Here is a 72,089-nt window from a genome sequence, read left to right as displayed (position 1 = left end):
AAATCAAATAAAATTGCATAAGAGTCTTTATTTTAAGATGGGGCACTTCACAGTTGCTGGACTATAAATGCAGGAAATATTCTTGAAACGATAGGCACCATAAAAGACTTCTGGAATAGGGCCACAATAGCAAAGGGAGTAAATCAACAATAAACAAATTAGATGACAACAAAGTGAAACTCTTCTCTACCTCAAAAGAAGCAATTAACAGAAGACACAACTTGCAAAATGGGACAAAAATCTTTACCAGCTACTCTTCCAAGAGAGGATTAATATTTACAATATGTAAACAACTCAAAAAACTGAATATCAAAGAAATAGCCTAGTCATCAAATAAGGGAATTTAACAAAAAACGCTTAAAGGAAGAAATATTGATACCAGAGGTTCAAAAGGGCTGAGTATAGACAGTGTTGCATAAGAGAAGTTTAGAAGATGTTTATGAGAAAGTACAGGTACTCAGAAATGCAGAACGCAGAGGAACACAGCTAAAGTAAGGCAACCTGCAGTGATCACCCACCAAATCAAGCCGAGGATCAGGGGATTGCAGAAAGGGAAGCTGCTCCACTCTAGCACAGAGGACTCCTTACACACCAGACCCACTGGTGAACACATCACCCCTTGAAAGAATCTTATGCACTTGAAAGAGGAAGCATGTCTTCTGGGAATGGCTCCATCAAACCCACTCTCCTCACAGGGAGAGGGACTCAAGCAAGGGAGATATTCATGTACTAGGACTACAGAGTAACTGACAGCCAGAGAATCATTCAAAGAGGTGACTAAGAAAGCACCATCAGGCCTGTGTAAATGTATAAAGCAAAGGCACAGTACTGCTTAGGGACCCAGGCCCAAGCACTGAGACAGCCATGGTTCAGGGAGTTGCAGGTGCAAGCAGTATTCTCTGCTGATGTGACCCTGGTCAAAAAAGTGCCATGAGCAGCACAAAAGGCTGATTTCCATTATGACACCTGTGCTTCCGTGTCTAAGAAATATCCTTGCCACTTACCATTATTCAGTGCCTGCACTTGAGACCTTCTACACTCAAGCAAAATCTGCTAAATCCCTAGAGTCCAAGACACCACAAAGTTCATAGGCAGGGTACTGCTGCATTGAGGAATGTGGAGAAAAATGTCCGGTGAAGGGCCTGGAAAAAGTGGCACATCCAGAGTGTGTGGCACACTATGCTCTTCTAGAGCCTCACGGAATGAGAAGATAGAAGTGGAGGTCAGGATTATCACCGAGTGAAAGGAGTGGTGATTCAGAATGCTGTAAAGCAGTCAGTGAAAACTGGATACTAGACTAAATACAATGCACCTTCCACTCCTCTAACTTAGCTGTAGTATCTCATCACATGACAAAAGCACAAGCATCCACCTATCCATGCATGAGGGAGCATAACTAAAATCAGACAGAGCACTGACTAAAGAGTGAAGGAGGCAGGTTTTGTAGTCCATTCAGCTCTTAATTCAATCCACTCACTGCAGGAAAGAAAGAAAATCATAGGTGAAGAGCCCACTTAGTTCATTGCAGAAAAAGGCAGACCTGTGATGATAGGAAAAGCAAAAAAAAAAAAAAAAACCAACCAAGCAGTATCCTGTCCCAGCTAATTCAGTGTCTAGGACCTACTCTGCACAACAACCATCGTTTGGTGCTTGAAAGCGGATTCTTCCACACTACAACCAAAATCCTGCTGAGTTCTATGAGGCCTGTGTACTTGCAGAGTTTATGGACTGAATAGCACCTTTGGTGTCCAGAGGTGCTAGAGGAGAAGAAGAAAGAAGCTGCATAACCAGGGTTCATTGTGCAGTATGGTACCTTAGAGTTATAAAAAGGAACAGATTGTTTTATTTTTTGTTTTGTTTTGTTCTTTTTTGTTATTGTTTTCTTTTTCTACTGCTTATCATCTTACTTTTCTCTTCTTTTAAAATTTTGTATTTTTATTTCCACCTCCCAACCTATTCCATTATTAATATTGCTATTAAGCTTTGATAGTCTTTAGATATTTAATTGATTCTATTCTATCATTACCTACTTATTTTCTATTTTTAATGATAATGTAGTTGCTTCATTTAGTATATATTTATGGTATGTCAATAATTGGTATACAGTTCTGTATACATTATTATTATTATTATCCTATATTTATTTACATTTATGAATGGCACATTATTTGTTCTTATATTACACACATATCCAGATTCTCTTTGAGTCTATTGTTACTTATTTCTTTCCTGTTTTTGGTGATATGATTGTTGCTATTATTGGAGTTTCAGTATATTCCAATATCTGCTTTGCCTTGAGCCACCAATGCTACTGTGGGTTATTTCTAAGAAAATGGTATTAAGCAAATTACACCACACCCTTTCCTTCCCAAATGAACAGAGGTGGTCAAATGTTGAGGTAAGCAAGTCTAGCCATGCCAAGAGTGCATCACTGGAAAGATGAGGCTGACCGAAGAGATCTACATACTAACAAAACTCTCTTTCTACTCTTATCAACCCTCAACTCTTAATGTGCACACACACACATGCATGTGTACACACACACACAGTCACACAGAGTATTAAATAGAGGTAAACAATGCAACAAAATGTCTCCAAAAACCCCAGTGTGCCCCAAAACTCATCCACAGGAAATCTGTGAGGAGAAAACTTTAAAATCAAACAGATAAATTATACCCAAACATAAAAGAAACAAAAATAGATTGATAATGTGCTTGGTGAGCTCATGGACTAAATAAACAAATTGATCCTAAGAAGACATGACATAAATCTTGCTGAATAACACAATATGTTACAATACATGAATGACTCATCTAGCAAAAATGATGATCCACGGAAATGTACCAAACATACATCCAGGAGATTTTTTTTGAAAATCTAGTGAAAGGATTGGCAGCAGAAGTCACAAATGTCAGAACAGGCTAGGGCTCATGCATGTGAATGTACACATGGTAAATTCTTAAAAAAGAAGAGACCACAGAAAATGGAAGTTTATAACCATGAGTGTCAACACATGTTAGATAATGCAAAGAATACTAACCTATAATTAATTGAAATTAGTGAGAAATCAGAAGTCTGCATTAAGATTGTAATAGCAGTTTACAGAAATCATACAAGGAAAGTTTCCTTGTATGGAATTTAAATACAGGTAAAGGGCCTGGGGTTTAGCTCAGAAATGTAAGTGCTTGCTTGGCAAATGTAAGGTTGTGAATTTGACCCCCAGTATGAAAAGATAAATAGATAAATAAATCAATAAAATAAAATACATGTAAATATGGTATATCAAGCCCCTAAATAGCTACAATTGGACAGGAACTTCTCCACAACATTTATGTTGAAATTCCACAAGTCTAACACAAGGGCCAAATCTTACAAGCTGTTAGATAAAGCAACAAGTCAAATGTAAAAGTAAATGCATTACAATCAAACTCCTAATCAACATAAAATATAAAGTACAGGACAGCATGGAGCAAATAGTTACAAGCCCTAAAGGCAAACAATTTCCAATCCAGATTAATATGCCCACAAATTTACCTTTCACAGTTAATGGACAAATAGGGTATTTCCTTGACAATGACCACCTTAATAAATTCATGACCACCAACTGAACATGTCAAAAATGCCCAGGCTATGCAGATAGCTTATATCTGGCTGTCCCCCAAAGCCCAAATGCCCTCATAATTGGGGCTTTTCAAGGTGACTGCATCAGGATGTGTGAATAAGAGTTAAGGGTGCATGATTACTCCACTGATTGGCTTAGCACAGTTCTAGGTGTGGATAATAGGAAGGCCATCACTACCATGGTTGCTAACAATTAGTATGCTTGTAGTCTGAGTACAATAAAGGAAAAAGCAAAAGGAAAACTGACTGCTTTTTGCCTATCCAACCATGGGCCAGTTCTCCTCTACAATGATGCAATGACAAGACTATCTCAAACTCTTTATGTAATGATTCTCAACTGAATGATGTCACCTCCCAAATGAAGGACACTGATTGCCAGATCGGATTAAGCAAAAGCAAAAATTAATCATGATGTACAAGAAACATATTTAATCCAAAATTTAAAAAAATTATAGACTAAAAATTTTACAAATGGAAAGCAATATTCCATGCAACAGAGGCTGAAGAAGAGAGGAACAATTATCCAATTTTTAGTCTAATTGGACTTCAAGATAAAGTCGAGCACAAAAGAACAAAAAGGCACCGTATATTAGTTAATGTTGTGATTTAACAGGAAAATACATTATTTATAAATATTTATACACCAAATATTGATGTGCTCACCTCTTAAAACAAATATCCCTGGATATAAAATTAGATAAACATCAACACAGTTTGGGGGAAAGTTCAATACTCTACTCTCATAAATAAGCAGATGAACTAGATAAGAAAAGAACAAACTATAATCTTCCTGTGAGAAAAAGAAAAAAAACAAACAAATATTGAAGTTTAAAAACACCTATAAACAAATAGATATAATAGAATATCTACAGAGCCTTACAGCCAAAAATGAAAGACAGCTTCTTTCCATCAACATATGAAACTGTCTCAGAAAATAGACCTTATATTATAAAAAAAATGCTTAAAATAATATAAAATAACAAAATTTTCTTTGCACATTATCAGATCACAGTACAATAAAAATAGAAATCAATGGCAAAAGAATCCAAAAATAATAAGCAAAGGCATAGAAATTAAATAGTGCTTTCTTGAATCTCTGAGCTACACAACAAATCAAGGAAGATATGACAGTTTATAGTATCAAATGATCTCATTACAACATACCAGAGCCTAAGGGACACAATAAATTAATTTTAAGATGGAAGATTATAACCATGAGTGTTTACATAAAAATAGCATTATACTTTGTATTTAATACAAAGTGGGAGATTCTGAGATGCCTAGATCTAGGACATGTGGCACTGCAATTAAGTCTGTGTATCACTAAGTTAGTCCACAGATAGGAATGTAGTTTTACATGTAACAATGGATTTATTGAATACAGAAGCTTTCCTGAGTGTATGTGGGTCCACTAAAAAGCTTGTATCCTTGATGGAATAAAAGGGAAAGATAAGCTGCTCCTTGATGTCTTGCTGCATGAACTGTTTTTCCTCTTTGATGTTCCGCAGCCATGCCACTCTGCTGTAGATCAGCTGACCACAGAGTGAAACCTCTACAAACTGTGCACTGAAGTAAGTCTTTCCTTCTTTAATTTTGGGTATCATGCATTTTGTCTCAGCAATAAGAAAAATAACAAGACTGCGGCCCTTCCAGGGGAGAACCAGCAACAGCTCCTGAGATTCACAACATGTTGGAACTTAGAACACTGGGAAGCCAAGCAAGCACCTCCCCTCCCTGGTAATCAGTGGCAGTGTGGCAGACTGCGGCCCTTCCAGGGGGAAAACCAGCAGCAGCTCCTGAGGTCCACACCATGTTGGAACTTAGGACTCTGTGAAACCAAACAACCAGCCTGCCCCCCTGCTAAGCAATAGTGAACCTACTGACACTCAGCCTAGAGTCAAATATCTCATTTCCCCTACACCCTTTCTCCCCCCCCCCACCTCCCATTAGCAAATGGGAACCAGAAATCTTAGTGTCTCCTGGGAGGTTCACCATAGCCAATAATGGGGACTTCCTTCTATCATCTCTGTGAAGGCAAATATTTTTATTACTGTTTTGCTCTTTTCTGATTAATGGTACTGCTCTATTCAGTATTCTGTTTTGATAAGTTCTATACTGTTCTATATTTTATCTCAATTTGATATACATGATTGAAAGAACAATTATTTTAAAGATGATATAATATACCGTGATACCTATTACTGTTATCCCCATAACCTGCTGTGAAGTTCTGTACCAATTTCACTGTACAATCTTAGTTGGCTTTATTCTGTCTTTTTCTGTTGTATATTTTCAAAATAAAAAGAAAAATAACAAAGACACATAGCAAGCACAAATAAATAACATAATGATAGACCTCAAGATCCTTGAAAACCTTGAGCAATCCAATTGCAAAGCTTGTTTAAGAATGAATTTTAAATGTTCAGTGAGACATTACTGAATTTGAAACAAATATACAAAGAATCATGAACTATAGAGCTGCTTCTTTGAAAGGATAAACAAAATAAAACCACTTTCATGAAAAATGGAGGAGAGGCCCAAAGCAATGCAATTAGGAATGAAACAAGTGAAATCACAAGTAAAGCTGCTAAAACCCAGATTGTAGGAAATATTTGAAAACTTATACTTCAATAAGGAGGATTCAGAAGAAATGGATAGATTTCTAAATTTATGTGAATATCCAAAATTGAATCACAAAAAAATAAAAATCCTGAATAATACAATAATACTCAATGAAACTGAGGCAGGAATTAATAATCTAATAACTAAAAAAAGACCAAGATCCCACTGGATTACCAATGAATTCTACAACTACAGGGGACACTCAAACTCTTTTTTTCCTTAATTCTAAAATAGCAAAACAGAAAACATGGATAGAGAGGATACAGTATTTCAAAAATAGTAGGAAATTAACTTTAATTAATGTATTGCTTATTAATATCTTAAAGTAATTGTTCAAATTACAAGAGTAAGGATGAAAAATATGAGCAAGTAATCCAACAATGAGAGCACAAACTGTTCTTTAATTAAGTAACAGAGATTATTAAGTAGTATAACTGAAACCTAAAAAGTATTGCCTAGCTCATTTTTGGAAGCCAGATAGTGTTCTTTCCTTCTTTTCCTTTTTTCTGTGCTCTCAGGTTGTTACATCGTAAATCTGACTGTCTGCCAGCAAACTGTCTAAGTAGCTTTGTCTGTTCTGAAGCCGCAGAAGCACAAATGAACTTTGTAACTAGTGTAAAAATATAACATTCCAATGAAATAGTACAAGCATATCAGTTAAAAATATTCACACAAAAAGGAGCCAAAGTAAGTTTTGGTTTCCCTAGGCCAATAATTATTCCACTTTTGGCTGGTCACCAGGACTGAGCTTTCTCGAAACTCTCACTAATGGAGGTCTTATATGACCCCTATGACTTCTATACTTCCAACTCCCCCGCAAAATAATGGAAGTTTCTTATGTGTCCGAAATTGCTCCTCTGTGCATGTAACTTGCATCTAGAACATGTCTCAGTCATGACCCCCAAAATGACCTAATGAGGCAGAGGCAGTACCTATCATCAATATGTTTCCATCTTGGTTCACCTCTCAGGTGGCCTGGCCAACAGGTGCCTGTTTCATTTCCCTTGTGTTAGTTTCATTCTTTAGTTTCCAGAGGCAGTAAAAGCAAAGTTTCAATAAGTTTGGCTTTCTTGAACATCTATTTAAACAGATTCTCATGAAAACAACAGGAAAAATTAAGGAGTTCAAACAAAGCAACTGAAGGTGCTGTAACAGCAAGTTGCTAGCAATGGTTTGTGTTTTAATTATTTGATAATTTTTTCATGCATATAATTTATAATCTGAACAACTGCTTTGAATATTGCAATATGCAATATATTAATCATTGTTAATTTCCCATTGTGTTGCTTTAAAATTCTGTGTCATCTTTTCTATTCTGTTTTCATTTTAAAATTTTAAAAAAGAAAAGTAGAACACAAGTTTCTGAGCAACACCTTAAGAAACCACTAAGAATTGAAATCTTTTCCATTGAAAATCCCTGAAAATATAAGATACCTGAGTGACACATTATTAGAGAAATATATAGATGACAAATAAGCTTGTGATTGTTATATTCCTATTACTTTAAGTAGGGAGCCTCAAATTAAATGATAACAAGAAACCACAAAGTGCTTTTGCCAATGAACACTGTCCTCACATGCCATTAACAGTCCTGTAACCTGCTGAGCAGCACAAACTCGCATTCCTTGCTGGTGGGAGCTGGCTGAAGTTGGCAAAACTACCTAGAAGACATGGTGACAACTTTGGCAAAGCCAGACCTCACTATGAAGCACAACCTAGGGAAAAACATGCTGTAGGTGTTTATCCAACAGATTTAGATAAGAGAACAGAGTGAAGGGTAAAAGAGGTAGATAGATGTGTACTTAGGGACTGTTCCATATGAACAACATACTCTGGTGTGCTTTTGTACATTAGGGCAAATATAGTTAACAGGACAACCCTGTGGATTTCTCAAAACTAACAGAAGATAGTTTGAATGATTTTATCATAAAATGATAAGTATTTTCCTAATTTAAACTCACCACAAGGTTCACATTTATTGAAACATCATGATACCCAAGAGCTGAAGGGTTCATTAACAATATAGGAATCCAAGCAGCCAAATTGCTAAATTTGGAATTTTATTAACTGAGCTCAGTGATCACATGTAGACCCCAGTTTCAGAGAAAAAAGGTGTGATGTCAAACTGAAAAGTTATAAACTTTTTAAAGCAGAAACCACAAAATGACATCCTGTTGGAAACAATTTAGCTAGAATCTTACATTAATTTTTGATTGACACCTGTATACTTCTTCTTTGTTGAGCAGATTAATTTTTCTCTTGTGAGTGGAGCTCATTCTGCTTTTCTCATGGGACTTGGACACTGAGTGATTTTTCACTGTTCTGGGTAAAACACAGGGCACCTGATGGTGTTAGTTATACCAAGCTACAACAAAGATAGAATCAAACTCCATGCTAGTAAGTACCAGTGAAAATAAAAAGCTTGATATACTTGATGCTATAGCATATGAAGTTACACTCAAATAATTCAAGAAAAGAGGCACTATGGCGACGACTATTATGTTAGATTAACTGGTGGTGAAACACAATGATGCTTAATTATTAGGTTCTGACCTGCATTGTTCTGTTACAATATCGTCTTTCATCTCAATCTCTACCCCTTTTTTCAATTAATCTATTTTATCTCATTTTTTAAATTAAGGGAATACTAAATTTAAAAATACCGGGACATATTATAGTAACTTTTTTGTTTTCCTATTAACCTGATTTAAACCCCAGTATTGCTCTCCCCATCTTGTTTTGTCTGTTTATTCCATATTCTATTTTGTTTGATAGTATTAAGTTTGAGGCTATAGGCCACCACTTTGAAGACAATAAGATATACTATGATGCCCATTATAGTTTGAGTATTATCTTTTTTTGAAATACTGTAAGGTCTCCAGTGTAGGTTTGACTGGTCTTGTTCTGTACTGTTTTGATCAATTCTATTATACCTGATGATATAGGCAACTCAATTTAAAAATATCAAGAGGCACAATGGTAACCACTTTTGATCACCTGTTATTCTATTTTTGCATCATGCACTATGCCCACCCTTCTGTTCTAACTGACTCTGTTTTGCTTAATCATGTTTGTTTTTATTCTCTTCAAAAGTAATAAGAACTGTGGGAGTAATAAAACCCCAAAAGTGTAATTGTTGTTGTAAAAAAGAGAGGAAAGGAAGGTGACCTAAGGGATATAACTGCAGGTATGTTTGAGTGTGTAGGATGGAAAACTATATTACTGAGCTTTTGTTGGATCATTGAACAGAACTCTCTCCAATCTCACTGTATGAATGTCCACTTTATATGCTTTAATTTTATAATTTGGACAACTGTTTCTAGGAAGACAATATGTAACCTATTAACTAGTGATTTCTTACTGTATATTTTTTTCTTGAAATTCTGTATTACTTGTACCCTATTACTGCTTTGTTTTTTATGCCCTTTCTTTTTTCTCTTTATATAAAAAAAGTGAAGTAAAAATAGAAAAAATGAAACATACAGTGAATTAGAAAAACATCGACATGAAATTATTTTTGCTTCATTCATAACTGCTTTATACTGAAAAATAGATGTTATTCAACGTATGAGTGAATAAAGAAATGTGGCACAAGCACAGGCTAGAATATTCCCTACAATGATTTTGTTTGTTTGTTTTTAAAATAGGTCCATTCTGCACTCTGAAATAGTCATTCATTGTTTTGCACTCAGGATTCTGGTTTGCCTAAATTGGACAAAGTGCATTTGCTCTTCTATCGACCTTCCTTCTCTTAATATTTTGCTTCTACTTGAAGACTTGAAATCACTCTTAATGTCTGAATACAATTACACACAGATTATTACAGAAGCCTCTGCTCACTGAGAGTCTTTTTTTATTCAAATCATTTCACTACTGATCTCTTACACTCCAGAGTTAATGTGGAGATCTCTGTCACAAATCCTGACAGTGGCAGATTGTCCCTATTTTGGAGCACATCACTCAGAGCCACATGACAAAATCGATGGTTTTGAGGACTGCACGTCGGGCTGTCATCAAGGCAGTGGGCCTCTTCTCTTGGAGACGCATGTATGAGGAGAAGATGTCATTTCCAGTTCATGTACTGCTCAATTTGAATAGAGTCTCTTTGACTGAATGCCTCTCCCTGTGCTGTCTGCAGTACACTCACTGTGCAGCTTGGAGATCAAGGCTGCCCTCCTTCCTGCGTGCCTCACCTCTCAAGCATCAACAACACCTGCAAACCTCAGTCCAGATACACCAGCCAGGTCCTCTACCTTGCTGTCCCTGGCTATCACCTGCCCTAATATTTAGCACAATCTTCTCAGTTATGAACTCTCTGTGATCAGAATCATGCTAAAATTTTGGCCTGCACTAGGTCATTACTTTGTATCAGAGCCAGCACAGTATTCACTTTTGTAGATAGAAACCCTGGAGAAGATATCAATATGAATTATGACTAACATGGATGAAACAGTTCCATGCCTATGGTGTCAAGGTAGAGATCACCAGTAGCACCAGTAGAAACATCACTTTCATAAAGGGTTTCTCCAGAAATTACTATAAAAGCCACAGAATGCTGGACTGACAGAAGACAAAGTGAAACCCTCAATATTTTCTTTATATGCTCATTACTTACAGCTTGACACTGTGTAAAGCCATAGAACAGAGAATACATTATCCAGGGATGAATCCCACATCAGCAGTGCCACATTCAGCAGCTCGAACACACCTGTGCCAGATGTGAGGATCCCCTGTTGTCTCAGCTCAGTCCCTTATACAGCCCCTAAATCGCACATGCAAATCACCTTAGGTGCTGGCAGAAGAAATCTCTGTCACCTACAGATTGGGAGTGGAGGTCTCCATCCTGCAGTCAACATAGAGATGTTATGGACCCTTTTCTGTCTAATGGCAATAGCTCTGGCTGTGAGTTCTTGAGTGTCTAGTTCTTTGTAGGGGTCAGGATATGAGAATGGAAAGACTCACCATGCCTCCCCTTGTCCTTAAGTGTGCTGTCTTATCTGACATTTTGAGAATCAGGACCCAGGCTGGTGAAGCCCCTAGAAACCCAGACTCTCACCTGCAGTTTCACTAATGACTCCATCACCAGTAGTTATGCTTGGAGTTGGATTCACCAGCTTCCTGGGAACGCCCTACAGTGAATGAATTAATGGACAGTGAACGCAAACTACAATCGAGGCTTGCAGGGCCACATCTCCATCAGAGCTGACACAGCCAACAAGTTCTCCTTGCAGCTGAACTCTGTGACCTCTGAAGAAGAAGAAGCAATGTATGACTATGTTAGATTTCAGGAGTTTCTCAATGGCACATGTAGCTTCGTCTCACCCTCGCTCCTTCCTAGGTATAAACCAACACTGCACAATATGAACCTGGCTTAAACTCAGTGCCTGCCAATTCCACACATATAAAAGCCCTGTGGTTCTTTTTTTTTAATATTTGCTGTTTTTTACTTTTTTTTTCTTTTTATATTTATTTATTTGGTATGTAATGTTTTTTTTCATTTTTTTTATTTAAGAGGAAAAAGAGAAAAACACAAAACAAACCAAAGTGGCGTAAGGGTACAAGCAATACAGAACTACAAAACAAAACAAAACAAAACAAACAAAACAAAAAAACATAACAGTAAGAAATTACTTGCTAGTAGATTACACACTATTTTCTTGAAAATAGTTCCTCAAATCACAGTATCAAAGAACACAAGGTGGACATTCAAACAGGGAGACTGCAAACAGCTGTGTTCAATGTTTCAAAAACATTGATAAAGTCAGCTATTTAACACCCCCAAACACACTTGCTGTTATATCCGTTAGAGCTCTTTTTCTTTTTTTTTTTCCCTCTCTTTTTTACAACAAAATTTACACATTTTGGATTTTATTACTCCTTAGTGCTTATTACTTTCTTTGGGGGGGGGAGAATACAGTCAAATATGGCAAAACAAAGCTGTCAGTCAATACCAAGGATAGACATAGCACATGGTGTAGAACAGAGTACAAGTTTATCAACAATGGTTATCAACATTGTCCCTTGTTTCCTTAAAAAGAATTGTCTATCTTATTAGATATTATAAAGTTGGGCAAAACAGTAGAGAACAAGACCAATAAAACTTAGGCATTGTAAACATTACAGGACTTCCAAAGAAGACAATAGTCAAACCAGAATGGGTATCTTAGTGAATCTTATTGTCTTCAAAGTAGTTGCCTATGTCTTCAAACTTGATACTATCATATAGAATGGAACAGAGTCTAATCAGTCAAAACAAGATCGTGGGAGTACTACAGGACTTCAAAACAAGTTAATAGGAAATCGAAAAGAGTTACTATTTATATATCCTAATTTTTTTGAATTTTTTCTTTAATTAAGACAAACATAAGAAATGACTAAATAATTTTTTTGAAACAATAAGGGGGAGGTTGAGATAAAACAGGACATAACAATATAACAATAGAGGTCACAGCATGACTGTTTCAACAACCTAGTACTTCACCACCTTATAACCTGACTTAATAGTAGTACAATACAGGGCTTCCAAAAGAGACAATAATCAAACCAGAATGGGCATCTTAGTGAATCTTACTGCCTTCAAAGTAGTTGCCTATACCCTCAAACTTGATACTATCATACAGAATGGATCAGATTCTATTCAGTCCAAACAAGATAGAGGGAGTATTACAGGACTTCAAAACAAGTTAATAGGAAATGAAAAAAGTTACTATTATATACCCTGCTAATGTTCTTAATTTTTCCCCTTAATTAAAAAAACCATTAGAAATAACTATATATTTTTTTAATGAATAAGGGAGAGATTGAGATAAAACAGGATATAACAATATAACAATACAGGTCAAAACCTGACTGATTCAGCAACCTAGGGTTTCACCACCAAATAACCTGACTTAATAGTAGTTACCATATTGTCTGTCTTTTTCCTTGAAATATTTGAATAAAACTTCATATACTATAGCTTCAAATATTTCCATATCAAGAAGCCCAGAATAAAGCCTTTCCAATTAATAAGTGAAAACTTTATAAGGCTTCAAGGCCACATAATGGGGAATCATGATTACCACATATTTTTATGTATTTGAATCATTACTTACATTAGGGAAACTATTCGGTATTCACACATGCGAGATTAATTTATTTCACTTATGAGTATGGTCTCAAGCTGTGCCCATTTATTGATAAATATCTCAATGTGATCCTTCTTTATAGCTAAATAATACTCCATTGTATAGAAATACCACAACATTTTTATCCATTCCTCTGTTGATGAACACTTGTGTTGTTTCCAAGATCTGGGAATTACAAATTCTGCTGCTATAAACATAGGTGCACATATATCACTGTGGTATGATGCTTTCAGGTCTTCTGGGAATATGCCTAGAAGTGGAATAGCTGGAACAAATGGGACTTCCAATCCCAGCTTTTTGAGAAATCTCCAGACTGATCTCCACAAAGGTTGTACCAGTCTGCACTCCCACCAACAGTGTAGGAGAGTTCCTTTTTCCTTACAGCCTCTCCAGCATTTGTTGTTGTTGGTTTTCTTGATCCTGGTCATACTTTCAGGAGTGAGATGGTATCTCAGTGTGGTTTTAATTTGCATTTCTCTAATTACCAATGATGATGCACATTTTTTCATGTATTTATTTGCCATTTGTATTTCTTCATCTGAGAAGTGTGTATTCATCTCAGATGCCAATTTTTGGATTGGATCTTTGAATTTTGGGGGTCTGAGTTTTTTTAATTCTTTATATGTTTTAGACAAGAGGCCCTTGTCTGAGAGAGAGTTCACAAAAATCTTTTCCCAGTTTGTGGTTTTTCTTTTCACTATGCTGGAGATTTCTTTTGACATGCAGAAACTTTTCATTAAGAAGTGGTCCCAGTTATTGATTCTGGGAAGTATTTCCCATGCGGTTTGAGTCCTGTTCATGAATTCTCTACCTACTCCTATGTCTTCAAGGTTTCTACCCAATTTGTCTTCCAATAGATTTAGTATTTCTGTTTTAATATTCAGATCTTTGATCCATTTAGATTTTAATTTAGTACATGGTGATAGACATGGATCTAGCTTTAGTTTTCAGCAAATGCAGAGCCAGTTTTTCCATCACCATTTATTAAAGAGACTGTCATTCTTCCAGGGAACCTGCTTGGCACCTTTATCAAAGATAAGGTGGTCAAGTGTGTTTGTAGTTGTGGTTGTATCTTCTAATCTATTCCATTGATCTTCGGCTCTGTTTTGAATCCAATACCATTTTGATTTTACTACTGTTGCTTTGTAGTATAACTTCAAGTCAGGAATTGTGATGCCTCCTTCCTTGCCTTTGCTGCTTAGAATTGCCTTTGCTATTCTAGGTCTCTTCTGGATCCAGATGAATTTTAGGAATGATTTCTGTAGATCTATAAGGTATGCTGATGGTATTTTCATTGGGATTGCATTGAATCTGTATAACAGTTTTGGGAGAATGTCCACTTTCACAAAGTTTGTTCTTCCTATCCATGAACAAGGGATGTCTTTCCATTTTCTGAGATCATCTTCAATTTCTTTTTTCAGTGTATTATAATTTTCATTGTATAGGTCTTTCATTTCTTTCATAAGAGTAATTCCTAAATATTTCATGTTTGTGCTTGCTGATGGGAAGAATGTAGTTTCTTTTATTTCCCTCTCTGTTATTTTTTGTTCATGTATAGGAATGCTATTGATTTTTGAGTATTGATTTTGTATCCAGCCACATTACTGAATTTATTTACTGTATCTAAGTGTCTTTCAATGGAGTTTAGGGGGTCTTCTATGTAGAGTATCATGTCATCTGCAAACAATGATAATTTAACTTCTTCTTTTCCTATCTTTACACCTTTTATTTCTCTCTCTTGTCTAATTGCTCTGGCTAGTACTTCCAGTACTATATTAAATAGGAGTGGTGATAAAGGACATCCTTGTCTTTTGCCTGATTTAAGTAAAGGCTTCCAATTTTTGGCCATTTAGTATGATACTGGTCGTTGGTTTGTCATAAATGGCCTTTATTATATTGAGGTAAAGACCATCTATTCCAATTTTCTGTAAAGTTCTTATCATGAATAAATGTTGGACCTTATCGAAGGCTTTTTCCTGCATGTATAGAAATGATCATGTGATTCTTACTTTTGGCTTTATTCGTATGGTGGATTACATTTATTAATTTACATATGTTGAAACATCCTTGCATTCCTAGGATGAATCCCACTTGGTCATGGTGTATAATCTTTTTGATGATTTGCTGCATCCCATTTGCCAATATTTTATTGAGGATTTCTGCATCTGTGTTAACTAGGGAGATCAGTCTACAGTTCTCTTTTTTAGTTAGGTCTTTCTCAGGTTGTGGTACTAAAGTAATATTAGTTTTCAGGAATGACTTAGGAAGGATTGCTTCCCTTTCAGTTTCATTGAATAGTTTGAGGAGTGTCGACATTAGGTCTTCTTTGTATTTCTTGTAGAATTCTGCAGTAAATCTATCTGGGCTTGGGCTCTTCTTTGTAGGTAAGGACTTAATTACATTTTCAATTTCATTAACAGAGATTGGGTTATTCCACAGTGTTACATGCTCATGATCTAGCTTTGGTACTTCATATGTTTCTAAGAATCTGTCTATTTCTTCTGTGTTATCAAACTTTTGAGAGTAGAGGTTTTTGAAATAGGTGTTGATGATCTTCTGTATTTCTATTGGGTCTGTAGTGATTTCACCTTTTTCATTTCTTATTGCATGAATTTGAGCTTTTTCTTTCTTGTTTAAATAAGGTTGGCTAGGGTCTTATCAGTTTTATTTATTCTGTCAACGAACAAACAATTTGATTCTTTGATTCTTTGGATTGTTTTCTTAGTCTCTATTGCATTGATTTCTGCTCTGATTTTTATAATTTCCTCTATTCTTTTGGCTTTGGGCTTGACTTGCTCTTCTTTTTCTAGCTGTTTGAGGTGTAGCATCAAGTTATTTATTTGTATTCGTTCTGTTTTCCTGATGTGGGAACTCAGTGCAATAAATTTTCCTCTGAGGACGGCTTTCATTGCATCCCACAAATTCTGGTAAGTTGTATCTGCATTTTCATTTTATTTTAGGTATTATTTAATTTCTTCTTTAATTTCCTCTGTTACCCACTGATTACTCAAGAGTGTGTTATTCAGTTTCCATGAGTTTGCGGGATTTTTGCAGTATCTTTTATCATAAATTTCTAATTTCAGAGCACTATGATCCGATAACAAGCAAGGGATGATTTCAACTCTTTTGCTTTTGTTTAAATATGTTCTGTGAGGTACTATATGATCTATTTTAGAGAATTATCCATGTACTGCTGAGAAGAATGTGTGTATTCTGATGTTGTTGGGTGGAACATTCTGTATATGTCTATCAAATCCATTTGTTCACATGTGTGATTCATTTCTGTTATTCTTTGCTCATTTTCTGTCTGGTTGATCTGTCCCTTGGTGTCAATGGCATATTAAGGTCTCCTGTTACAATTGTGTTACTGGTAATTTGAGTTTTCATTTCTGTTAATAGTTGTTTTATATATCTGGGTCCTCTGGAGTTTGGTGCATATATATATATATATATATATATATATATATATATATATATATAGTTAAGATAGTTATATCTTCCTCTTGGAGTTTTCCCCTTACGAGTATGTAATGACCTTCTTTGTCCTTTATGGTCATTGTTGGTTTAAAGTTTATGTTGTCTGCAAACAGAATGGCTACTCCTGCTATTTTTTTGATCCCTGCTCCATGAAGTACTGTTTTCCATCCTTTGACTTTCAGTCTGTGAGTATCCTTCAGGGTTAGATGGGTTTCCTGTAAACAGCATATGGTTATATTTCATTTCTTGATCCTGTCTGCTAGTCTGTTTCTTTTGATTGGTGCATTGAGACCATTTACATTAATGGTTATTACTGTTAAATGCTGGTTTCTTGCTGACATGTTATCTCTTTGCTGTTGCATCTTAATCTTTCTGTTCTGTTTAATTATTTGCTTTGCTTAGTGGTTTTTTCCTTTGTGTATCTAAACTGTCTTTCAGTATTTTTTGCAGGGTTGATTTGGTGTTCATGAAGTTCTTGAGCTGTTCTTTGTCATGGAAGTATCATATTTCACCATCAATTTTGAATGATAGTTTTGCAGGATACATCAGTCTAGGTTGGAAATCATTTTGCTTTAGGATCTGGAATACTTCACTCCATGCTCTTCATGATTTTATTGTTTGTGCTGAGAAGTCTGCTGTGATTCTGTTAGGTTTTCCTTTATACGTGATCTGTCTTTTCTCTCTGACAGCTTTTAATAATCTATTCGTGTGTTGGATTTCTGGGATGGTGATTATTATATGTCTGGGAGTAGTTTTATTTTGGTTATGACTATTTGGAGTTCCATATGCTTCACTGATCCTGATGTTGGTTTCTGGTCTCGTGCTTGGGAAATTTTCATCGATTACTTCTCTAAATATCCTCTTGACATCCTTTATGTTGTCTCTTTCTTTTTCATTAATCTGTATCATTCTTATGTTATTTTTCTTTGCATCATCTTGCAGTTGTTGAATTGTTTCCTGATTCCTTGTTGTTTTTAAAAGATCTTTCCTTTCCTGTTCACTAGCTGCAATCCTGTCTTCAAGGTCTGAAATTCTATGTTCACTTTCATTCAGGCGGTTTTTACAACTTTCAGTGGAGTTTTTTATTTCCTGTATATCTCTGTGCATCTGCATTATATATTGTTTGTTTCTTATACTGCTCATCTAGGGATTCTATCTTTTTGTTTAGTTCCTCCAATTTTTTAACTGTGTTTTCTTTAGATATATTCAGAATCTCTTTCATTTCTTTTATCATTTCTTCTTTTACCTGGGAGATTATTTTGTGTTTGAATTTCTTTAAAGCTTCCAGCAGTTGCTTGTTAATTTCAGTAGCTATTGTGTCCAATATTTGAGGTGAATGGCATATATTTTCTTCTATATACATTGCTACTAGGGTTTCTTGAGATGAGCTGGAGGTTTGAGGTTGTAATTTGGTCTTTTGTTTTGTCATTGTCCTGTATTTCTGTGTTTCAAGTGTTATTTGAAAGCTTCCTCAGGGTCTGTTGGAAATCCCCACCTATGTTTGCAGCTCCTGAGACTCTGGCACCCCGTTATCCCAAGCCACTGGGCCTGAAGAACCAATGGCCCTCTTCTGCCTGTTTAGAACTCTGTGGTTCCAGATAAGGTGGGCTTCAGGGACACTTTGCGCCCACCTGCTTGTTGGAAGCTGCACAGCTCTCCAAGTGCAGCTGGGATGGGGAGGCAGATGTAGACTCCTCAAACCCAACTCTCCACTACACTGCACCCGGAAGCCTGGAGGGACCTGAACAGTCTGGGCTTAGGGCAGAGTGTGCTGAGCACTCACCACAGGCTGCGGGGCCTCTGGAACCTGTGATGCTCCCCTGCCCGCTGAGACATCCCCAGTCCTCCAGACATATGGGGAGATGGATCCAGGCATCCCAGATCAGCCCAGCCCCTCCTCTGCACACTGATGGCGAGGTGCTGGAGTCCCAAACAGGCTGGGTTCTGGGGATAGCATGTGCCTGCCTACTTGTTGGAAGCTCCACAGTTCTCCAAGTGCAGCTGGAATGGGGAGGCGGATGTAGATGCCTCAAACCCACTTCTCCACTTCAGGGCACCCGGAAGCCTGGAGGGTCCCAAAATGTCTGGGCTTTGGGCACAGTGTTCTAAGCATTCACCACAGGCCATGGGGCCTCTGGAACTTGCGATCCTCCCCTGCTTGCTGAGATATCCACAGTCCTCCAGACATGGGGGGAGGCAGATGCAGGAACCCCAGATCCACACAGCCCCTCCTCTGAACACTGATGGTGAGGTGTGGGAGTCCCAAACAGCCTGGGCTCCGGGAATAGCATGTGCCCGCCTACTCTCCATCCTAGATTTTAAGTGTGGTGTGATTCCTTCTCTGAGAGTTTACTTATTTCAGTAATACAGTCATACAGCTGTACTACAGTTACACACTGTTGTTTGACTTTTGAAACTTGAGAAAGTTCTTCATTAAAATTGACTCTCAGCTGTTTTCATTCTAGTGTTTTGTTATTCATCTGTTTTATAATATTAGAAAATTGAGAAACACTTTGTAGAAAGCCTATACAAATGTACATTGTGTCTTTTGGTCTTTAGATTTAGTATAAAGCTTTTCCCTTTCTTTTGATGTGATTTCTAATATCAAGACATCATCAGAGGTGCAGTAGTCCTCAGACACAGGCATGATATGGATGATGTCTTGCCCCTTGCCCATAGGGTCCTCATCTGCTCATGGCATCCCTCATTGGTAACATCTCAGTTTGAGAGTGATGTCCCTTTTTGGGCAGAGGGGCTCAGGGTTTATTTTTCTCTCATAGCCTAGCCTGCACTTCCTGAGCACTCTACTTCCTTGGTCATATGTATGAAAAAATCTTAAATCTCCCTACAATTTTAAGCAAAAAATGTGGGTGTTACCTTGTTCAGTGGTTGCAAATACACTTCAAAACAGTATGTTGTGCACCACAAACCTAATTTCACTTTTCTGTTAAGAACTAAATTTACTTTCTACAAAGATCTGTTGAGGTGGAAATCTAATTCCAATTCCACATCCACATTGCTGTTCCTATTGTGTGTGAGAAACACACATCCAAAATGTCTTATTTTCCAGAGATTTCCTTATGAATTTAAATATTCTTAACGATTGTGTCTCTGTCTGGCTCACTGCAGGATCATTTGCTGTTGGAAATACGTGAGGCAATTCACCCAATGCTTTAGTATGTGTTCTGAAGTAAGCAGGATACTTCCTAAGAAGATCCATTTTGCTGGAAAAGAATTATTTGTAACATTTGGAAGGGGGAAAATGGCAAGGAAGAGAAAATGTGTATAAGTACAGTGCTAGTGACATAAAATCTGCAAGAGCATGAGGGCAATTTGCTAATGTGCATAAAACAAGTATGTGATAATCACAGTGACAACAAGAAATAATTTGAAATAATTATAATTAATTATTCACAAAATCTAAAAGATTAGAGAAAATGTTACATCAATGATTATTCACCATAGAAGGAAAATTATCTTCATGTAGCAAAGTGTATATACTTTGGCCAAACCATTTGAGAGCCTTCCTAAGAGGTATCTCTAAATTCTTTTTCCCATGACACAGTGATCTAACTCATCAATATATTTTCTGCATCAAAACTCATTAGATAACAAATGGCTGTAATTATGGGGAAATGGTGGTTGATAAAAATTTTACCTTCCCACGATTTTTTTGTACACACTAAGAAGTGCAATAAGAGTATGGGTCATCACCTTCTCAGTTTTATGTGGAAAATGTCCTCCAACTCATGGCACTTAGTATCTGAGTCCATTTTCTGTGGCTGGGACAGAGTGGATGGATCAGATTGAATAAGTTCTGAAGGATGAGGGTTCACTGTCAATCTTTTTTATAGCGACTCAAATGCTTGGCACAAACCTATACTGATTTAAGGAGAGCACTTCACACTGAGTCTACCTGAAACAGTGACATCCTATGTGAGACAATAAGTGGCCAAGAAAATAGACCCTTGCCAAGACAATAGCCCCTCACCAATAAGCTACTGATTCACTGTGACATGCGAGGGTGAATCAAGCCATGATGAGGTTTTCAAGATCCTACCTGCCTGCATTTACATTTTCAAATACTAATATTTCTCATATCCTGTTTTTTAATTTGTTAATTGCTTTTTCCATTCTCTGCTCTCACACACCACTATCTTGACTAGTGTAGCTATTAAACTTTATGAATGTTGATATAACTAGTGTACATTATAGTATTGCCATTGAATACTGTTCTATTTTTTAGGGGCAAATCTGTTCCATTTAGTAGATATTTACTTTAGTTCACAGCAGGTGAATATTTTGTTTATCTTAGTGTTCATACCATAGATATAGATCTCTTCTCTACCAATAATCGTCCTTAGGTTTGATATTCATTTTGCATTTAATGACACAGTGGATACTGATTTAATCATCATTTGAAAGTTACATAAGTATTGGTATTAATTGACTTTCTTTGACATAAAAATATCTATGTTAACTTGATGTTATTACAAATATTGTGGACTACTCCAGGGAAACTATGTATGGGCCCATTATGTTACAACCTCACATATCAATTAAACAGAGGTGGCTGAATCTTGGGACACAGGCAAAGGTGGTTGATTAACCCCTTAAAGGGAACATCACCGAAAATCAGAAATTAACCAAGGATATCTCTACAATAAATAGTCTACTGCAATAAACTAAGTACTCTCAACACAAAACAAACAAAACACAAATAGAAACACAAGAAGACTATCCAACAGAAATCTTCCCGCAAATCCCAACTCTCGCAAAACTCATCCATGTGGCACTGATGGTGAAGAAACCAAAAACCTCAAAGTGAAGCATTCAATGTTTTCTGAGTGGGATAACAAAGTCTTTCAATCTAAAAACTAGCACAGGCACAGAATAAGTAATAAGACATTGGACCTGTTAAATCTATTCATCAACAATTGTAAAAAATGCAATAAAAGAATATAGAAATGCTAAGAAAATTATGAGAAGCACACATGATAATGATGTGACATGAATGAGGGAGATGTTGAAGAGGAAACCAATGTGAACTCTGAAAGGCCCATATCTGAAGATCTTAGACCATTACAGCCCCAGATAGATGGGAAAAGTACATTGTAAACCTCCTTAAGTAAAGCAGCTGCATGAAGTGTTCTCTGGACATTGCAATTGGAGCACAGCCAGATGGTCTCATGGTGTAAGGGCATTAATATAAAATAATAAAGGCACAGTTAGCACAGCAAACTTAAAAACATGATAGTAAGTGAAAAATCAAATAGTGTCCTCTGGTGACAAAAATCAAATAGTGCCACTATCTGACATCCTGCTGCTTTTAATATAAGCAACCTGCTAAATTCAGTGTGCCTTGACTGCTCAGCCGCTTTCTTCTGATCATGCAGATCATTCCTAGCTTCTGAGTCCCTTAGTTAAATCTTGTTTCCAACTTGTTTCAAGGTCTTTGATTTGAACAATGTGGTACAATCAAGGATGCTTTTAACTTTGCTTGCTGCACTCAACTCCCCTCTCCTTTTTCCCATTGTGTTCCTACATCACATTAAATGATGGCTTTTAAGTAAATCTATTTAGACTTGCCTGACAATATGTAACTTAGGCTCAGGGAACCAATCATGTAATAACCTGCCATCTGCCTTGCATTCCTGCCCAAAAACTATTTAAACTGAACTCAAACTTTGGTTCCTCATTGCTGATTTAGACACTATAGTCCCCCAGCCCAGTTGTAGCCTGCTAGATTCCTCAGTGCAAAGAGCCTACTACCTGGTTTGACACTGGATTTTCTGCAACAATGGAAGACAACAGGAAAAGCCTCAACATCTCCTTTCCATACCCAACAACTGCGTCAACCACACATGAAAGCCACAGAGCACAGTATAGCTTAGGCAGGGATAAATCTCTCATGGTGAAAGCCAAGCTGGGCAGCTCTCATACCCCAATAATGCCTGATCTTGGACACACTGACAGTCATGCGGGCTCAGCATTCTATATATTTCCTTCAAAACATATGTGCAAATTAGTCTAGGGGATAGCAGACTAAATTCCTGTCAGCAGCTCGGCTATTGGGAAGGTCCTCATCCTGCAGGCAACATGCAAACAATATGGACCTTAGGTTAGTCTTGAGGTCTCTAGATATTTAAGGGTTCTGGCTGTGGGAATGGAAGACTCTTCATGACTCACCTTGTCCTCATGTATGCTGTCTCATCTGGTACTTTGTGAGTCAGGATCAAGCCTATTGAATGAGAAGAGCTCCAGTGCTTCACCTGCACTGTCATGAACTCTGTCTCCAGTTACTACTGGAGTTGGACCCACGAGGCTCCTGGGAAAGCTTTACAATTGATAGGATACTTGTTAGGGTGCACAATCTACAACCTGGCTTTTCAAGTCTGTATCTCCCTCACTGGTGACACAAATAAGAACCACTTTCTCCTGCAAATGAACTCCATGACCTCCAAAGACATGGTTACATTTTACTGAACAAGACACACTGAGAAGATCTCAGTGTAAACCCAGACATAAACCTGGGGTACTTTTAACTGGCAGGAGATTCTCCTGATCAACAACAACAACAACAACAACAAAAAAAATGTTTCAGGTACATATGCAATGTTGTTAACTATGTCCTTACAAAGGGTGACATGACACTTTCTACCCAAGCCATTTCCAGCTATCTCTCTACATCCCTCCAAGTCTGCCATGTAGGTATTGACAGGAGTCACTGCTCATATTTTGCTACCCTTGTTTCATATTGCAGTCTCTTTAATTGTGCTGAAAAACATATTTCTCCTCACCAACCTAGCAGCTTCACTCTAGACTCATCCATACAATTGCTTTCTTTAATATGGCAATTAATCATCATCTAAAATGAATGTACTAAATTTTCTGGATGACAATCACTTTTATTATTCAAGAACAAATGCTTCATTTTAGTAAATTAAATGCACTAAGTTCCTACTGAGAACTCACAGCCCTCTCTTCTCCCTGGCCCCCTCAGAAGTACTAATCCCCAGCTTCATCCGCAGCAGCCATGGAGATCTCAGGAGGAAGGAAGAAATGCAACCTGCCTGGATTCATGGGAGAGGCCAGGGGCTTTAGTGTTATCTTCCTATGACAGTACATTGAGCAAGACTTTGGCCTATTCTTTTCTTTTAAACTTTAGAAATTAGGGATTCATTAATACAGCACAATATAATGTAGCCATTGTTTCTCTTCTCTCTCTCTCTCTCTCTCTCTCTCTCTCTCTCTCTCTCTGTCTCTGTCTCACTGTCTCTGTTTCTCTTTGTCTCTCTCATATATAATATTAAATACTCTAGTATTATAATATTCAATATATTTAAACAAATTCTCATAGTTCTGTCTTCATGCATTTTCTTTACTTTATGTCAGGTTGCCTCAATTCTGTATTTATAAATCATATATATATATATATATATATATATATATATATATATTTTATCTATTCCTAAAATATTCAAACATACCTGTATTTTTAGTAATATCATAACCTAAAATTTAGCCAGATCACCTATGATGTATCTTTTTAATTCCAGCTAACAGCAGATCCCTGAAATGTCTAAAACTTTTCATGTATTTCTTCTCTTTTTTTCTCTGTTATTGCACATTCAGTCATGGATATGCAAATGTCACTTTCAATGATTGATCTTAGAACCCTATTTCAAATAAGAGATCAAATTTTGCTACTATAGTTGTACTTAGCTTTTGCTCCAACCTGTAAAAAACTAGAAAATTATTACCCACATATTCAAATCTACAAAAATCTGGATAAAATAAACATTACTCTCTTTTGATTCACCAATGAAACAAATAAAATTGCAAACTGCGTGAACACCAATTAAAATAAAGAGACAGAATATCCAGGTCCCCAGGAAGTGTCTCAGCCCCACAGTGGTGGGAGCACTGACGGCAAGATGCTGGATGACTGGAGAACAGGAGAGGACCATGAGGAGTTAACATCATGGTACTAGGTGCCACAGAGACCACATGTTACCTCCAGAAGCTCTCAGAATCTCAAGAATAGTAATAATAATCATTCAGGTCCTTGATATGTGGAAGGGGAGACTGATTATTGAAAAATGAACCCAGAACTTGGTGCAGATGGAAGGCACTCCTAAAGAATATTTTCAGAAATGGATGCTATATGGAGATAACATATTCCTGGTACAGAACAACCAGTAAGACTTCAAATATTATCCTGAGCTATTAAAGTAATTCACAGGTGAAATAAATGAAAGCAAATGGGCAGTCCAACCAAAAGGAAAAGTTGTCACATGAAAATGATCCAAATTCCTAGACTTTTATTATGGGTGTCATATAATAGGAAATGGTAGGGATCACAGAACCCCACAGTGTCAGTTATACAGTGTGATGAGAGAGAATGGGAATTGAGAGAGATGCAGGACCCAGGTTTACCTAAGATAACTCAGTGGAGCTGCAGATGGCAGAGCAGACAGGGGAGAAGAGAGGGCAACCATGAACAGCATCTGCCTCCACAACCTCCATACCATGTTGAAAGCCCCCAAGACCTCAAGTGCATTTTTCCCTCTCCCCCTTATGATCACTGCAATGATTATCTTATGTGGGCATTTGGGACATCCAGGTATGCATGAGATGCAGCTGAAGGCACAGACCCAGAAGGACACATTGGACAGACATTTTCCTTCAACCAAATAGTCACACAAGTGGCAGACTCGAGGATGTTGTGTTCATGTCTATCCTGGTTTCTCAGGTCATGAATGGAAAAGCTTAGTATCAAACCAGGAAACTCAGCTGTTGGCTGCAGTGAGTCTGAGCACCTTCCCGAGCCCCAGGGACACTGTAAGATAATCTCTTCCAGAGCTCAAGGACCCGTCCAGAGCCTAATCACACTGGGATGTGCTTGGAAGGTTTCAGGCCTGCACAGGACATGACCAGTGTCATTCTCCCAAACCAGGAAACTCAGCTGGTGGCTTCAGTGAGTCCGCCCCATATCCTGAGTCCTGGATATGATCATTTCTTTCAGAGCTCATAGATCTGCTCAGAACCCATCCACACTAGGTGGCTCTTGGCCAGTTTCAGGCCTGCCCAGAACACACTTAGTGACCTTCTCCCAAACCAGGAAACTCAGCTGGCTTTGCTAAGTTTGAGTGCCATCCGGAGCCCGAGGGATACTCTAAGATCATCTCTTCTGGAGCTCAAGGACCTGTCCAGAACCCAGCCACACTGGGCTGTGCTTAGCAGGATTCAATCCTGCCCAGAACTTGCCCATTGAACTTCTACCAAACCAGGAAACTCATCAGAGGGCTAGGATAAATTTGTCAACCACCCTGAGCCCTGGGAGACTTTAATGTCATCTCTCCCACAGGTCAAGAACCTGTCAAGAGCCCAAGAACACTAGACTATCCTTGGGAGGTTTTTTGGACCAACTATATTATGCTCCGTTACCTTCTTTAATTATGGGATTTGAGAATAAGTGAAGTGAGTTTCAGGCATTGGTCTTTGCCCAGGGAGAGTTTTAACCCATCATCCACAGTGGTGAGGTGCCTTCCCAGCTACCTGGAACACCGAAGGTGGCACAGGAGTGCCTGATGGACTAATTGGACCAGGCAACTTCCATTCAGTCCCAGGAGCCTAGGACACAGGAAATGATTTCCAACACATCCAGGGGAAGCCTTGGAACAACACTTGAACCACAGAAATATAGGAAACTGACAAAGTGAAAGACTAAAACGCAATCTCAAACATCCAGCCCATCACAAGAAATCTTAGGAGCTATGTACATAGAAGAAAATATATGCCATACACTTTAAATACCTGAAATAATAGCAGTGGAAGTAAAGAAGCAACTCTGGGAATCTTTAAAGAAATTCAAACTAGAAATAATTTCCCAGCTAAAAGAAGAGATGATAAAAGAAGTGAAACAGATGCTGAAAATATCTAAAGAAGGCACAATTAAAAAATTGGAGGAATGAAAAAAAAGGTAGAATCCCTGCATGAAAAATATAAGAAACAAAGAGAATACATAAAGCAGATGCAAAGAGATATACAGGAAATCAAAATTCCATTGAAAGTTGTAAAAATCACCTCAGTGAAATGAAGATAAAATCTCAGACCTCGAAGACAGGATTTCAGCTAGTGAACAGAAAAGGTAATATTTTTTTAAAAACAGGGAATCCGAAAATAACAATTCAATAGCTGCAAGTTGATGTTACAAAGCAAAAAACATATGATTGATAGGGATAAATGAAAAAGAAGGGAACATCATAAAGGATGTCAAGAGGATATTTAGAGAAGTAATAGCTGAAAATTTCCCAAACATGAGAATGGAAACTGACATCAGGATCAGTGAAGCATACAGAACTCCAATTAGTCATAACCAAATTAAAACTACTCCCAGAAGGGGCTGGGGATTTAGCTCAACAGCATAAGCACGTGTCTTGCAAGCAGGCAGTCACAAGTTCGATCCCCAATTAAAAAAAAAAGAGTAAAAAACTATACCCAGACATATTATAATCACCATTCCAGAAATCCAGCATAAGAATAGAATATTAAAAACTGTCAGAAAAGACAGACCAACTATAAAGTTAGACCTATCAGAATCACAGGAGAGTTCTCAGCAAAAACCGTAAAGCCAAGAAGAGCATGGAGTAAAGTATTTCAGATTCTAAAGCAAAATGATTTCTGACCTAGACTGATGTACCCTGCAAAACTGTCCTTCAAAACTGATGGAGAAATACGATACTTCCATGACAAAGAATAGCTGAAGAACTTCATGATCACGAAGCCAACCCTGCAAAGAATACTGAAAGACAGTTTAGATACTCTTAGGAAAAAACCACTAAGCAAAGCAGACAATTAAACAGAACAGAAAGATAGAGATTCAACAGCAGAAAGATAACATGTCAATAATAAACCAACATATAACAGTTATAATCATTAATGTAAATGAACTCAATGCAACAATTAAAAGAAACAGACTTGCATAATGGATCAAGAAACAATATCCAACCATATGCTGTCTACAAGAAACCCATCCAATCCAAAAGGATACTCACAGACTCAAAGTCAAAGAATGGAAAACAATACTTCATGCAACAGGAATCCAAAAAAGTGGGATTAGCTATTTTGTTTGCAGACAATGTGAACTTCAAACCAATAATGATCAGAAGAGATAATAAAAGGTCACTACACACTGGTTAGGGGAAAACTTCAAGAGGAAGAGATTACAATCTTAAATATATATGCACCAAATTCCAGGACAACGAGTTACATAAATTAATTATTAACAGAAATGAAAAACCAAATCATCAGTAACACAATTATAACAGGAGACCTTAACACACTGTTTTCACCAAGGGACAGATCAACCAGACAGAAAATCAACAAAGAAATAACAGAACTAAATCACACATATGAACAAATGGGCTTGATAGGTATATACAGAGTGTTCCATCCCACAATATCAGAATACACATTCTTCTCAGAAGTACATGGAACATTATCTAAAATAGATCATATATTAGACCAGAGAACATAGTTAAATAAATGCAAAAGAGTTGAAATTATCCCATGCATGTTATCAGATCTTGGCGCCATGAAATTAGAAATTAATGACAAAATATACTTAAAAAATCTCACAAGCACATGGAAATTGAATACCACCCTCCTGAGTAATAAAAGGGTCACAGAGAAAGTTAAAGAAGAAATTAAAAAATACCTACAAGCAAAGGAAAATGCAACTTACCAGAATGAGTGGTATGCAATGAAAACTGTCCTCAGAGGAAAATTTATTGAAATGAGTTCCCATATCAGGAAAACAACGAAAAAAATAAATAACCTGATGCTACACCTCAAACATATAGAAAAAGAAGAGCAAGACAAGCCCAAAGCCAAAAGAAGGGAGGAAATTATAAAAATCAGAGCAGAAAATAATGCAATAGAGACTAAGAAAACAATCCAAAGAATCAATGAATCAAAGAGTTAGCTCTTTGAAAGAATAAATAAAATTGCTAAGCCCCTAGTCAACCTTATTTTAAAAAGGGAAGAAAAAGCTCAATCTCATGCAATAAGGATTGAAAAACTACAGACTCTCTAGAAATATAGAAGTTCATCAGCACCTATTTTGAAAACTTTTACCCTCATAGGTTTGATAACACAGAAGAAATAGATAGATTCCTAGAAACACATAAAGTACCAAAGGTAGGTCAGGAAGATGTTAAACTGCTGAATAACCCAATTTCTACTAATGAAATTCATAATGGAAATAAGTCCTTACCTACAAAGAAGAGCCCAGGCCCAGGTGGATTCACTGCATAATTCTACAAGAAATACAAAGAAGACTTATTGCCAACACTCCTTACACATTTAAATGAAATCAAAAGGGAATCAATCCTTCATGGAAGCAAAAATTACTCTAGTACCAAAACCTGAGAAAGGATCAACTAAAAAAGAGAACTACAGGACAATCTCCCTAGTGAACACAGATGCAAAAGTCCTCAATAAAATATTGGCAAATTGGATGCAGCAAATCATAAAGAAGATTATGCACCATGAAAAAGTAGGATTCATCCCAGGCATGCAGGGATGGTTCAACATAAATCAATACATAATCCACCATATCAATAAAGCCAAAGTTAGAATCACATGATCATTTCTATAGATTCAGAAAAAGCTTTTGATAAGGTCCAACTTTCATTTATGATAAACTTACAGAAAATTGAAAGAGATGGTCTTTACCTCAATATAATAAAGACCATCTATGATAAACCAATAGCCAATATCATACTAAATGGCCCAAAACTGAAGATTTTTACCTGAAAATCAGACACAACACAAGGGTGTCCTTTATCACTGCTCTTATTTAATATAATACTGGAAACACTAGCCAGATAAATAAGACAAGAGAAAAATAAAAGGGGTAATGGTAGGAAGAGAATTTGTTAAATTATCATTATTTGCGGATGACATGATACTCTACATAGAAGACCCCCAAAATCCATTGAAAGACTCCTAGATATAATAAATAAGTTCAGCAATGTAGCTGGATACAAAATCAATACTTAAAAATCAATAGCATTTCTATATACTGACAACAAAATCATAGAAAGAGACTTAACAGAAGCCACACCCTTCATACTAGCAAATTAAAAAATGAAATATTTTGGAATTATTCTCACGAAAGAAGTGAAACACCTCTGTAGAGAAAATTATGATACACTGAATAAAGAAATTGAAGAGTATCTCAGAAAATGAGAAGACATCCCTTGCTCATGAATAGGAAGAATAAATATTGTGAAAATGGCCTTTCTCCCAAAATTGCTATACAGATTCAATGCAATCCCTATAAAAATACCATCAACATACCTTATAGATCTAGAGAAATCACTCCTCAAATTCATCTGGAACCAGAAGAGACCTAGAATAGCAAAGGCAATTCTTAGCAGTAAAGGCAAGGCAGGAGGCATCACAATCTCTGACTTGAAGTTATACTACAAAGCAACCATAATAAAATTAACATGGTACTAGAACCAAAACAGAGACAAAGACTGATGTAATAGGTTAGAAGATATAACCACAACTACAAACACTCTCAAGCACCTTATTTTTGATAAAGGGGCCAAACATTTTCACTGGAAAAATGACAGTCTCTTTAATAAATGGTGTTGGAAAATCTGGCTCTCCACATGCCACAAACTAAAACTAGACCCATGCCTATCACCATATACTAAATTAAAATCTAAGTGGATGAAATATCTGAATATTAAAACAGAAACTCTCAATCTATTGGAAGATTAATTGGGTAAAACCTTGAGGACATATGAGGAGATAGAGAATTCATGAACAGGAACTAAACCGCATGGGAAATACTTCCCAGAATCAATAGATAGGATCATGGCTTATTAAAAAGTTTCTGAATATCAAAAGAAATCTCCAGCATACTGAAAAGAAAACCCACAAACTGGAAAAAAAAAAAACGTTAGTGAACTGTCCCTCAGACAAAGGACTTCTCTCTAAAAAATATAAAGGAGTAAAAAATCAGACCCTGAATTAAAAAGATCCAATCCAAAAATGGGCATCTGAGATGAATACACACTTCTCAGATGAAGAAATAGAAAAGGCAAATAAATATGTGAAAAAATGTTCCTCATCATTACTAATTAGAGAAATGCAAGTTAAAACCATATTGAGATTCCATCTCACTCCTAAAAGAATTGCCAAGATTAAGAAAACTACCAGCAATAAATACTGGAGAGGCTGTAGGGAAAGAGGAACTCTCCTGAACTGTTGGTGGGAGTGTATACTGGTGCAACCATTTTGGGGTCAGTCTGGAGATTTCTCAAAACCTGGGATTGGAAGTCCCATTTGATCCAGCTATTCCACTTCTTGGCATACTCCTAGAAAACTGAAAACATCATACCACAGTGATATATGTGCCCATGTTTATAGCAGCACAATTTGTAATAGCCAGATCTTGGAAACAACCTAAGTGTCCATCAACTGAGGAATGGATAAAAAAGCTGTGGTATTTTTATAAAATAGAGTACTACTCAGCTATAAAGAATGATCATATTGAGATACTTATAAATCAGCGGGCACAGCTTGACATCATACTCATAAATGAAATAAATTTAACTCACTTTTATAAATAACAAATAGTTTTCCTAGTGTTAGAAATGGTAAGAGTACATAAAAGAGTGTGGTAAACATGATTCCCCATTATATTGCTTTGAAGCCTTATAATGTTTTCATTCATTATTTGGATGGTTTTATAGTGGGTTGTTTGATTTTATTGTCTGTGATTGTGTGAACAGTTATTTTGAAGAAAACAAAACAATATAATAGTTAGTGTTGATTTAATATCATCTTGTTTTGAAATCCCATGAATTTTGTTCTTCTGTCTCCATCAGTTAATCTTGTTTTAACTTTTTGGAGTTTATTGTATGTGATAGTATAAAAAATTTTTATAGACACAGAGATACTATACAAACCATCATTCATTTTCTGTTAGTTGGTTCTAAATACCCTGTATTACTTTCATTCTCTTGAATGGTTTTACACTGTCGTGTTGTGTTTGATGCTGTAATATATGAAGATATACTAAAATATTTCAAGGAATGATACACTGTGGTAGCTACTCTTATGTCGGGTTATCTTGTGGTGAAACACTGTGTTCCTTAAATTGTTCTGTTCTGATGTGTGTTACTATGTTGTTATGTCCTCTTTTATTTTAATCTCCTTCTTTCTTTTAATTTTTTATTAAAAAAAGAAAAGCTTAGAATGTGTAAACAATCACAGCAGCATTGTGTCCTTCCTGGCTAGAATGTGTCCTGTAGAATATAAGTCTCATAGATGGAGATAAACTCTCTCATCAGGGGTGGCCTCCATTTGTTGACCCAGAAACCACACCACCAGGGTCAGTGGAAAAAGGTGGTGATACTCTTTCACCATTTTCCATGTGTAGAAGAAATGCTAATACATTCATAACATCAATACAGGTCACTGCCTGTGATAGGGAGAGCAGAAGGGAATTTAACAGGGGACCTGCCCTGCACTTCAGTAAAGGGAAACTTTTCAAAGAATGGAACTGTTCAAGTACTTAGGCCCGTGCATGATTTAAAATTAAAAGATTGTAAAGACTGAAATCCTTTAGTTATCTTTCTTCTATAGGGGGCCCTGGCAAGGACAATCTGCAGGAATAAGGCACTCCTTTATCCACAGATGTCCTTATTTTCTTTTGGCAACACCAGCAGTTACCTGGGCCAGAGGAGTTATTTTCTGCATAGATGAATGATATATCTTCAGGACCCAGTGCAGACTGTAGGAAATCTGTGTTGGAATTTAAAGGCCTTCACAACTTTACATCCCTGTTTTGAATTCCCACATCAAAGGGACTGCAGTACCATGAAGAAAGGCCTTGAGAATACCGAATGTAAAAAGGATGGCTCAGAGCCAAAGAAGCAACAGGGACCTATAAAAGTACCTTTTAATTTGGTTATCCTTGTGTCCCAGATGGGAGACACCTATCCAGGGAAAATGGACACAGGGAGAATCAGGAAAGGCAGGTGTAAGCCCCCTGCAGGGGCCATTTCCTTCTCAAGGAGACACTGCCATCAGACTAAGGGCCTTCACTAAATTAAAATGCCAATCCTGGTGATTGCCTAGGGAATATGAGTGGGTAGTGACAGATAAAGGATATATCAGAATCAGGATGGAGCTGGACATAGTGTATTCTCAGCTGGATGTAGGATATGTCAAGTGTCCCATCTTTGAGTGCTCAACTTAGATGGAAGAAAGCAGTACAGTGTGTCTCTATCAATAATTTTCTTTTGGATTTTCCTATAACAATGTTAGTTATCACCATATGTTGCCTTCTACTTGTTACTCCTGAGGAATTTCTAGCGTTGGAATGATTTGTTCATACTGATTGTGGATGTTATGCTTACTACAGGCTTTATTTCAGTATAATGCATTCGACTCCAAAGACCACTCCAAGAGCCTGTTTTGCAGCAGTCTCCCTGTGTGACCATGAGGGCACTGCTGAGCATCACTGTGTGAGAGACACAGGGAGTAAGATCTGTGTGCACTCAGATAGAACAATCATGTGGAGACAGAAAACTGAGCTTTATGGCACTGAGGGGCTGAGCTGCACAGTGACACAGGTCATGAGCTGTGCAGAGAAAGAACAGCTACTCATTTGGGATTGTTGAATCCCTGTGTGCCCACAGACACACAGACAAAGACAGAGACACAGACACAGACAGAGATGCAGACAGAGACACAGACACAGACATAAACAGATAGAGACAAGATCATGGACACACAGACACACACACATATTGCCCATGGACAGTGCCTCCTTTGATGTAGCTACAACATTTCTTACTCTACAGGTTTGCCAACATGAGGTGAGTTCCTGTGCTCTGTCTCATATTTGAAACATGCTCTGATCTTCAGAAAGTATGAGATAAAATCCACCTAGAGTAAATTTCCATTTATAATATCTGGATTTTTCAGACATTTTACCATAGTGATAGAAAGTTCAGTAACACAAATGTAGAATGATAAGTCTTCAGTTACCATCCCTTCTTGTAAGTACAAAAACACTCAGGAGTCCAAAACACATGAGTAACAATTTATTGAATATTAAGACCAATAAAGTACCTGTGCACTGTGAAGGTTGTCACAGACATATGCAGGGATTTCATATGGAACCTGCTAGTGTCAGTTTCTCAATTTTTTCTAAGGAGTGAATTAGGGCCTCAAATACATCCGAAGCTTGATGCTTAGAAACAGAATTTTATCCAGTTTATGTCAGACAAACCCCTTACAATAACTCTAGTTAGATATATGATTAGTAATTAAAAATTCCATCAGCACACTTACAAAAAGTATATTATTCAAGAGGCACTGTTATTAAGTGGAGAGCCAGGCTATTATGAATAGCCAACCAGTAATCATCAAAGAGAAAATTATTCAACCTGTTAATTTGGTACAAACTGAGCTCAGGGACTCAAAATCGCAAGGAATGTAGCTGTGGACAAAAACAGAAACTTAGGAGAGATTTTTTTTCTTTTACTAAAAAGTAAAAAAGAAAAGACAAGATTTTTTTGCTTTTCAATAAGTGGAATGCATGGAAAAGAAGAGAAATGGTTTTCTATCTTACCTAGGCACGGGTGGGTGTGCACACCCTACTACTGCACTGTAGTAAATAAGGGAAGGTAACAATCATAAAACTAAGGGCTTAAAGACAGCAAGATTGAAATGGAAAACAAAAACACTTAGTTTGGAAGAAGGAAGAGAAATGACAGTCAGACAGCTACTGTGAGAAGGTAGTGTTCACATAAGTGAGGGCCTTTGTTTCTGGCAGCATTGATTAAAGAGACAAAAAAACCTTTCCCTGGAACTTGTGCCATGATCTATGATCCAAACTCAGGTACCATTTCCTGCCTGCAAATGCCTACTTCAGCTTCATTAGGTTTTCTTTTATACTTTCTATGTTTTAGATCTTAAATATATAGATTGGCTAAAGGCAATCTTGCATATGAAGTCATCAACAATAAGGCAACAGGTTAATGCAAAAATGTAATGATTCTAGAGTAAAATACATACATACTTGCAAAAAATGTTTTCACTTACAGTCTGTTGTAGTTATGGGTTGTACACTGGAAGAATAAGAATCAGGACATGGAGTTTATAATATTATTTTTGTAGTGGTCACCAGGAATTAACACAGGAAAATTCAGGAAATCGAACCGCAACACCAAAAACAGAATATTTAGTCAAGGGCTTAAATCCCAAAGCAATGTCCTACATGAGTCCACATAAAAACCCAGAACTCAGGACAGTGCCTCCCAGGAGTCCAACTCGAGGTCCAGAGCCAACAAAAAGGACTCACATTAGTCTCTTTTACGGATCCATGCCGGAAAGACCCAAGAGTCAGCGATGAAAGCCAGAAAGTCCATGTCAGCAGAATGAACAAGCTGTGCTAGTGGGATAAGAGTTCTACTCTGGATCCAAGAAGTCACACTCACAACAAAGACCAGGGCTGTCCTGAAAGGCACCACAGCCATCCTCAGCAACACGGAGGCCCTGAACTCCTCCAACAACAAGCACAGTCTGGTACATGCCAGGAGGCAGCATGATGATTTCATCCTGGAGACCAAATGGCACATGTCTTCCCCTCTGGAGCCAGGAAGCAAGGCTTGATGTGCTGACCAAATCTTGTCCAGCAGAACCAACAGCTCAAACAGCAACTCATAGAGGAACGCCATATACCTCAATGCAATTATGCCCTAATGCCTTAGCACCTCCCTTTTTCTTCACCTATTTATCCCAGCCACTTTCCTCATGTGGAGCATCTTCACTAAATGCCATGCTGATTTAATCCAGGTGGTGTTAAACTGACCACCAGTTCTTAATCCACAACACAGTCTAAAGTGTTTTTTTTTTTTTTTATCTTACACTCAATACTAGGAAGTGATGTAGTGAGTCAAGTGTAGTACTCTCTTTCAGCATTAATAGTGAACCTTATGCTTGGCTAGGATTCTCTTCAAAACTTAGGTATGATTTACGGCACTGCATACAGTGTAAACCTTTTCTGAAGTAGTTGGACTGTTTGATTTTCCTTTATCTTTACTTTTTCTCAGAAATCTGTTACAGTTTATGTGTAGTTTCTTCATTACTGCTGTAATGGAGTTCTCTTGGTAGATGTCTAAAAATTAGTTTAATGCAAATGAGCAGACTGAGAGAGAACCTATGAAAATCTGGGCAATAAAACTTATGGACACATTCCTGAGAGCAGCCTCTAGCTATTCGAATTTGTCCCAGTCTGAGATCACCAAATAAATTTTTCTGTCCTCAAGGGATTGTTTCTCCCACAGGACATTCATCTGGTCACATTTGGGACAGAGCTTCAGGAGAAGGCACTGTACCTTTAAGGAAACCCAGGACAGTACTTAAAAGCCAAGATTAAGTAAAGTACTGGCAGGTGAGGGTGACAGCACAGAAAAGAGATGGGCCCAGGAGCCAATCATTGATAAAGGTGGGCCAAGGGAGGAGGGCTCTTCCCATCCCTCTTGTAGAAGTGCTCACTGTGAGTTCAGTGCTGAGTGCCTGGAGCTGAGCTCACATCAAGTTTCTGTGACTTCTTCTTACTGAAGACTGGAAAGGATCCTTGGAAATCCTCACGCATAGCAATGGTAACTTGATGGTATTGGAGCTGGGAGTGGGATGGAATTTTGGCAGATCTGGGTGGTATTGGGCAGAACCCCTGTACACCCAGAGTGTCTTTTGCACAGCCTCAGGCACAGCTGTGTTTAAGGAGTGCAGTGCTTTGGAGGCAAACCTGAATTCTGGCCTCAAAATTAGAAAACACTATCATTTGAATTCCTTATGTGAGACTTCTACTCGCAGGATGTTATGGCATGAATCGAACTCATAATCTCATGACACTGTGTGTTATGAGTTCTGAAACCAAAATAAAAATAAGAAAGCTCCTTGACTTCAGGATGTTTCATACATGGATAGATAGCCATGAGGGTACACCTGGCTCTATGGATTTAAAATAGATCTCCAACTTTGTTTCCTTTTCTTTTTACTTTTAAGTTTTATTATTTGTTGTTTGGATACAGAGTGTATCTCTGTAGTCTGGCCAGCCCATGATCTCCAGGCCATCCTCCTCCATCTGTCTCCAGTGTGAGGAGATTACAGTCCTGAGTCACTGCACCCAGAAAAAGAAATACTTTAAGCTGAGGTTCTCCAATGCTTTTCTTCAGCTTGTGGGGTCTATAGGAAAGAGGTTTTAGAGATAAACTGGATGTTTGTGTTTACATTTCTGTTACCTCAGGAGTTTAGTAATTACCACCTGCAAGTCACTCTGGTAGACTAGAATCTGCAATTTATTGTCAAGTTCAAAGTCCTAGGTCATGGTCTATTCTGATTTTAATTCTTATCCCAGCCACTACTTTTGCAACTTTATCTCAGGCCATTTTCTTAGCGAGTGCCTTATTTATAAGCTAAGTAGATAAATAATTTTTTACAATTTAACTACTGAAGCAATGGTTTTCTTAAAGTTTAGAATGTTGTGAGGTATTTGGGGGATGGTGATGCATTAGTTCCTGAGTGGAAATTTCTTGCTGAGAACAACTTCATGTAGGTGCTGCCTGCTAATCCCACACTGAGAAAAACAGCAAACTGGTGTCTACAGGGATGTAGAGATCTGATAAATATGAGATTGGAAATGGAAGTAGGTTTCAAAACTGCAAAAATTTGTTACATTTGGGTTGTGTTTTAATTTGACCTGAAATTTGAAGCAGCGAGTGGGGTGTAGTGGCACATGGCTTAATCCTAGCACTCAGAAGGCTGATACAGGGGAATCCTTGCAAGTTTAAGACAAGCCTGGGGCATGAAGTGAGTTCCAGGACATGGCATCCTGAATTACATCATGAGTCCTTGTCTCAAAAAGAAATTTGAACAACAAGATGGACTGTTTTACTGAAGTAGAGGTATCTTCACATGGTCAGGATATGCATGAATATTAAAGAATTAAGGACAAAAGTTTTAATAACATGTGCCAACATGATGGAAAGGAAATGAGAGAGCAGGGGAATAGGGAGGGAGGCCCAATCAGCAGGCAGCATAGTAAAGGACTTCTGAGGTGAGCTTGACCTACTGTGACAGCACTGAAGGATTGTCTGCTTGGTAGGTCTGAGAGTAGGAAAAAGCTCACAGGCCTATAGAAAGGAGGGAAACTTAGTCATGGATAAAATATTTTTCTATGTCTACTGATCAACTCTCCTAATCATCTCTGAGGTAAGATAGGTTGTTAGAACCCTAGTATTGAAGGTTTGGAAATATGTTGGGCATCACAACTAAAATAACATGGGAAGGAGTTTCTTTTGGACACCAAAGATTTCAAGATATATTTGTTGTTTCTTATTGTCCAGTGACTGACCTTAGAAATCTGGCCCTTATTAACATCCTCCAAATTTTGAAAAAATATTTAATTAATAATTTTTTTTGGTATTTAGAGATGCAGTCTTACTACTTTGCACATGGTTGCAAGAAGAGTTGAGTCTTTGCCAGCACTTTGACTGCTGAGTTTGATATATGGGAATGAAATTGTCTACCCTCTATATGTCCAGCAGAAATTCATGTTCTTTTAAATTTAAGAATGAATTTTAGGTACAACCAAGGTTACGAGAAGAACTATTTACTGAGTGAAAGAATGCTTCTGTGAGAGAGACAGAAGGGGTCCCATGTGGATTGCCGAACACTCTCCATTTTCTAGGAATTTTTATAATGTAAAACAATGAGATGAGGCAAGCCTAAAAACAGATCAATAACTCACAAGACAAGCAGGCATGAGGTGGGAAAGAGCTATGGTCAAACAATCAGTTTACTTCCTCAGGTAAAATTGACTAAATCAGAGACAAATGGGGAATTGAGTCACATAGCAAGCTAGCATTCTTTATGGATCAGTCACTTTTTCTGTAGGTGGTTAGAATGGCAACTCCAATCTTCTCAAGGTGATCCATACCTAATCCCTAAGGATTATACTTAAGGGTGTGGTTGTATTTCTTTGTCATCTATCTTGAGATCTGGTCCACAGCATGTGGTGTGTGTCTCTTCCAAAGTCACCAGATATCTGGTCCTCTGTAGGGGGCCCTTCCAGAGCCTAGCGATTTCTGATGGATGTAATATTTCTAACTAGCTCAACTGCCAGTGAGGGGATGACAGAAGTATTCTACTTTGATGATGATGATTGTGCCTCTGCTTTGCTGGAGGGAATTTGGTCTGCTTCTTTAGTTCACACTTAATGCTCAGAGCCTCATACATCATCCATTGTAATGCTAGGGACTCAGGCATGCACTGCCATGCCTGGATCAGTGTTTTATTTTCATGACACCTAATTTCACCAAGAAGTCACTGGTGGGGTAAAATAAACAACACTGAGTCATGGTGATGCACCAATTGAATGCCAGCCTCCTGGGAAAGTTAGCAGTGCTAAAAATCAAGGCCACCCTGGATAACTGAACTTTTTCAATATGAGATTCATATTGAAAGTTTATGCCCATCTCAAATTATCTTTTCTAAAGTCCATGAGGCCCTTGGATAATGAAGAGAAAATATTTGAGTATAAACTTATATTGAATTTTTAAGTTGACACATAGTTTGTACTAGTGATACATGGCTCAATGTGAAGTTTATATGCTCATGTTGGAGGATACAGTGATGAGTCCCTTGTCTCTGAAAAAGGACACCATGGGTGAACAAACAGTGATTCACAGTGTGCTGCATTCAGTGAAGTACATGTGATGTGTAGTGTTGTATTATGAATTTCTCTTTCCGTTATATCTAAAATACAGATCAAAGCATTTGTATTCAGCAGCTTGAAAAAAATCTAATGCTTAATGGTAGTGCTTGCAATAACAGATTTGTTTTTTGTGCATATTCAATTCATTTTGTTGTCCCTTTGTTTTAGTTTGATCAAGTCATTTTCCTTATGAAACTCAAATATCTCTTTTGCGTTATTGCTTCCAGTCTTCAAATTGTCTCCTGTAGAATAGGAGCCTCACTTACCCAGTTGTTTCCAGTTTAGATAGCTGTATTTATCTGTTTCTCTTGAGTAGCTCTATCAGGAGAGCAGTGCAATCCTGTTTGGAAATGTGTACACTACTCTGGGTGTTTTATATCTATGTTTCCCTGGATTTTTTTATTATTGTTGTACTGATGTGGCCCCATATGGTCATACTGCTTGACCTATATCCCCCAGACAAGAGGATAAAAAGGAAATTTTAAATTAGCTGAAACTGAGCTGAGAGGTTAGCATTGAGTGTATAATTAGACACTACAAGTGTTTCTGTAATATATCTTTTAATGTCATCCCTGTAACACAGCTTAAGGTTTGGAATTTCAACTTAGTGGTGTGATTTATCATCAGATGGATTTGTATTTTCAGGAGTTTCATCTCTTTAAAGGCAGAGGAGTTTCTATAGTATCTAGGACTTTATTAGAGTACAGAGTACATGCATATTTGTGTGAGCAAAGAGAAATAGTTCAATAAGGTGACTAGAGCATGAAAATCACTAGATTCAGGTCCTGGGGCCTTCACTCAAGTAGAATGGGGGAGATGAAAATGCCCAGGAAAAATATGCAAAGTACATTGTGTATTTTGTGATTAATTATTCCACTTAAAATAAAATTTGAGCATATTTGATTTTTCATGATGTGAATTACTGCTTTAGATCCATGAGGGTGATATAGTACTCTTGAGTAGGACAGGCCACAGAATATTGGAATGATTGTGTCTAATGTACAGATAATTTTGTGAATCTTTTCTTTCTGAGGGAGTGATTCTAGTGGTTATAGAGCTTTACTGCTAAAATGTTTCTTTATCTCCTGCAAAGATTTAAGAGAATCAGAAAATACTATATGAAGAATATCTGTGAAGGAAATTTTTAGCAAAATAAAAACTAATATTTTGTAATGATTATTGTGGTGTGTCTCATGATAGTATGAATGTCCCAGTCCATTTTTAATGCTCTACACTTCACCGTGAATTACTGATTTATAGCACATTGCAAATGACTCACTTTGTATGTGCTTGACAACAACCAATATGACCTGGTTGGAATAATAAGAGGCAAAAAAGTCTCTTACTTTTTTGTGCATGAGCATAGGTATTTGCCATTTCCTTGTGATATTGGCTTCAGGCTGCTCCTGCTCTCAGAATCAAATCTTCAGCCTACCAGTGGAGATTCTTCAGGAGAGAGAGAGAGCCTGAGAGGGAGATGTAATCTCGTGAGTCATGTTTGCTTACAACATGAAGCCACACCCATACATGTCTTTCCTAATAACCTCAATGTTTTCAAACACTCAGAATGTGACAGCAGAATTCTAGGCATCAGGCATGCAAAGTTGATTATTAACTTTGGAAAAATTAGTAAGCCACAAGAGATTAGCATTCACCCCTTGAGATGGAAAGGTCTATTATAGAAAATTTACATGCTGAATACTTATCTTCTCACAGGGCCAGAATTGAGGGTGGGACACTGCATGCAGCCTTCTTTCTGCTCTCCAGCTAGGTTTAGTTTTCATAAGTCTTGAATCCATTGTAGTGACACTCTTGTATATTTTAACCGAGTCATAGGAAATGCCAGGGACATCTAACTATGACAAATAAAATGAGAGGCCTCAAGCAGACAAATAGTATCCTGTATATTGAGTATCATTGTAATGATGTTGAATTCCAGAATCAGTGAACACACCCTCAGAATTCTAAGTCCTTCTAGGATGTTTAAAAATCACGAGAGAATTTTTTTAAAATTTTAACCTCAATAAATTTTAAAATACATATTACTATGGCTATGATGAAAATAATTACTAGGAGCCTTCCAGGCATGTATAAACTACTGTCTTACATCTAGGGTCATGCAATACATGAATACACTTTTGAATATATTAGGTTCTATACCATATAATGATAAAAGTTGGATATTGTGATAGGAATTTAAATAACAGAAAGTGAAATAATATGATAAAGGACAACTTGCAAAGGGGCTGCCTGTTAAAAACACAAATTGATCTTTGAAGTAGGGCATTCACATGTACATGCAATTTGTTTTAAACAGGGAATCAAACTCACAATGCCACATTGCCAGGTAACCACTGTGCTGCTCAGGTATATTCCTGATCTTGTACAAGAATTTTTTCTCTGTGTGCAGAGGAAGAAGCACCATTGCTCATGTAATTATTATAATTCATTGATAGTGACTGGACATTGTTGAAAAAGACATGCTAAATGACGCACTTTGTGCTCTTTATATGTTTTATATGTGGTGTTCATATTTTTAAAATTATGTCAGTATGAATTTCATGTGGTGTAATGCTCATAATTTCAATCAATTGTTTTTTTTTCTTTTTTATTTAAGAAAAAGTATACAAAATTTTAAAAATACAGAGTAAGAAATCACTAGTTAATAGATTACATATTCTCCTCTTAGAAATATTTGTTCAAGTTACAAAATTCAAGTATATAAAGTGGACTTTCAAACAGTGAGTGTGCAAACAGTTTTGTTCAGTGATCCAAAAAAACTCAGTAATATGGTTATCTTATACACTTAAACATATATGTGCTTTAGAGCACTTTCTTTTCTTTGACACATTTTGGGTATTATTACTCCAACAGTACTTATTACTTTTTTTGAAGAGAGTAAAACCAAATGCGATATATCAGAACAGAGTCAGTCAAATCAAAAGGATGGACATAACAGATAATGTAAAAACAAAATACAAGGTGATCAACAATGGTTACCATACTGCCTCTTGCTATTTTAAGAAGAATTGCCAGTTACAATAAAATTGAACAAAACAGTAAAGAATAAAACCAAAGCATTGGGGACATTACAGGACTTTAAAAGAAGATAATCAACCGGAATGGGTGTCATAATGAAGCTTATTTTCTTCACAGTTTTGCCTATACTTTCGAAATTGGTAATATCAAGCAATGCAGAATATGGGAAAATCAGTCAAAAGAAGATGGTGAGGGCAATACAGGATTTCAAATCAAGTTAATAGGATTTAGAGTATGTTACTATAATGTATCCTGCTATTTTTTATTTATTTTTCCCTTAATTAAAAAGATAAAAAGAAAAAAGTAAATAATTTTTAAAAAGGGGGATTGACATAAAAGAGGCCATAACAACACAACAGCACAGGTCAAAACATAACCATTTAAGCAAGATAGTGTTTCACCACAAGATACCCTAACATAAAAATACTTACCATAATGTCTCTTTCCATAAAATCTTTGAGTATAACTTCGTATACTGTAGCATCAAACATATCAAGACACTATAAAATCATTCAAGAGAATGACATTATTACTGGTATTTAGAACCACCCTTAACAGAAAATTAACAATGGTTTCTGTATAATATCCTTGTCTATAAAAGTTTTTACTTATATTATCATATATAATAAAATCCAATAAGATACAACCTTTTAAGCCCGATGGAGGCAGAAGAATACAAGTTTGATGGGACTTCAAAACAAGATGATACTAAATCAGTACTAGCTATTATGATGTCTGGTTTTCTGCAAAATAACTGTTCCTACCATCCAATCTTCTCTGCCTCATTTCTGTTGAGTTATTTTTCTGTCATTTGTTGTCAGTTTGTCTTCTTCATTTTGCCTTCTGCTCCATTCATTGTGGCCTCTCTGCCACTATTTCTGGAATCTTGGCATTTTCCTTTTTTAGAATATCCTGCAGTATTCTCTGTAAAGTTGAATGGGTGGTTGCAAATTCCCCAAGTTCCTCTTTATCCTGGAAGCACCTTATTTTTCCATCAATTTCTAGGAACAGTTGTTCAGGATATATCAATCTTGGCTGGAGGTAATTATCTTTCAAAGCTTGAATTATTTCCCTCACGCTCTTCATGATTTGATGGTTTATGCCCAGAAGTCTGCTGTAATTCTGATGGGTGTTCCCTTGTGAGTGATCTGTTTCTTGTGTCTGATGGCTTTCAAAATTCTGTTCTTATATTGGATTTCTGGAATTTTGATTATTATGTGCCTGGGTGTAGCTCTGTTTGATTTGTAGGTGGCTGGGGTTCCCGTATGCCTCATACATCTGAGTATCTTTACCATTTGCTAAATTCAGGAAATTCTCTTGGATTATTTCTGTGAATAGCTTTTGTAGTCCATTTGTTTGTGTCCCTACTTCTTCTTTTATGTACTTAATTCTTAAGTTATAGATCCTCTTATCATCTTCTAGCCTTTGTATTGTTGCTGTTTGGTTTTTTTTTTTTTTTTTTTTTTTTGTTATTTTTAGGAAGTTTTTTATTTCATGCTCCCTTATTACAAATCTGCCCTCCAGTTCAGATAATCTATCCTTAGTTTATTTTAAGCCATTATGCCAGTTTTTGATAGAGTTTTTTGTTTCCTGGTAATCTCTTTGAACCTACTTCACATATTCTATGTTTTCTCTATTTTCTCTATCAAATAATTCTCCCCTTTTTTTTCTGTTCTTCCATTCCACCATCTGTTTTTTTCTTGGGTGGTGTTTAGCATTTCTCTAACTATTGTACTTATATCTTGCTTCAGGTTGTTAATAACTTCATTCCTGAACTCATCTATAAGGCTCCGGAGATAGCGCTTTATGTCTATTGGTGCCATGTCTGATATTGCATTTTTCTCAGGCTTGGGGGCCGAGGACCCTTTCTTGTTGCTCCCTCCTCCCATATTTTTTGTTCCTTTTATACAATTGAATATAGGAAGCCAAGGTTCTTTCTTTGTCAGTTACAGTTGGGCTGGGGATCTAGCTCAGCAGCATAAGCATCTGCCATTGTAAGCAGGCAGTCATGAGTTTGATCCCTGGTACTGATAAAAAAAAAAAAAGGTTATTTGAATTGCGCCACATAGATGTTTCCACCCACTGCAGTGTACTAGGGAGATAGATGCCTGGACAGCCTATGCTGGGCCCTCACCTCCAGGTCAACTTTCTGAAGACTTCACTGCTAGGGTGCACCTCCCAACACTGGGACCTGGTTTGGGCTAGCCTACTGGGTCTTAGTCAGCAGCATTACGTAGGCCAGGCACTCCCCAACAATCCTGCTTGAGAGGGGAATATGTGACTGAAGTCACTGCAACAACCTATTCTGGCTAGTGTTCCCGGTCCCAGTATGTGCTTTGTTGAAGCCTCCTAATCTATGGAAGCATTCCCATTCCTCTCACTCGCTGCAGGTCAATGCAGGGCTCCCTGCCAGTCCTGCTTTCAACTCCATTCACTGCTTCCCTCTCTGAGAGCTTTTGTGCCTCTCTCCTTGCCATGCCAATTGGGACACAGCAACAGCTGCAGGAAATTCAAATCACATCTTCCAGTGGCACAGGGTCCAGCTTCTGTGCTGAGACCTTATCTTTTCCTGTTATATCACTGGGATTGTGTTTCCAGTTGGTTTCTCTTAGTTTAGTTCATTCCTGTGTTGGGAAAGTATATCTCCCCTTGATTAGGATTTCTCGCCCAGCACCATTCCTGGATTTTAAGTGTGGTTTCTCAGAGAGCCTCTAAAGCTGCTGCTCTCTATCTACCATGTTCACCTGGAAGTCCAACTTTTTTTCTTGGTGAGTACATTCAAGTTTCTTCTGGCCAGTGTTTTAGCTCAGTAGCATAAGTGCCTTCCTGGCCAGCACTAGGTTGTGAGTTCAATCCAGTTTTTGGAGGTTGGCTTCCACACTCAGTTGGCTTCAAACAAGTGGGCATGGCTGGGCTGCAGTTCAATGGCAGCTGCAAACCAAATCAGTTGTTGATACCTGATACATATTTACATGGCACATATCTCTATTTCAATCCAGAGATATTGTCTGTGGTACATTATCTTATAAATTCTATTAAATTTTTGTTGAAAATTTAATTTTTTCACCATATAGACTGTTATTTGAAAGTGAATATGTTTGTATGCATTCCAACTTACTCTGCTAATTTTTTCATCTTGTGTCTTGTCTGTGTCCACTGACATCAATGTCTGATTTTCCACCAGATATTTATGTATTTAGTTACATTAATTACTAAGTAATGCCTCTAATATTTTTAAGAGTTTCTTCTCTATTGTTCTTTGCAATCTGCCCAAGTACAGAGCAATGAAATATCCTATTTCTTGTGGGGTGGTTAACATTTTTATATTGCAGCAATTTTCTCTAGTTCTCTCTGGAAACTTAGCTTCCTGAGGCTCAGGGATGGGCCTGTTATGTGCTCTGCCCTAGTCTCAGATTTCCAAAAGACTGCCTTGCAGAGTGATGCCATGCACTCAGCTCACAGCTGCTCTGTTGAGCTTCCCTCTGCACTGTGTTCTCTAACGTTCTACATTTGAAGTCTATGTTCTTTTCCAGGACCAGCATTCACTGTTTTAAATATGTTTTGAGGCACTGAGTTTGAGGAACTGAAATAATTCTAAATGTGCATTCATTGACATAGATTGTGAAATCCTTAATTATTTAAGGTTTTTTTGAAATGTTATTTAAAATTTGTGATTTGATCTCTCATTCTAAGAGCATTCTTCATTTTTTCTGCTTTTCATTTATAATTTTATTCCAGCATTGTTTAAGAGCCTGCTTTGCATGATTTCCACTCCACTATGTTACATTCTGTATTGCTGTGTTGAACCTGGATTACATGTGTGAATACTTCTTGGCTTGCTGTGAGGACAGTGTGCTATGTTTTTCTGTGATAAACCAATCAATAGAATACATCTATTATATTGCTTTGAATTATTATTTTGATGAATTTATGTGTGACCTTAAAGATTGCTCTGCCTTCTTGAGCTGTCAGTCACTGATGAAGATGTTTTGAACTCTTAAATATATACTTGTAAATGATTGAATTTTCTGTTCCAATTCTGTTTCTGTTTATATAGTTGATTGCTCTTTATATGGGCCATATATTAAGGAATGATATTTGTTTCTAAATAACCGCTGATTGTACATGTGGAATATAATCAAGCTCATGTAGTGTCCGTATGTTTTGTTGAATCAATGGCATTGAGGTATGTCTTTTTGCATAGCTTACTATTTAACCTATCTTATCAGTGTGCACACAATAAACACTGCTCTCTGGATCATGAGAGTATTTGCAGATTACCTAGTTGTCTAGCTATTAATCAGCTCTGACACCTGTTTTCTCAGTCCCATTTAATCTGACCTGTTCTCCTGATAATGTCTCCTCTTCTGATAGGCTGACCTGTAATCCTTTTGGTGAACTTCAAATTTCACAACTGTTAGCACTGAATTTTTTACACTGATATTTGTAACTGTAGTTTGTTTATCACTATCTAATATAGAAACTTTCCAGTCATTTCATATCTCAAGACACATAAACACATACAAATCAGTTAGTACCTGTATTGCAATTTATTGTTTTAATCATTTAAAGAAAATCTTATTCTCAAAGCTTTTGTGTATAGATTTAATGAGAACAGTGAAAGAGTCACAGGTGCATTCAGAAAGTTTCACTAAAGAATCTTAAACAAGAAATGAAGGTAACCATGTGAAAAATACATTCAGGTCAGAAAGTATTATTGCATAATTGATGACAATTCTTTGGAAGTATTCCAAAGTTCACAATGGAAGTTATATTTTATGGAAATTATATTTTTAACTTATTCCCTTTAAGTTTTTAGAAACTAACATTGAAATTGCACATAAAAATATATTGTGAGATTTTTGTGGTATTTATCAATTCAATCATTTCTCACAATCATTCACAAGGGGTGATAGGTGAATTAAAACCAAAGCACATTCTCATTTATTCTCTTGGTCACAGTTTCTGAGTCTGTAATTTCACTTGAAAAGAATCACGTGTATTTCAAGGAATCATAGAACAAAATATTTTGTAGATGTTAGAAAGAATTCACATGTGTGTAGATTTTCATAAACTCCATAGAAAAGGAGTTTGTGGAATTTAAGAATAAATCTAATTATTTTTTCTTCCACACTTGAATATTGTTTGGTTATTTTCACAAATGTGATTTAGATTTTCTTTTCTATTCATTATTTCTGCATAAACAAAACATAAATTTTGTTTATTTTTAGATTTGTGTTCATTGATCTTAACTCTATGTAAAATCTTTTTATTGTGTTCCCAATAAATGTTTTCTTGTTTAATTCCAATTTTCATAGATTTCAACTTCTAATTTTCATGGCTACTTGATTTTCTTCAGAAGAGTTTTGCACTAACTATTTTTCAGTATAAATTTCACAGTAATTCATGTTTCTCTTTCCCATTTCAATTGTTCACCAATGCACATTGGCAAGGATAGTGTGCAGGCCAGAATTCTAGGGACATACCTGTTTCTTTCTGAATGTAAATGAAACATATTGGGCTTTCTTGCTTAGAAGCACAATGCCAGCTGAGTTGTGACATAATATTCCATGTGAATGAATTGAAGGTTGTTTTCCTTTCCTGAGATCCATTTGTCCACTGATATGAATGTTGAATGTCAAATATTTTCCTGTTTATTATGCAAAATGTTTCCTTGCACACAAATATTCAATGTTTGCAGGTTTTTTTTCTCTAACATACATGTACAGTTGTTGTTACTAATCAAAGGTGCACTAGAATTCTCTTTTTGGTTTTGGAAATTGTATTCAGGCCCTTGCAAATATCATATAGGTGCTTGTACCATTGAGATATATCCTGGGTGCAAAGCTGTGATTTGTCAATGACTGTGAATTAATTTTAATTTTCACTTGGTACCGGAGTTTGATGAATGGCCTCACTTTGTAGTCTGAACTGTCCTTGTTACATAGCCCAGGGTGGACACTGTATGCATGGCAAGCATGAAATTTCTGGTAATCCTCTTACATTATGATTTCAAGTTCTGAGAGTACAAGCATATACTACTCCACTGTACTGAACTCTTCCTTCTGTATTTAGTGACCAGTTACTTTGCTATTCCCCAATTTTCACTCTAGTTCAAGCATTTCATATATGGTTTTTTCCCCACATTATCTTCCTTTGCACCCTAGTGGAATTTCCAGTATATAAGTACAAGGAGATAATTTAGTATCCCTGAGCTATAGATTTATAATTACATTTTCCCTTATTTTCTTGTCTATAGAATGGTCAAATACAACCTTTCTGTCATTAAATTTTAATCACTCAGAAATCTCTTTTCATATTCTAATAAATATTTATCTATAAATCTAGATTCAAGACCATGATGCTGTTGATAAGAAAGACAAACTGGATGTTATGAATAACCAATATTTTGTGAATGGTGGTTTGCATGCTAACTCTTTGAGCTCTGCTTTAAAGTAACTGAAAAACTACACTATTGGTGGCCCTGCGAGACAAACCATGGTACAGTCTGTGATTGCTTTAGCAGTGTGTCATAGTCTAGCATCAGTGTTACTGGGTGACTATATTTGAATGTACTTGAGTTTTGATGACCATGACATGCAGTTAATACTTGAAAGAATGAATTTCAGTTAGACTACTTATTACAGGAACTGAGGTATATCAGGTTATGTATGCCTGAATTTCAGGACCCTTGTCATTATTTAGGAGACAGTGACCTTTGAGGATGTAGCTGTGAAGTTCACTCCAGAAGAGTGGGATTTGTTGACTCCATCCCAAATGAAGCTCTACAGAGGAGTGATGTGGGAAACATATATGAATATTACTGCAACAGGTAAGGATGATATGTTTGTTTATACTAATAGCATTAATTATTGCTCATTGATACAGTTTAATATATTTGATAATAATAACCTTTGCTTGTATATCTCAAGTCTGATTATACTATGCTATGAGTATAAATCAAATCAGAGATGTTTTAATGTACAGTTATAGTAAGTGTGTTTTATTTCTATGTCTATATTACAGGAAAAATATGGAATAATCAGCAAATTAAGGAAGAGGACAAAAATTGCTCAAGTAATACAAGGTGACTGAAACACATAAGAGAAAGAGAACATTACTTAATTGTCAGTGTGTGAGCATAAATATTAAAACAAAGGAACCTGAAGAAATGAGATCATGTTATACCTTATTTAACCTCAAAAAAATACCAAGAGATATACTTGATTTTATTTTGTATTATCTGGGAGTCCATAGAAACATATTGAAATATAAGAATCAGAGGTAATTCTAATACATGTAGTAAACAACACTATCTAGTGTATCAGTTTAAAAATTGCCTTCGTGATCAACATCATAGAAATGTATGATAATAAATTTAAATATTGTATTTTGATATATAGGGAATGAACAAATTGTGAAAGTTGATAGAAACCCATCTTCAAAATACCATTTATATATACATGTGAATACTGAGACTTTCATGATCTAGAATTATATTCACATAGCATCAGCTTTCAAAATGAAAATGAATTCTACTATTACAATAAGTACTATGAAAATATCCCATAAAATATTGAGCTGTTAAGGTTTAAAATTCCTCATACATTGTTGAAGGATACATAAAATACAAACATGGTAAAAACTATTCAGTGGTCTTAAAATTAAAACAACATGTTTCATATTGTTTCACATGTACATCTACAATGATATCCTTTTTTAAATATTTTGAGCCATGATTTTATATTGTAGTTCAGGTTGACTTTGAACTTACTGTGAAGCCCATAATGGCCTGAAACTCAGAGCAATCCTCCTGCCTCTACCTCCTGAATATTGAATGGGTCATACTTTGTCATTATGTGTAATGATTCTCTCAGTATATTGTAAATACATTACAATCATCAAATGTTAGTGAACCATGAGTGTGTTGTTTGTTAAAGCACATGAAAAGGCATTTACAACATCTAATACAAGAATCAACTCACAGTAGCTAAGCATTGAGAAGAGCCCAGATGCCCATCACTGCATGCCAAGGTAAAGAAAATTTGGAGTCAGCTCAACATTGAGGTGCATTTCTGCTATACCCAAGCAGCTGGGGAAGCTGAATCTGCAGGATGATAACTTGAAATTCAGCTTGGACAAGTTGATGGCCAATAAAAATCTCTCTCAACAAAACAAATAATAGCACAGCAAATGTAGTTCATTTTATGACCTGTGTTTAACTCCACGTTGAAAAAAAAGCTATCTGGGGAACCATGATATCATTTCCCAAGAAACAAGAAGTATTGAACCTTAAGTGAAGTAATTCAGACATAGAAATGGAAATATTACAAGTTTTCTTCTCTCTCTGTTCTCTCTCTCTCTCTCTCTCTCTCTCTCTCTCTCTCTCTCTCTCTCTCTTGGTACTGAGGAATGAACTCACAATCTCATGCTTGCCAGGCTGGTGCTTATGCTGCTGAGCTAAATCCCTAGCCACAACTCAGGTTTTTTCTTAAATGAGAAATTAAAAACTTATTTGAGAAGTGAAAGTAAAGAGAGAGAATATATGACCAGAAATCCTTATGTTCTGTAGATGAGAAAGATGATCAGGCTAAATAGACAAAGGGGAGTTAAGACACAAAGAGCTACAAAAAATGATCAATGTTTGCTATTCATTTGTACCAGTCTCCTAAAATGATATTAAGTATTAGAATCACATAACAATTTTAAATTGCCTAAATGGAGCAGAGGATTTATCTTGGGGCATAAGTGCCTGCCTTGCAAGCATGCAGTTGTGAGTTCAATCCCTGGTACAAAAAAAAAAAAGTAACAATTTTTAGAATGGATAGTATTTTGAAAGCAGTCCTGCAGTGCAGTGAGTCAGTTAACCATCAGAATTACTTAGCAGGAATCAAACTAAATTTGTCATCATAAAAAATATTGCTAATGTGGAGCCTTTTCCATTGGGATGGATATCTTTTTTATTTCTGCACAGATGTGATGAAGACAATTATTTGAGAATTGAAGGGCAGCCATATAAATGTAATGAAGATGTAGAGATCTGCAGTGATTTTCCAGCTTCCTTTCAGAAGCATGAAATGAGGAACACTGTAGAGAGACCCAGCGAATACGGAAAAAATGAGGAGGAGAGATCTGATCTTAGTGAAAAAATTCACTCTGGGCAGAAAATTTTTGTAGGTAACAAAAGTGTGAAAGCCCACACAACACCTAACAGTGTTCAAACCCCTAAGACAAACCGCAATTTGGGAAAATCCTATGTACAAAAACACTATGAGAATAATTCTATTTCTTCATCCAATATTGAAAAACCTGTTAGAAAATATGGTACAGAGAAATATCATATAATTGAAAAATGTGCAAAAGCATTATCTCACAGTAATTTCTTTAAAAAACATAAGAAACTTCACACTGGAAAGCAACCATATGAATGCAAGCAATGTGGGACAGCATTCAGTAAACTCAGTGGCTGTCAAAGTAATAAAAACATTCACACTGGGGAGAAATCCTTTGCATGCAACAAATGTGGGAAAGCATTCAGTACAGCCTCTGCTTGTAAAGTACATGATAGAATTCACACTGGGGAGAAATCCTTTGTATGTAAGCAATGTGGAAAATCTTTCAATCAAAAGTCTAACCTTCTTAGACATGAAAGAATTCACACAGGGGATAAACCCTATGTATGCAACAAATGCAGGAAAGCATTCAGTACTTCCTCTGCTTGTAAAGCACATGATAAAATTCACTCTGGGGAGAAACCCTTTGCATGCAACAAATGTGGGAAATCTTTCAATCAAAAGCCTAGCCTTCTTATACATGAAAGAATTCACACTGGGGAGAAACCCTTTGCATGCAACAAATGTGGGAAAGCATTCAGTACATCCTCTGCTTGTAAAGCACATGATAGAATTCACACTGGGGAGAAAACCTTTGCATGTAAACAATGCGGGAAATCTTTCAGTCAAAACAGTGACCTTATTAAACATGAAAGAATTCACACTGGGGAGAAACCCTTTGCATGCAACAAATGTGGGAAAGCATTCAGTACATCATTTGCTTGTAAAGTACATGATAGAATTCACTCTGGGGAGAAACCCTTTGTATGTAAGCATTGTGGGAAATCTTTCTATAAAAAGACTAACCTTATTAGACATGAAAGAATTCACACAGGTGATAAACCCTATGTATGCAACAAATGCGGGAAAGCATTCAGTACGTCCTCTGCTTGTAAAGCACATGATAGAATTCACACTGGGGAGAAACCCTTTGCATGTAAACAATGCGGGAAATCTTTCAGTCAAAACAGTGACCTTATTAAACATGAAAGAATTCACACTGGGGAGAAACCCTTTGCATGCAACAAATGCGGGAAAGCATTCAGTACATCCTCTGCTTGTAAAGCACATGATAGAATTCACACTGGGGAGAAACCCTTTGCATGTAAACAATGCGGGAAATCTTTTAGTCAAAACAGTGACCTTATTAAACATGAAAGAATTCACACTGGGGAGAAACCCTTTGCATGCAACAAATGTGGGAAAGCATTCAGTACATCCTCTGCTTGTAAATCACATTATAGAATACACACTGGGGAGAAACCCTTTGTATGTAAGCAATGTGGGAAATCTTTCTGTCAAAGCAGTCACCTTATTACTCATGAAAGAACTCACACCCTATAGAACATCTATGGTACAACCAATATACCAAAACATTCAGTATACAGAAGTGCTGAAAATGAACCCTTTCCATTGATGTAAGTAATTTGTGATGTATTTTAGCTATAATAGTAGCTTTTTTGAATAGAAAAAAATTCACTCTATAAAAAATCTCTATCTATATGAGAAATGAGTAAATGGATTTGTTTATACATTCTCACTTTATAACATCAAATATATCACACTGGGAAAAAATCCTATGAACATAAGGAATATAGAAAGACTTTCCATACCATTGAGATTGCCACTACATTTAAGAACTCCCTCGGTGTAGTAATTCTATGCAATTGAGCAATGGTAGATCATATGTAGCACACAAAAATGCCATAGGGAAATTTTGCATACAAGGAAGATTTCATATACATGTAGGCAGTGTGGCAAAGATTTGCTGCAGTGCTTCCCTTTTGAAAACATAACATTCCTCTCACATTGGGGAGTAACTGCATGTAAGGAAGTTTTGGTAAAAGTTCAGCTGATAGCTGCTAACCTTCTGAGTGATGTCATACTATGTCCCAAGATTATGTATGCAATGTGGGAAAGTATTCACTATACATGTTTATTGTCAAAAGTGTGAAAGTAATCCGAGTTAAGTGAAATCATACATATGTAAGGGACTATTTTGAAAATAATTTCAAAATTAGTCATGTAGAGGAGACCTGCCAAAATATTATAAAATAATTTCTGTCAATATATGCTCATACATTTTTGAAGACAACCTGAAACAGAATTATCCTAAAATATTTTTGTCTTTTTTAATAAATATTTTATCTGTATGTAGTCTTAATAAAAATGTTGCAATTTTTAATGAAAATTTAAGTATGCTATATCATTTTTTGAATGTTTTGATCCAGCAATGTCTTGTTTTGATGGATGACACCTAATTGTCTCATGACAATTTTCCCCATCAGAATCTGTAACTCTTGTATCAGTTTACCAAGAAGTGTCTATACATTCATATTCAAAATTGTGCTTGTGTTCATGGCCTGTATCCATGTAGCCATCCTAATGTTAAGATATACCATCACAAATGAAAAGACAGACACATTCACTGTCAGAAACAAGAATGAAATTAAATTAGGGAAAAATCTTATCATGCAAGACATTTAGAAACATGTTCAGTATACAAACAGGTTATAAAAAACATGATAGAAATCTCAGTAGGGGGAAAGACTATGTAGGTGCATAATGTGGAAAATCTCTCAATCAATATTGTAATCTCATCCATAAAATAATTCACACTCGAGAGAAAACTTATATAAGTCATAATTTAAAAGCTCTGCTGATAATCCACATTTTCTAGAACAAGGAGATCCCACACAGAGAAAAAACTTAAGTATGTAAGCTGTGTGGGAAATCTATCAGCCAAGCCAATAGCTTGTAAATGCATCAAAGATTTCATAATGGGAGGAAACCCTATGTAGGTAAGCAACTTGGGAAAACATTCCGTTCGTTTTGTACCTGATGAACACATGAAAGAACTCAAAATGGGGAGAATCTGTATGCATGTAAGCAATGCAGCAAATTTGCCCACCACCGGTTATTATAATGACATGAAAGAGTTCATATAAGGAAGTAACCCTATGCATTCCAACAATGGAGAAAAGCATTCAGTGCACAATAATGCCATCAAATAATGAAATAATGCAAACAGGGAAACATTTCATGTAAGTAGTTAATGTGAGAAGGATTTCTTGCAAATTTTTCATTGTATAAATGCTAAATTTCTCACACACTGTGTTATAGCTGTGAAAAATGTATTGAGTAAAATTTTCCATTGACAGAGATGCTAACCTCCAACATTATGCCTCTGTATGCTGTCTGAGAAAGCACTCAGTATTCCTGCGTATGGTCAAATACATGAAAGTCAGCACTATGAAAACAAATTTGACATATGTGACTATTTTGAAAATACTTTGCAAATTACTCTTGTAGTCAAGATCTGTAGAAATACCAAAAAAATTGATGTGAATACATTTTTATAGAATTTCCAATGATCACACTTGATGAAGATAATCCAAAGCACATTTATTTTATGCTTCAGTATCACATGTAACTAGCTAAACTATTTGTAGTCTTACTATTGAAAATATAGTTTTTAAAGATAATTCAAGGATTCTGAAGAATTTCCCCCACATTTTCGATCCACCAACATCTGCACAGATGACACCTATTTTTTCCACTCTTTTCCAGTTGGATGTGTATCAATTATTTCTTGTAGAAGGATCTTCACAAACACATTAGCAGTGTCCTTCACAACAGCTCATGACATGCAACTATGTATGTATGTTTATGATAAGATAATCACAAAAGCAAAATAAAATTTAAAATATGTATAAATGCATCAGTGCCTATTTTTAGTTCACAATGTAAGTGTTCATCTTTGGAAGGCATCAGTGGGTATAATAGGTGTGAGTTCATTATTGTTTCCTTAACATGCCCAATTTATGTTTTTTCTCTTTCTTGATCATCTCTATTTTTAAAGAAGTATGCTCCTACTGCCTATTACACATCATGTACTTTTCTACAAATGTAAGCACCATCCTTCTAAGATTAAGGCAGTCATTTATAAATAGTAATATCCTGAGTATGCAAGTGGATCATGATTTCACATAAGTTCCTAGGGTTCAAAGAAAATGCATGGAATATGATTGCCAGAATAGCACTAGTGAGTGATGGAAGTGATGTTAAATCATGACACCAGAAAGAAAGAATCACCAGTGTGCAATAAATAAGGTAGCAACTACAAGTGCGTGAATTCAATGCATGAGACTTGTACCATTAGTTTTGTTTTGTCTGAAACAATCTTGCTATGAAGTTCAGGCTGATTTTGGGCTCACTTTGTAGGCCAGGCTTGTCATGAACTCCCTTTGTAGTTCAGGCTAACCTTGGGCTCCATTTGTAGTGCAGGCTGATCTTGAACTTCCAGCAATCCTCTTGTGTTAGCCTTACAAGTCCTGAGATTACAAGCATACACCTTCATGCCCAGGTTGTAGCATTATATTTCTAGCAATAAATTTCATGCAGGATAATAATACACCACTTTTGCTGCTCTGTACAGTCTTTGGGGCATGGCACTGCTAAACTCTCATAGTACCCATTTAGGCACATGATCCACAGTGGCATTTCAGCAGCATCTTACGATATTAAAATAAAACTCAGAAATAAATGTTGAGAAAGTCTAAGTCATGTTTCGTTCTCAGTATCATAAATAAATCTGATGTCACATGGAGTCATTATTTATCTCATGTTGCATAATGTGAGAGCCATCAAGTGATGTCACAACCTGACAAGAAGGTTAGGTGCAAGGCAGTATGAGATATGAAGGGAAAGAGAACACATTCACTAGATTCTGATTATACTGTGGTTATTATGCTAATTACTGTGTTTAGTACTATTTAGTTATTTACTTGTGTACATTTTTCAATATATTCTAAAATTTTAAGTATATATAAAATGTTATTTGTGTAAGTTTCCATGTGTGAAATATATTACTCTCCCATATTGTAATATACATTGAGGCAGTTGGCATTTCTGCACACTTGATCTTGATATAGAATATTGCTGATGAATTACTACAATGTAGTTCATATTTATATTTTGTAATTTTGTTTTATTATTTTTTAATAAAATGTTTCAGACATAGGAAAGTTGGTGATTTCATTTGATTTAAGCCATCTGGGAACCTGAGGCAAGAGGTTTTCAACTTTGCAATTTAAAGCCAGGCTTGGTAACTTGGAAACATAGTGAAAACATGTCTGCAAATGAAAAATATTGCTGAAGAGATAGGTCTGTATAAATGTCCTGGATTCCAACATCTGTCTTGAAAAGTTAAAATAGGCCTTGTTTTCTCATAAGGCAGTAAAACGATTGGCCTCATCTCACACTCTGAGTATATCCGGCCTGTTCTCAAAACCCCCCACACCCCCCCAGTTTAGGAGTCATTTCCAGACTACATAATCTGAATTTACTGGAGAACACTTTCCATCTTACTTACTGCATGTAGGAGTAAACTTTCAAAAAATACAGTTAGTCAATACCTGCTCTGTATATACAAGAGAAACCTCATTTTGAGTGTAAAAATGCCCTTGTGGAGCACTGCAGTAGCCCATATGTAATCCAGTAAAGGCACCTGTCAACTTGCTCATCAGTATAGGTTTTGGATCACTTTCTCTGTCCTTTCAGTCTCAAATATTTGGTCTTTCATCACCAGCTATTGGGTGATGAAGGAAGGATGTGTGCATTGTCAACTGAAAAGAGGACCAGGGAGATGAGGGCAATTCTTTATACGGAGTCTTCCTTTATATTTTTGCTACCATGTTTTGGACCCATGGTCACCTGTTGACAAAAACCCTAGTATTGGAACCTGGTTGCTGGATGATTTCTTCAGAGAGCAGGAATCAAATACACAAGGAAACAACATAGAGGCTAGAAATGCAAGTGTGGGATAAGGTGTTCTGAGATGGAGACAGATAGACTAGATTATATCTGATGAAGTTGGAGTCTCCTTATAAATATGTGAAGTCTGTGACCTGACCTGTGAACTGGCTTCCACCTGATTCCTTCAGGTATGTGCCATGGTGCTTGCCTGGTAGTTGTGACCTCAGAACCCTGTCCTGTTCCAGCTGCAATATCATTTTCATGGAAAATGGCACCCATTTAGAAAATTCTCCTGCAGGTCCATGTCTTGACAATCTTTATAGTGACTTCATTGTTGCATGTGTAGTCTACAGGCCCATCTGCTGTTTCTATAGAGAAAGGTATTTTTCCCTCAATCCTAATTCTTCTTTTGATTCAGATAGTAGTGATTACTCTGCATTTACTGAATGTTTTGGAAGCAAAGTGTGAAGTTCATGATCTGAATACAGAAAGAAGCATTTCTAAGGTAGGAATTAAATTTCAAGTTTCCAGAACATCTGCACATGGACATACATAATACACATGACTGGGTTTCCAGAGAAAAAGGAGGCTGTTTCCATCTCTTACATCGTCTGTGCCATGGAGTGCTTTTAACCTTGTTTAACAAATGTGAATACTGACTGAAGTAGAACATGATTCAGTGGACATAATATGAAAATTTAGAGATACATTGAATATGTTCTGTACCAAGCATCTCAGTCATAGGCAAAAATAGGTATGAAATTGAAACACAATTGTGTAGGACATAGTGGATGATGGAGCATGGCAATATCAACTCCTGGACCAAGGATGGTCTTCCTGAGGTCAGCCTGTCTCAGGGTCAAAATAAAACCTGTGTCTTGACCTGACCTAGGATGGGTGGAGATCAAAATCCATAGAACTGATGATCCAAAGGAACTTAGTGAGTAATCTGTTGAAATTAATCCTACAAATATTTTATTTAAAATGTTGAATGCCAACAGTGGAATTTTGGCAAGAAATAACTGGCTGTCTTAAATCTGGACATATGTGTGTGTGAGTCTGTGTGTGTGTGTGTGTGTGTGTGTGTGTGTGTGTGTGTTCACCAAATTCTAATGGATAAAGATTTCTTTTTCACTAGCCTGTTTCTCTTAACCAAAAACTACTGGAGTATCTTTGCTAGATACATCACTGAATGAAAACATTAAGGTAGTTTATAAATCTTTCCATATGTATAGAATCTGAAAATGATTTTATAAGTTCATGAAACTTGCACAGAATAGTGGATTACATTTTGGTTGACTGCAACTTGCATATAATATACATTGATTTTTATGGGAGCTACATTAATATTATTATTATTATTTATTTTTACAATTGAGATATTCCTAATATTCACATTCATCACAGGTAAATTGTACCTGTACATTATATATTATGATTCTTCTTTGTGTCATTCTGTTTTGGTCTCTACAATCCCTCCTTTCCTCCTTAGTTTCAATGATTTTTTCTGTTTTTCTATTTTTCTCCTTCTTTTCTTTTATACTCCACTTGGCTAATTCCTCTTTGTTTTTGAACAACTACTTATTCTTTCATTATTTTACATTTGCTTTGTATTTACACTTTCAAATCTTCACACCAGTGAGATCATGCAGTATTTACACAAGTTTTAAAAATTTATGTCCCAAGGGGCTGGGGGTTTAGCTCAGCGGCATAAGTGCCTGCCTTGAAAGCAGGCAGTCGTGAGTTCGATCCCCGGTACCGATAAAAAGGAAAAAGACAAAAAAAAAATTATGTCCCTGAAGGAGATTGTAAAAGTGCATCATTTTACCTACTAATGTGTTAAGTATATCATTAATGGCTGGATATTTCATCACTGTATAAAACATCATGCCTTCTTTATATCTTCATCTGTTGATGGGCATTTTGTGGTGTTCCCAAGATTTTATCATTACAAAATGTTTTCTTATAAATATGGGTTCACACACATCACTCTGGTAAATTGTATTAAATTATTTTGGGAAGATATTAAGTGAGAGAACAGTTGTAACACATGAGCTCTGTAATACTAGATTCTTTAAGAATGTCTGCATTGATTTCCAGAGGGGTGTATCTGTTTACACTTCTATAAACAGTGAAGAACAGTTCCTTGCCCAAATTCTTCTTAGTAATTTTTCTTCCTTGTTTTCTTGATTATTTCCTTTTTTCTGTAGTGAGATGGAATCTTAGAGTTGTTTTAATTTGCATTTCTCAAAGGACAAATATATGGAACTTTTCCCCATATATTAATTTCCCATTTGTACTTCATCATCTGAGAAGAGTGCATTCAACTCATACCCATTTGAGAACTCCGAGTGAGAGTTTTCAGTTTTGGGCCACTTACACTGATGTTTGCTGTTGGTGTCACAGCTGGATTATCAGATTAAGATTAAAAAGCATCTTGTCCAGTTTGTAAGAAAATTATCATAATGTGTGTTCTTTGTGAAATTATTTTTTTGCACCTATTGAGATGAATATGTGATCTTTTTCTAACTTTCCATTGATATATATTACATAAAATATACTGTGATTATATTGATTCTGCCATTGCCCCTCATTTACACTCCCTTCTTCCCTGGTGTTCAGTTTCATCTCCAATTTTCTTGTTGCTGCACTTCGTCTTAGAAAAACTACATGTCATACCCTTGGAAGGTATGGAGGTTCACTGAGTCCTTTCTCAGAAGGAGAGTTTTGATAATATGTAAATAGAAGGTACAGAATGTGTTAATCACAGTAATTTTTTTACACACTGAAGAGTTGGTGCTGGACCATCAATAGTGTGAGCTGCACTGTAGTTTGAAACTAGGGAACGTTATGTATTTTAGGTAATGGGAATCTGAAATTTGATCACTTACAGTCTTCTTCATTTGGCTTGCCCTTGTATAGTATGATAATGAAGGATTCAAAAAAGAAAATCTATTCCATATGTAAGCAGTGATCTCTTTACACATGAAAAGTCCATTTGCTGCAAAAAAAATGGAAGGCTAAATAAACACTGCAAGAAACTTGGGCCAGTTGAGAAACTCCTGGAACCTGGCAGATGTATATACATAGATCTTTGTGCAGCACTGACTGCATTACGAGTTCGGAGAGCTGAGGGCATGCAAGGTGATTTTCAGCAAGAGCTTTGGAACATTACTGTCAGTAGTTAAGACCCAGTGCAGCATCCTGAACCACAGGAAAATGCATGGGAGGTTCAGTGCGCCTCACTGGCCCCTGCCCAGCAATCTCCATTCATTTATTGGGTTTTCATTCTTATAGAGAAAGTCTATGGTTCCATTTTCAAAGATAAGTTGACTGCTTGTGCTTGAAAGTATTTCTGCATATTCCAATTTGTTCCACTGATTCTTGGGTGATTTTCTTCCGCTATGCCAATAGCAAAGATTTTTGTTTTAATCACAGTAGTTTGCAGTCCCATTTCAAGTCAGATAGTACAATGTCCCTTACCTTGCTTTGTTTTCAGAAAATTTCTGGTATTCTCAATCTCTTTTGATTTTTTAATCAATTTATTCCAGTGGTTACAACCTCACCCAGCCTCCTAGACCACTGAAGGATGCATTAGAGGTCCTGCACGCATGACTGGGCCTTTCCAGCAACCTCCATTCAGTCCTTGGAGTGAAGGCACTCAAGGTGATTTCCAGTGGGCTTGCACTTGGAAAGAGCATTGGACCATTGGATCCCACGCAGCACACTGAACAATTGGGGGGATGCACTGGAGGTTTCCAGCATGCCTGTGGGCAGGATTGGAAGATTTCTCAAAACCAGAAATACAGGAAAATGACAAAACAAAGGACCAAAGTGCAATCTGAACCCTCCAGCCCATCGCAAGCAAGCCTAGGATCCACGTACATAGAAGAAAATTTAAGCCATACACCCGAAATGCCGTCATGATAACAATTGAAGTACAGAAACAAATCTGAGAGGCTACAAAAAACTCAAATCAGAAATAATCTCATAAATACAAGAAGAAATGACAGTGCAATGAAAGAAATGCTGAACACCACTAAAGAATACATAGGGAAAATATTAGAGGAACAGTGCAAAAAGTTGGAAACTCTGAATGAATAATATAATAACAAACAGAATGAATGCAGCAGATTCAGTGAGATATACAGGAAATAAAAATTCCATTGAAAGATGGCAAAACTGCTTCAATGAATATGAAGATAGAATTTCAGACTTTGAAGACAAGACTATATCTAGTGAACAGGAAAGGAAAACCCTTTTAAAAATAACAAGGAATCAGGAAATAATTCAACATCTGTAAGATGATGATGCAAAGAAAACGTAAGATTGATAGGGATAAATGAAAAGAACGGGACAACAAAAATGATATCAAGGATATGATATCCTTACAGAAGGAAACTTGAAAATTTCCCAAACATGAGAATAGAAACTGTCACTTGGATCAGTGAAGCATATAGAATTCCAAATAGCCATAACCAAAATAATACTATACCCAGACATATAATAATCAACATTCCAGAAATCTAACATGAGAGCAGAGTATTGAAAGCTTGTAGAAAGAAGAGACAGATCACCTATAAAAGAAAACCTATCAGAATCACAGCAGACTCCTCAGCACAAATAGTGATGTCAAGAAGAGCATGGATTGAAGTATTGCAGATCCTAAAGGAAAATGACATCCAACCCAGACTGAGTCCTGCAAAACTGTCCTTCAGAATGGATGGGGTAATAAAATAATTCCATGAAAAATAACAGTGGGAGAACTTCATGATAGTCAAATCAACCCTGCAATAATACTGAAAGACATTCTAGCTACACTCAGGAAAAATTCATTAAGCAAGGCACGTAATTAAACAGAGTGAAAAGCATAAAGATAACATGTGTCTTAGTTACTTTTACTCATCACTGAGACAAAATACCCAAAGTCCAAAGCTGGGAAAGGAAAGATTTATTTCTTACAGTTTTTGGAGTTTTCAGTCCACACTCAGTTGACTCCAAGGCAGGAAGGCATGGCTGGTCTTCAGTTCATGGTGGCTTCAAACAGCAAATAGCAAGACACACCTTCTTCCTGCCATTATCTCACATCCTAGCTTCACCCCTAGGTGGATATAGTATTAACACCATCAATCCAAGCACTAGACAATGCAAATGCACAAATGTACAATGCAAACTCATGAGGCCTGGGGGACACAGACATATACCATGACATTCCACCCCTGGCCCCCAGGACTCATGTACAACATTTATACAAGAGACATTTAGTCCATCTCCAAGACTGCCAAAGTCCTAAGTTTCAGCATTGTTGAACAGTCCAAGTCCCAAATCTCCTCCAAGAACTATGGCAAACTCTTTACTGTGACCCCCTGTCCAAATGAAACAAGGTTAAACATTTCTGAAATGCAAAGGCACAAGATAAATATTACCATTCCAAAAGTTACAAACAGGGGAATATAAAGTTTTGGAAACAAACCAAGTCCAACATCCAGCATGACAAACATTAAGTCCTAGAGTTCCATGCTCAGCATCTGAAGCAATTTGGTTGCAAGCTCCAAAAGGCTTGGGTGATTCCACCCCCATGGCACTTCTGGCAATTTCAACTCCTACAAGTTTTCTCATAAATATTCTCTGCTCACTTTTTGCAGATTCCCTTGGATCATCTACATTCTGGCTTTTCCAAAATTTTGGGGTCTCCACTGCACTTTTGGCTTCACCCTTCCATCTTCACAAATTGCCCTCTTAGGGGGACACTGCTTGGCCAGCCAGGCCCTTTACAATCAAGTGGAAGCTGTCTTACACTCAGAATTTGTGCATTTTCCTTGCATCTAAAATTAGCACCTTGTGGATTGTGCCAAGGTTTGCTGCAAGCTGGAGCAGTAGCCAGGCTTTTCTCTCTCTTGGCTGTAGGGATCAGTTGCCTGGATTGCAGGGCTCTGTTTACCTTATTGTCATGAAAAGCTTCACTATGTTGCCACCACTCTGGAAACTCATGTGGCCTCTGTAGCCATTCTGGAACTGCACATGACCTCTGTTGGCATTCTGGAGCATGGCATCCTGCAGCTTTTCCCTCTGAGCAAATTCTTTCACCTTTGCAGTGAGGCTGCAAAGGGTGGGGAACCGACTCCTGGGATGCCCAGGGCCATTTTTCTTATCTCTCTGTCTCCTCAGTAATCAATATCTCAACTCTGTTTTTACAATCCACAGCCTTCCTGGAATTTTCTGGCTAAATTCACAGTATTGCAAATTATCTTGCTGGGTTCTTTGTTCTTGACTTGAAACATACAGGTGGGTAAAAGCTACCAACAAAAGCCATGCCACACCCTCAATATTTGATTGCTTTTTAATTTCTTTTTCAAGATTAATCAGTACATTGCCCTTTGTCTCAGTCTCAGGCAAAGTCTCTGGGCATGAAAAAAATGCAGACAAACTTTCTCCAAGCCATAACAGAAATCATGAGGAGTTCAACAACCAATGCAGTCCTTCTTCCCAGCAGAAACCTCCCAAGCCTGGTCTTTACCATGAGGCTTTCTATCAGCCTTCTGGTCTCCTGAGCTCTGACCAATATCTCCTCTACAGAACAGCCTAAGCTGTTCTGGCTCTATGCATCCAGGCAACATGTCCAAACCATTCCCAAATGCCTGGAAACCATTTCCAAAGCCTCTCAAAAAACATAGTCAGGTATAATCACAGTAAAAAACACCACTCCTCAGTACCAAATTCTGTCTTAGTTAGTTTTTATTAGTCGTGGATTCAAAATACCTGAAGCCAAAAGTTGGGGAAGGAAAGGTTTATTTCTTACAGTGTTTGGATGTTTCAGTCCACACTCAGTTGGCTCCAAGGCAGGAAGGCATGTCTGGGCTGCAGGTCATGGTGGCTGCAAACAGCAAATAGGAATGAACAAAGAGCAAGACACACCTTCTTCTTGCCATTAAATCACATCCTGGATCCACCCCTAGGTGGGTGTAGCACTAACACCATCAATCCAAGCACTAGACAATGGAAATGCACAAATGCACAATGCAAATGCATGAGGCCTGGGGGCACAGACATCAACCATGACAACAGGTCAAAAATAAACCAATATTTAACAGTTACAATCACTAATGTGAATGGCTTCAATTCACCAATTAAAAGAAACAGACTTGCAGAATGGATCCAAAAAAAATATCATCCAATCATATGCTGCCTAAAAGAAACCCATCTAATCCAAGAGGAAATGCATAGACTAAAAGTCAAAGCAGGGAAAACAAGAATCCATGCAACAAGAACCCCACCAAAAAAATCCAGGGGTGACTATTCTATTAACAGACAATGTGAACTTCAAACCAAGAATGATCCAAAGAGATAAGGAATGTCACTACATGCTAGTTAGGGGGAAACTACAAGAGGAGAAAATAACAATTTTATATATATATATATATATATATATATATATATATATATATTGCTAAATTTGGGAGCACCCGGCCATAAAAAACAATATTAACAGAAATCAAAAATCAAATAAGCAATAACACAATTATAACAGGACACCTTAACTCAGCATTGACACAAAGGGCCAGGACAACCAGACAGAAAATCAGCAAAGAAATAACAAAACTGAATCATACCTGTTAACAAACACACTTGACAAACATATACAGAGGGTTCCATCAATAACAACAGAATATATATTCTTCTCAGCATTACATGGGACATTCTCTAAATTAGACCATATACTAGCTCACAGAACATACTTAAGTAAATGTAAAAGAATTGAAATTATCACATACATGTTATCAGATATTAGTGATATAAAACTAGATATTAATGAGAAAAGAAACTGCAAAACCTAATAACATGGAAATTCAATAATACATGCCTAATCAATCAGTGGGTCACAAAGGAAATTAAAGAAGAAATTAACCAATACGTACAAGAAAACAAAAATACAAATACAACTTACCACAATTTGTGAGATGTAATGAAAGCAGTCCTCAGAGGAAAATTTATTGCAGTGAATTCCCACGTCACAAAAAAAGAATGAACCCTAATAAACAATCTGGTTCTACATCCTAAATATCTAGAAAAAGAAGAGCAAGCCCAAAGTCAAAAGAAAGTAGGAAATAATAAAGATCAGAGCAGTAATCAGTGCAACAAGGCAACCTTATTAAAAAAGGAAAGGCAAAACTCAATTTCATGTAATAAGGAATGCAAAGGGTAAAATCACTGCACTCTGTGGAAATACAGAAGAGCATCAGCACCTGTTTGGAAAACCTCTTACTCTCAGGTTTGATAACACCTTAAAAATGGACAGATTCCTTGAAACATATGAAATACCAAATCTGGTTCAAGACGATGTAAAACTGCTAAATAATCCAACAATTAATGTGATTGAAAATGCAGTTAAATCCTTACCAACATAGAAGAGCCCAGACCCAGATGTATTCACTGCAGAATTCAACAAGAAATTCAAAGAAGACTTAATGACGACACTCCTCAAACTCTTCAATGAAAATGAAAGTGAAGCATTTCTTTCTAACTCATTCTTGGAAGCAAATCTTATTCTGGTACCTCAGCCTGAGAAAGATCCACCTAAAAAAGAGAACTACAGGTGAATTTCCTTAATGAACATAGATGATACTCAATAAAATATTTGCAAACAAAATGCAGCAAATCATCAAAAAGATTGTACACCACGACTAGGAGAGATTCATCCCAGAAATGCAGGGATGGTTCAACATAGCCAATTTAATAAATATAACCCACTATATCAATAAAGCCAAAAATAAGTCACATGATCATTTTTAGAGATGTAAAAAAAGCTTCAGATAAGGTCCAAAACTTATTCATGACAAGAAAATTACAGAAAATTGTAATAGGTGTTTTTAACTTAATATTATAAATGCCACCTATGACAAATGAACAGCATCATATAAAATGGTCAAAACCTGAAAGACTTTACTGTAAAATCAGGCACAAAACAAGGACATCCATTGTCACCACTCTTATTCAACATATTACTTTAAACAGTAGCCAGAGCAATTAGACAAAGAAGAGAAATAAAATGAGTAGTTATTTGAAAAGAGGAAGTTAAATTATCATGATTTGAAGATGACTTGATACTGTACATGGAAGACCCTCAAAATTCCATTGACAGAATCTTAGTTATAATAAATCAATATAGTAATTTTTCTGGATACAATGTCAACACTCAATATAACAATAGCATTTCTATACACTAACAACAATATAACTAAGACAGAAATAAACCAAATCCTTCACAATAGCATCAAAAAATAGGAAATACTTAGGAATAAATCTATCAAAAGAAGTAAAAGATCTATTGAGGGAAAATTATAATACCCTGAAACAGAAAGCAAAGAGAACCTCAGAAAATAGAAAGACATCCTTTGTTCATGGATAGGAAAAATAAATATTGTGAAAATAGCCATTTTCCTAAAATTATTATACTGATTTAATGCAATCCCAATGAGAACATTAATAGCATGCCTCATAGATCTAGTGCAATCACTTCTAAAACTCCTCTGGAACCAGAAGAGACCTAGAATAAAAAGACAATTTTACAACACAGGCAAGGCAGGAGGTATCACTACCCTTGTCTTAAAGTTATACTACAAATCTATTGTAATAAAATCAACATGGTCCTGGAATAAAAACAGATCTAAAGATCAATGGAATAGATTAGAAGTTACAACTACAACTACAAACACAGTTATCCACCTTGTCTTTGGTAAAGGGGCCAAACACATTGACTGGAAGAAAGATAGTCTTTTTATTAAATGGTTCTGGGAAAATTGACTTTCTGTATTGTATAGCTAAAATTAATCCCGTGAATATCACCCTATACTAAACTAGTCTAAATGGATCAAAGTTTTAAATACTAAAACTGAAAAAATAAATCTGCTGGAAGATATAGTGGGTATAAATCTTGAAGATATAGGGGTAGGTGGAAATTTCATGAACAAGAGCCAAACCGCAAGGGAAATACTTCACAGAATCAATAACTGGGATCATGTCTTATTAACGAGATTATCCATGTTGAAAGAACACTCTAACACAGTGAAAAGAAAATCCACAAATTGGGAAAAAATCTTAGTGAATTGTTCCTCAGACAAAGGACTTCTGTCTAGAACATATAAAGAACTAAAAATATCAGACCCCCGAAATTCGAAGACTCAATCTAAAAATGGGCATGTGAGATTAATACACAGTTCTCAATGAAGAAATACAAATGGCAAACAAATACATGAAAAAATGTTCGTCATCATTAGTCATTAGAGAAATGCAAGTTAAACGAACCTGAGATTCCATCCCCTCCAGAAAGAATGGCCAGGATAAAGAAAGCTAACAACAAATGCTGGAGATTCTGTAAGGAAAAAGGAACTCTTCTGCACTGTTAGTTGCAGTGCAGACTGTGGAGGTCAGTCTGGAGATTCTTCTAAAAGCTGAGATTGGAAGTCACATTTGACACAGCAATTCCACTTCTGAGTTTATTCCCAGATGAACTGAAAACATTATACCACTGTTATGTATGTGCACTGATGTTTATAGCAGCACAATTTATAATAGCCAGATATTGGAAACAACCTTAGTGGCCCTCAACAGAGGAATTGATAAAAATATGTGGTATTTTTATACAGTGGAGTACTACTCAGATATAAAGAAGATCACACTGAGATATTTATAAATAATTGGATACAAATTGAGACCATATTCATAATTGAAATAAATCAAACTCACATGTTAAATACCATATAGTCTCACTAGTGTAAGAAATAGTAAGTGTACATAAGATTTTATGGTAATCATGGTTTCCCAGTACATTGATTTGAAGTCTTATAATGTTTAATTAATAGCTTGGAATGGTTTTTTTCTGTCTTGGTTTATTTCATTATGTGTAATGGTATGATCAGCTGCTTTGAAGAGCACAAGATATTATGGCAGCAACTGTTGATTTACTACTGTTTCTTTTGAAATCCTATTATGCTTTTGTTCTTCTATTTTGATTGGCCCCTTCCTGTTGTGTCTTATACGTGATAATATAAACAAATTTTAAGGAAAATGAGATGGTATAGTAGCCATATTTCATTTTCTGCTGTTTGATGTGAATTTCTGTAATACTTTCATTCTCTTGAGTGGTTTTATACTATTTCGTTATTCTTGAAGATGAAAGTATGCTCAAATATTTCAAAGAAAAGAGACACTATGGTAGCTACTGTTAATATCTGGTTGTTTTGTTGTGAAGTGATGTGTTGTTTGCATTGTTCTGTTCTGATTTGCTTTGTTCTGTGCTCTTTTGTTTTATTCTCTTTAAAATATAATAAATAAATTCAACACCAGTCAATTCCATGCATATGAAATCCTTATTATTTGGTTTTGAATATTTGATATTATTTATATTTTTAACATAGAAAAATGGTTGCATTGCATTAATTATGATGTATTCTCTTTTGAAAAAAAACTATTATTTGATCTATCCTAGATGTTAAGTGTGGCGTGATTCCTTCCCTGAGAGTTTACTTATGTTAGAGCCTGTAATTATACCCTGTTCTTTGACTTTTGAAACTTCGGGTTTCTTCTTTATTAAAATTAATTCTCCAGATGTTCATTCATTTTTAGTGTTTTTTTGACATGTATTTTATATTTTATTAGAACATTCATAAACACTTTTTAGGAAACCTATACAGGTGTGCTCTGTGTTGTTTGGTCTTCAGAATTAGTATAATATTCTTTGCTTTCTTTTGATGTGATTTCTAATGTCTATGCATCATTGGAGGCGCAGTGGTCCCGAGACACAGGCATTACACAGATGGGGCATGCTCCTCAGCGCTAGGGTCTTCATTTGCTCATGGCATCCCTTACTAATAATGTCTTATTTTGACATTGATGCCACTTTGTGGGAAGAGGGTTTCAAGGTTTCCTTTTATACCATGTCCTACTCTGCACTTTCTTAGCACTCTATTTCCTTGGTTTTATGTCTGAAAAATCTTAAGTCTGTGTACTGATTACAACACATAATGTAAGTGTTAACGGGTTCATTGAGGGAATTGTGGAGATATACCTCAAAACAGCATGTTGTGCACAATGAACACAAATTAACTTGTCCATTAAAAACTAAGTATTCTTTCTACAAAGATCCTCTCTGAAATGGAAACCTCATTCCAATCCCATATTCATATTGCTGTTCCTTCCCTTTGTAAGAAACACACTTCCAAAGTGTCGGCTTTTCAAGATTTCAGTCTGAACTCAAATATTCTTAATAATTGTGTCACTGTCTGGTTCACTGGAGGATCATTTCCTAGTAGAAATATGTTGAACAATTCACCCAATGCTTTAGTGTGTGTCCTCAAGTAAGCGGGACACTTCCTCCTAAGATTTCTTTTCCTGGAAAAGGATTAATTGTAACATTTAGAGGGGGGGAAATGGCAAGAAAGAAAAATGCATAAGTTCAGTATTAGTGACATAAAACCTCCAAGAGCAACAAAACTAATTCCTGATGTGCATAAAATAGCTATATGATAATCATAGTAACATCGAGAAATACTTAGAAGTAATTGTAATTAATTTATTATTCACAGAATGTAAAATATTAGAGGAAATGTTACCTGAAGGGTTATTCAGCATAGAGCAAAATTATCCTCATGTAGAAAAGAGTATATATTTGGCTCAACTATTTGAGAGCCTGCCTAAGAGATGTCGCTAAAATCTCTTGTGAGAGTGGCTGCTGCTGCCTGTGGCCCGGGTGGCTGGGAGAAGCGGAGTGTTGGTGAGTGACTCGATGGATGTGTAGTTTGACACGGTGTGTTACGTGGGGGAGGGAATAAAACTCCAGCAAGATCCAGGCCGCGAAAGCAGTGACAGAGGCGCTTGTACCACCACCTGCGGGAACTTTCTCCCTGACTTCGGGGACCAGACCGGCTCCCCACCGAAGGGTAAGAGTAACAGCTGTGGCTGGGAGCTCCACCCAGCTTGCGGGAACTTTCACCCTGACCTGGGAACCCAAGCTGGTTTCCCACCAGACCCGGGGACCAGCCCAGTTGAGAGACTATAGCAGCTATGGCTGGGAGCTCCGCCCGCCTGCACCAACTTTCTCCCTGACTTGGGGGTCCAGAAGGGCTCCCCACTCGACCAGAGACCAGACCAGAAGGGTGAGTAACAGCTGCGGCTGAGAGCTCTGCCCAGCCTGTGGGAACTTTCCCTGTGACCTGGGGACTCAGGCCAGTCTCTACCAGACCAGGGGACCAGGCCAGATTACAGATGGTGGCAGCAGTGGCTGGGAGCTCAGCCCAGCCTGAGACACTCTTCCTGGCCGGTGGAGCAGGCCATGGTTCCCTGCTGGGTCCAGTGAGTGGGGCCATCTCAGGGTACCCCATCCCAGGCTGGTGGATCTCTCTCCCACACATGGAACAACACTTGAAGCTTCCAAATACAGGAAAATGATAAAATGAAAGTCTAAAATGCAATCTCAAACATCCAGCCCATCCCAAGAAAGCCCAGGAGCCATGTGCATAGAAGAAAAAACATGCCACATGACTGAAATACCTGAAATAATGGTAACCGAAATAAGAAAGCAAGCATGGGAAGTCCTGAAGGAATTCAAACTAGAAATATTCTCTCAGATGAAAGAAGAATTGATAAAAGAAATGAAGCAGATACTAAACATAGCTAAAGAAGAGGCAGTTAAAAAATTAGAGGAACTAAATGGAAGGATAGAATCCCTGGATGAACAGTATAGGAAGCAAACAGAATGCATAAAACAGATGCAAAGAGATATACAGGAAATCGAAAACTCCATTGACAATTGTAAAAACCGCCTCAATGAATGTGAAGATAGAATCTCAGACCTCGAAGACAAGATTGCAACAAGTGAACAGGAAAGAAAAGATCTTTTAAAAATAACAAGAAATCAGGAAATAACAATTCAACACCAAAAGGATGACACAAAGAGAAACAACATAAGATTGATAGGGATAAATGAAAAAGAAGGGGACAACATAAAGGATGTCAAGAGGATATTTAGAGAAGTAATAGCTGAAAATTTCCCAGACATGAGATTGGAAACTGATACCAAGATCAATGAAGCATATAGATCTCCAAATAGTCATAACCAAAATAAATCTACACCCAGATATATAATAATGACCATCTCAGAAATTGAACAAAAGAATAGAATATTAAAGGCTGTCAGAGAGAAAAGACAGATCACCTATAAAGGACAACCTATCAGAATTACAGCAGACTTCTCAGCACAAACAATAAATTCAAGAAGAGCATGGAGTGATGTATTTCAGA

This window comes from Cavia porcellus, unplaced genomic scaffold (assembly GCF_034190915.1).
Source record: "Cavia porcellus strain 051 isolate PalLab524CR breed Dunkin Hartley unplaced genomic scaffold, mCavPor4.1 scaffold_7, whole genome shotgun sequence".
NCBI lineage: Eukaryota > Metazoa > Chordata > Mammalia > Rodentia > Caviidae > Cavia > Cavia porcellus.
This window is presented reverse-complemented; position numbering follows the sequence as displayed.